Source organism: Leptodactylus fuscus, chromosome 7 (assembly GCF_031893055.1).
Source record: "Leptodactylus fuscus isolate aLepFus1 chromosome 7, aLepFus1.hap2, whole genome shotgun sequence".
NCBI lineage: Eukaryota > Metazoa > Chordata > Amphibia > Anura > Leptodactylidae > Leptodactylus > Leptodactylus fuscus.
The window spans coordinates 24742583-24813519 of record NC_134271.1 but is presented as its reverse complement, the minus strand read 5'-3'; the positions used below and the strand labels follow the sequence as shown (position 1 = coordinate 24813519).

The 70937-nt window shown below is 45.2% G+C and overlaps 5 protein-coding genes across 7 annotated transcripts in view; 3 read left to right on the top strand and 2 right to left on the bottom strand.

Annotated features, from left to right (window-relative positions):
- Window positions 1-7369, top strand: part of TMEM216 (transmembrane protein 216) — a 7876-nt gene extending 507 nt beyond the window's left edge. The window contains exons 3-6 of the mRNA XM_075280494.1: window positions 994-1087; window positions 2313-2405; window positions 5684-5885; window positions 7144-7369. Coding sequence (XP_075136595.1) covers window positions 994-1087; window positions 2313-2405; window positions 5684-5885; window positions 7144-7159 — 405 coding nt within the window. The 3' untranslated portion in view covers window positions 7160-7369. The remainder of the gene's footprint in view (window positions 1-993; window positions 1088-2312; window positions 2406-5683; window positions 5886-7143) is intronic.
- A 12389-nt stretch (window positions 7370-19758) lies between these two features.
- Window positions 19759-32053, bottom strand: CPSF7 (cleavage and polyadenylation specific factor 7). Of its 2 annotated transcripts, none has more exons than XM_075281351.1 (9): window positions 31828-32053; window positions 28620-28832; window positions 28090-28193; window positions 25875-26020; window positions 24410-24839; window positions 23673-23788; window positions 22845-22992; window positions 22459-22599; window positions 19759-20639 (listed from the first exon to the last, which is right to left on the bottom strand). In XM_075281351.1, exons 1-8 carry the CDS (start codon window positions 31912-31914, stop codon window positions 22464-22466), a joined length of 1380 nt encoding a protein of 459 aa, XP_075137452.1. In that variant the 5' UTR covers window positions 31915-32053; the 3' UTR covers window positions 19759-20639; window positions 22459-22463. The 2 variants fall into 2 exon arrangements, with proteins under 2 accessions (XP_075137452.1, XP_075137454.1); XM_075281353.1 differs by having other exon boundaries at window positions 31861-32053.
- A 12-nt stretch (window positions 32054-32065) lies between these two features.
- On the top strand, window positions 32066-37086 carry SDHAF2 (succinate dehydrogenase complex assembly factor 2). Its single transcript, XM_075281354.1, has 4 exons — window positions 32066-32162; window positions 33922-34115; window positions 36086-36195; window positions 36757-37086. Exons 1-4 carry the CDS (start codon window positions 32139-32141, stop codon window positions 36885-36887), a joined length of 459 nt encoding a protein of 152 aa, XP_075137455.1. The 5' UTR covers window positions 32066-32138; the 3' UTR covers window positions 36888-37086.
- Window positions 37087-38524: 1438 nt separating this feature from the next.
- On the top strand, window positions 38525-48794 carry SAXO4 (stabilizer of axonemal microtubules 4). The gene is made up of 11 exons (XM_075281404.1): window positions 38525-38606; window positions 39517-39652; window positions 39757-39910; window positions 40000-40128; window positions 42660-42723; window positions 44660-44760; window positions 45113-45181; window positions 45283-45369; window positions 45443-45523; window positions 45619-45707; window positions 48677-48794. Exons 1-11 carry the CDS (start codon window positions 38525-38527, stop codon window positions 48792-48794), a joined length of 1110 nt encoding a protein of 369 aa, XP_075137505.1.
- A 2469-nt stretch (window positions 48795-51263) lies between these two features.
- On the bottom strand, window positions 51264-68643 carry INCENP (inner centromere protein). 2 transcript variants are annotated; one of them, XM_075281364.1, is made up of 18 exons: window positions 68499-68643; window positions 65217-65361; window positions 61628-61738; window positions 60352-61118; window positions 60216-60264; window positions 58354-58381; window positions 57320-57440; window positions 56728-56761; window positions 56368-56488; window positions 56142-56291; window positions 54420-54529; window positions 54205-54325; window positions 53890-54012; window positions 53618-53793; window positions 53429-53534; window positions 53181-53351; window positions 52385-52541; window positions 51264-51613 (listed from the first exon to the last, which is right to left on the bottom strand). In XM_075281364.1, the coding sequence occupies exons 2-18, from the start codon at window positions 65351-65353 to the stop codon at window positions 51399-51401; spliced, it is 2697 nt and encodes an 898-aa protein (XP_075137465.1). In that variant the 5' UTR covers window positions 65354-65361; window positions 68499-68643; the 3' UTR covers window positions 51264-51398. The 2 variants fall into 2 exon arrangements, with proteins under 2 accessions (XP_075137465.1, XP_075137466.1); XM_075281365.1 differs by having other exon boundaries at window positions 53181-53348.
- Between the last annotated feature and the right edge of the window lie 2294 nt (window positions 68644-70937).

Sequence of the window (70937 nt, the reverse complement as noted above, 5' to 3'; positions counted from 1 at the left end):
AGAAAACCAGAGTCAGCCCCCTTAACCTCTTCAGTACCGGGTTTAGGACAGCACTGGTTTTTTTTTTTTCGTACGTGCGGTTTTGAGGGCTGTAACATTTTTTTTTTTTTTTTTCGTTGGGTTAACCAAATAATTTTTTTTTGGTGATAAATAGGGTTTTAGTTTATGTTTAGAATTTTTTATTTTTATGTTTTTTCTTCATTTTAATATCGGAGAAAATGTAATCAAAAAGGAGGAGAAATGTCTTGTTTTTCACATTTTACGTTTTTTTTTTTTTTTTACAGCACAGAGTGTTTATTACAGTCCTTTGTTGGTGGGGCTATAACCTGTGATGGGAGCGTGGTAGTGGTGGGGGGGGGGTTCACTTTATTTTATTTATAATAATTTATATTATATAAAGATATTTATATAAATGTATTTAAATAAATTTAGAATTTATTTATAATTTTTAATCTATACATTGCAGGGTTAGAGGTGGAGTGTCGGATATATATATATATATATATATATATATATATTTATGTCTATGGACGGGGTTTGGCTACAAACACAATTTTTCAGCTACCCACAGTGCAGGGGACAAGTGTCTGATGGCCGGGGGTCTTAGTGATGACAAGAACAGGGGTCCCACTTACCTCTGTTTGAATGGACCAGTAGTCCTGCATGTCGCCACGTCATTCATCTCTACAGGACTGGCGGAGATAGGTAAGCCGTATTTGGCTTTTCTTTGACAGCAGCAGTATTCAGGTGATACCGTCCTTTTGGATGCAGGTAGGAGAACCCCTTTAACTTGAAACATTATTATTATTATTGTTTATTTATATAGCACCATTAATTCCATGGTACCCTCTGGTTCTCCTAGCCCAGGGCCGTAGATATTTCCCCACATGGAGTCTTCTTATTCTGGATATACTTTGGGAGATTTTGGGTCATTGGTATTAAAATGATTCTAAATTATCATACGTTTTTAAGAGGTTTCCTTGACTGCCGCAGCTGTCCTCCACCCCGCTAGAAGTTCTCTTCTTCCTCAATGGCTGGTACTGCGCCTCTTACTTCCTCATTGAAGCTCTTATATTTATATATAAAGGTGAGTGTTGGGATCTCTGATGTCTGTTATGTGTGTGGACATGCTGACGTCAGTATTTAGAGTTGCTGAGGCCACAGGGGACCTACATCTTCATATATGATGGCGTCACACTGACACCACATGTACCAGCAAACACATCAGGTAGGATGGGGCAGACGCCATGATGTATGTGCATAGTAATTGACCAAAATACCGTCTATCTCGTATCTTCGTATTCTGACATTCATAGTGCATGAAGAGTTGCACCAAACTCCAATCCCATTCTGACTAGTCTTATGGCTGCAGTCAATGGAGAGGTGGCTTTGCACGTGCGACTTTATCCATTTCTTTGTATGAGTATCAAGACCAGATGACCAAGTGTTCACACCATTTGGCATGAGGTTGGATGATCCTAGTTCTGAACATAAGTGGTATATATGTATGTATACGTGTGTGTATTTACATATATATCAGCTATGTATGCTTTCCTGTGTATGTGTTGAGAATACCCCTTAGGCTAGGTTCACACTTGCATGTGGGTTTCCATTGTTGGGTCCACTGGGTTTCTACATTGCATTATACCTGGGCAGCACGGTGGCTCAGTGGTTAGCACTGCAGCCTTGCAGCACTGGAGTCCTAGGTTCCAATCCTGCCAAGGACAACATCTGCTAGGAGTTTGTATGTTCTCCCCGTGTTTGCGTGGGTTTCCTCCGGGTACTCCAGTTTCCTCCCACACACCAAAGACATACTGATAGGGAATGTAGATAGTGAGCCCTATATGGGACAGTGACTGACATTGTCTGTAAAGCACTGCGGAATATGATGGCGCTATATAAGTAAGCATAATAAATAAATAATACCTGCCACTGGTATACGAAGATCGGTAACTAGTGTCAGTCACTGGTATACAGTATTCGGTTACTACTCTAGTCACAGGAGGGAGGACATTGGAGGATGGTCAGTAATGACATGTCACTGCTTATTGTGCGATTGTCTTAGGCCTCATGCACACAATCATTCTTCTTATTCGCAATTGCAGATAAAAGTACGGCCCCATACATTTTGTACATTATCTGGCCAAATTGAAGAGCCACAAAATATGGTCCGGTCCTATACCTGTCCTAACTCGCGGCTCTGTCGATTCATTTTCAATACATGGGTCAGAACTAACAGTATAAAATAATAATGTCCTCCAAGACGCTGCTTTGTCCTATACATGCTTGACAATGTTTCTTATCGACTTCAGGTTTGATCTTACCCTACCCTACATCCAATCTGGTCCTGGAGGTGGTGATGCTTATTCTTTATCTTGGCATCGAAGTCACACGCCTGTATCTTGGTGAGTAGGGGGATGTACGGGGTGGGGGCTTTACATCATTACACAGTGTTAATACTGTTCATGTATTGTAGCCCCCTTACCTTTATTTTTGTATAAGGCTCCCTTTTTCCCTGTGAGGTATGTGCAGAATATTACCTCTATGACTGTACACAGTGCGCGGGACTTTAGATCTGTGTAAACGCCAAAACATTTTGGGGAGACATAATTCCTCAATATTTTTGTTTCACTGTTTTTATTATTTTATTTTATTTTTCCTATTAAAACCAGATCAAAACTGTTTTTCTTTTACATATATCATCTATATGAGCAGGGAATGCTGGGAGATTTCAGCCCCGAAGCCTACAGAATTGTTAACACAGCTGCGGCAGTATTTGTGAGATCAGTATGGGTTTTGACCTTTGGGGGTCCCCCATCATTTCTATAATGGGGTCCCTGTGATGATGACGAGTAATATGAAGCTCCGTACAGCTCCCCCCTTAGGGTAAGTTCACACAGAGATTTTTGGTCAGGATTTTGAGACCGTATCCGCCTCAAAATCCTGACCAAAAAGACGGCTCCCATTGAAATCAATGGGAACCGCTCAGGTCTTTTTTCAAGAGGCGAGATGTTCATTCTTCAGGCTGTTTCGCCTCGCGATTCGGCCTGAAGACACTCCCTCCTCCTATCTAGGCCCATTCATTGGGCCTAATCCAAAGCGGAGCGCGCGGCTAGATACCAGTGCAGTGTTCCGGCTTTCAGTCGCGGCTATCCGGTTTTCGGTCCGGAACCTGAGGCGGCCTCCGCTTCAGGTTCCGGACCAGAAAACTCCATCTGAACTTACTCTTAGTGTGGTCTCTCTAGAAAGTAGGAATAAGGATCACTATTCTAGTGGTCTTTGTGGTTCCCAGAGCACAGACACCCCGCTATATTGTGAATAGTGATAATTGTTATAGTGGGAGATCCCTATTTAGGTTAATGCTGGTGAAATTGACAATGTTTGGCCAAATTCACTCTAGCGCTCAGTATTACACCCCCGAACTCTGGAACCGAGCTGGAACCTGGCAGGTCTGATTAGTCTATAGGGTCCGTGGGCAACCGCTTTTTAAGCAGAAAGCCAAACGCTAGTGTGAACATAGCAGCAGATGAAAGGCTCCGAGGGATTTCTGAATTAGACATCTGCATTGATGTGCCCTAGATCTGGGCTCTTATCGTGACACTTTAGTCATCGGCTGATAAGCTCCTAAGTCGTTACTAATTCATTAAACGTCCATTAATGGCAGATCCCACATCTGATGTGTTCAGGATTCTTACAGTGCATTTAACTCTTTATGGGTCGCACTACGGTCAACCCTCCTCACTAGACGCATATAAACCTATTATACAGTAAGTTGGTGTTACTTATAGTAGCTGCTTAATGACCATTCCCTTATATATCATATTTATTATTGCTTCTGTTAAGGGAATGACCCAAAATTAGGGTTGCAGGTAGGGTGTTCCTGGCCACCCCATCTGCAGATTATAGAGTACAGACAGGAACAAATCAATTTAAGGGGGTTATCCACTTCCTACTAGGAAATTGAATAGGCCATCAAGGTTAGATCTGCGGGGGTCTGACACCTGGGACACCTCCCGATCAGCTCACTGGTCATACAAACAATAGTGTCAGGGTTAACTACTGCAGCGCTGCTCCATTGAACGGTACGAGACAATGCTGCAGTACCTACATCCTCAAGATGAGTGGGCAACGTGACTCCTGGCAATGCCAAGAGTCAGAGCCCTGCAAGTCCTAAGGACAGGCCATCAATAGTAGAAACTGGAAAAAAAAAAAACCTTTAAAGGAACACTAAACCTAGAAAACCAAAGAAAACAGGAGATAATCTCGTCCCTGCTATAGGATTTTCTCATGTTCCTGAAATAAATGTATTTAGAGTCCTGCTAAGACGACGGGGTTAATCTCTGGTTGATCTGTTTTATATTTGGCTGGAGATCCGCTGGGGGGTCGGGCTTAGCCAAAAGCGCTGCCATCATCTATCTCGCATACAATTCTAAGGCAATGGGATTGGGGAGAGATGAATAACATTTGGGGGTGATCGGATGAACTAGCTCGCTTTTTATCATCGACCTGACACACAACCAGATACAGGACAGTGAGGAGGAGGAAACATGGCTGATCTCCGGGGGCACACAGACAAGAAATCTTTGTATATTTCTCAGTTTTAATGGTAATATAAAAAAAATAATAATATATAAGGGGTTTTCTGGGTTACATATGATGACCTCTTTTCAGGACAGGTCCTCAATATCAGATCAGTGGAGGTTTAACACTCAGCAAGCACCCCTACTGATCAGCTGTTCCTAACAGCCGCCGTAGCTGGAACAGAGCTCCTGTCTCCATGTAGTGGCCGGGCCAAGTTACTGCAGCTCAGCTTCTATTCACTTCAATAGCCGCTAAGCTGCAGTAGCCTAGGTTGTCCGCTACACAGAGAATGGAGATGTGCTTTGAGTTCTGGCCTCTGTGCGAGCTCTGGTCCTGGCAGCTGTTGGGAACACTTGATCAATGGGGGCTTAGGGGTCTCACCCCACTGATCTGAGATTGTTGACCTTTCTTAAAGGTGGATCATATTGCCTCTCATTTTTACATGTTTAGTCTTGCAAAAAACATACTCAGATTAGAGTATTGGGAACAGCACCACACCTGCCCATGGGTTGTGTCTGGTACTGTATCTCAACACATCACCAACACAAATGATCTGCATATACATTCACAGCAGTGCTAAATCCTCCCTGTTCCCTTAGCTTTACTTTACTTGCTGCTCCTTGTATTACTGCGTGATACAAACTACATTTCCCATGATTCATCCGCCAGTTCTTGCACTCTGTGCACACCTCTCTTCTCCGCTCTCCCTTGCAGTGAAATCATAGATAATAAATCACACCCGACCCACATCTGAAGTCACCTGCTACTGTGACAGTATGCTTGCTGGCTGAACTGCTCACAGGGAGGGAAAACTTAAACCGTATACATAGTAGGAAGAGTTTTGTATTGATGCAGTCTGCTATTTGGTCCTTATATTTGTTAAAAATACATATTAGGTTTCACCAAACTTTACCAGAAATACACAACTGAATATTTACTGTATTTTATCACAGCAAGATATATGGGGCATTGGAGGATATTTTGTAAGGGTAAATGTAAGGGATGTCTTTACATGATACTTCCCACATTGTAGCATTGTCTGCTTTGTGTTTTATATATTCGCAAACATGATTAGCTTTTTTTTTTTTTTTCCATTTTTTAGGATGTCGTGGGAACCAGTGTGAGCGAAAGCTCCCCCTAGTGGTCAGTGTTGGTCTAACCATTCCAAGTGGTTTACTTGCGTTATACTTCCTCTTCCTTCAGACGTATGCATTGAGGCTGGAGACAGTACTGAGCTGTATTTTACTCTTCTTCTATGGGTTAGAGGCCATACTGAGTTGTGCCGCTCTCATTACATTCTGCAGGTAATCACAGTTATGGCTGCGGTACATTGGGGTATCGGACAAGTGTGTTCTTCTATGCTGAGGACATTACAATCTATGTAATTGTATCTATGTCACAGGTTATGCATGTGATTATTATTATTGTGAATGTATTGTATGCCCATGTCTTACTTATGGGTACTAGGAAGCGGGTTTAAAGGGATCCTATCATTAAAATGAAATTTTTTATGACTAACAAGTAGGAATAGCCTTAAGAAAGGTTATTCTCCTCCTACCTTTAGATGTCTTCTCTGCAACACTGTTCGGTAGAAATTCTGGTTTTCGTCAGTATGCAAATGAGTTCTCTCCCAGCACTGGAGGTGTCCCCAATGCTGCAAGAGAACTCTTCAGCGCTGCCTCTACCTTCTTCTGGAACGGCCTCTCCCCGCGTCTTCTTCCGGTGCTAGGGTCAAACTTCTACACATGCACAGTCGGCTCTGCAGAGCCGACTGCGCATGCACGTGGCCATTTTCCTGTGGCCGCTTACCCCAGCTTGCTGTGTAAGCGGCCACAAGAAAATGGCCACTTACACCAGGCGGGCATGCGTAGTCTGCTCTGCCCGAGGCCTAGAAGTTTGAAGCCAGCGCCGGAAGAAGACGCAGGGAGAGGCCGTTCCAGAAGAAGATGGAGGCGGCGCTAGAGATTTCTCTCGCACCATTGGAGACATCCCCAGTGCTGCAAGAGAACTCATTTGCATACCAAAGAAAACTGGGATTTCTACCAAACGGCGGCGCGGAGAAGACATCTAAAGGTAGGAGAAGAATAGCCTTTCTTAAAGCTATTCCTTACGTGTTACTTAGAAAAAATTGCATTTTAATTATAGGATCCCTTTATGGCTAAGGCCCTATGTAGCAGTCCATAGCAAGAAGTGGAAACGGAAGTGAAGTAGAAAGCCTGCAGAGGAAACTTCTGTAAACTTTCTGTGAATATCGCTGCCTAAGGCCTGGTTCACATTCGGGTTTCCGTTTGGGAATTCTGCTTGGGGACCCCCTGAATGGAAATCTAATCCGCATAAAAAGGAAGATACCTATGGAAACCCGCAGATACCATAGACTATAAAGGGTCCATGTGGTTTCTGCACAAAATATTCAGAGAGACAAGTGCTGCTTGTAGGACTTTTCTCTCCGTATATATATTTCATGCAGGTAGGGGAATGGAATGACCGGAACGCAGATGTGAGCCGGGGCCTAATCGTACATATACAATAGTATAATAAATATCCTCGTGTCTCCTTTTACAGAGAACCAAGTTACTGAGTGTCCCGTCACCAGGATGACTCTTCTGGATTCCTGAATGCCCCATCTCTGTTTGCTGTGCAAATCGCAGGAGCCGTTGCGCTTCTATCCAGGCTCTTATTCAGTGCAGTAAAGCGATTCCTCACTGCTGGAAAAGACTTGATAGCATCACTGAATAGTAGCCTTGGTTCATGTGTATTAGGGGGGGAGGGGGAGTTGTGTGTTTATTCCATTGTGATTCCACAAAATAAAATAATTTTTTTAAAGAGTGTTTATTTTACATTATATGGGAGGAAATGCGTTCTGCGTATCATCTGCAGTATGGAAGAGTCTGTAGGGCAATGGCTAGTCATCTACAAGTGGGATATGGCGTTTGTTTGTAGGAAGGTTGGAGTCGCCTTTTGGTCAGTTCTGAATTTATTCTTATTTTTTCATGTTTCATTTTTTCAGTTTTATGAATTTCTTATTTTTTGTGAAATATTGAGCAATCTGTGAGGGGGAGAAAAGGTTTTGTGAATAAGCAACCTTATACATTGACACTTTTCTGCCTGCTGAGACAGATACTTAGGACAGGCCAAGTATAGAGACTGTTCCTAATAATAGAACATACAAAAAAATCCCAGAAAACCCCTTTATGTTTTTGTAACTCTGAGCATCATGGGAAAAGAGAATGTATAGGATTCTTGTAATACATTTTTACAGGCATGCAATGTATTTTTTTTCTTACGTGTAGATTGTGAGCCCCATATAGGGATATATATAGGGCTCACAATGTATATATATATATATATTTCCCCTATCAGTATGTCTTTTTAGAATGGGAGGAAATCCACGCAAACACGGGGAGAACAGACAAACTCCTTTCAGATGTTGCTCCTGGCAGGATTCGAACCCAGGACTACAGCGCTGCAAGGCCGCAGTGCTAACCACTGAACCACCGTGTTGCCGGCGTGCAATGTATTTTGATAGAGCATCGTCCATAGCCAGGCTGCAAAATGACCATTAGACATCTGGTGGGGGATAGGTGATGCCAATTTGCCCCTCTTTCGTACCCTGATTCTGTGCTGGGCACTGCCTGTACTTTGGGGTTGTGCAGATCACATAGTCATGTTGGTGCTGATAATCTAAGGGACAGTCGCCAGCCCAAAAGTGTATAAACCAGATAAGATGAAGGGTCCATTTTCTTTTTCAAGGTGAGATACAGATTAATTTGTAGCCCAATGGGCTATTAGCAAATCATATACACAATATATATATACACACTAGCAGGAGGACCCGGCTTTTGGATATCAGTGAAAAACCTGTGATCAGTTGTTATTGATACCTGGAGTAAAGCTGTATCTAGTCCTTCCCCATGTAGTACTGTGTTTAGATGCAAGTATCTAATCCTTGTTGGTGTGGTACTGTGTGCAGATGCGTGTATCTAATCCTCCCCTGTGTAGTACTGTGTGAAGAGGTGCGTATCTAATCCTCCGGCAAGTGAAACCGTGTGCAGACGTGCATATCTAATCTTACAGCATGTGGTACTGTGTGCAGACGCGTGTATCTAATCCTCTGGCGTGTGGTACCCTATGCAGACACGCGTATCTAATCCTCGCCCATGTGGTACTGTGTGCTGGGATGCGTTTGTAATTCTCTGGCATGTGGTGCAGTGTGCAGAGGCATGTATCTAATCCTGGCCCTTGTGGTGCTGTGTGCAGATGCAGGTATCTAATCCTCATCTATGTGGTATTGTGTCCAGTGGCGCATATCTAATCCTCCGGCATGTGGTATTGTACCCAGATGTACATAAAGTGACATCCGAGTGTATTCTGTAAATCGCTCAACTCTATGGATGTGTTCGATCCATTCTGTTCTGATGGCACTGAGCAGGATAGGACCTGCTGTATAATCATCTGAATCATTGGGACGGATCGTAATATCCCCATAAAGGTGAATACATCATAGAATGCACTTGGATTTCACTCCAAGTACCTGCACACTCGGTCATGGGGCCTACCTGTGGATAAATGTCTCACCTGATCATTTACTGTCTACATCTTACACAGAGTTATCAGACGGTTCATAAGGTCCCATGCGCTACATGACCTCAGATAATGGTCAGCCTGGGTCACACATGATGGTTGCAGGATGATGTGAAGCACCAATAGCTAATCCAGCCTAAAATCCGCTCCAGAATCTCTGCCATCCATCATAATGATTAAGAATATCCAAGAATGTTCCACTCACCAATAGTCTGATAAAAAGCTTCTCCCAGTTCCTGCAATGTTCTGACTGAGAATCTCTGTGAAATTGAAGATTTGTGGAGTTACTGTGTAGTGTTATACGAGGCTCCTCCGCATCACACAATACTGGTGAAATAAAGGGGACCTTTCATGTCCTCATAGATGTGCGGTATTATATACAGCTAGAAATTCAGCGCAGGATTGGCCTTTCCAGTATGAGCCCCGATGCTGGAGATATTAAAGGGGTATTCCTATGACGCTTGTTCACTAACCTGCAGGCTGTTGTGCTCTTCACTTCCTGCTTTTCTCGGCACATTGGTGGGCAGGGTTTCACTTGCACGGGATTGGTTGTAAATGAATTACCACAAGATGAAGCCGATGTAGCAGAGCTGGATTTGAGTCAGTTTGCATTACATACAGAGGTAACAGACTCCCTATCTCAGCCCTTATCAGCCAAATTCAAGCTCTCACCTCCCCTATCTGAATAGCTCCGCTACTTAAAAGACACAAACAGCTCAGAGCTGCTCCCAGCCCCTCCCCCCCCCCTGAGAGCAGGCAGCTACATCACTTGACAAATGAGCAGATAATCCCAAGAGCCATAGAAACGCAGTGTAAGCAATGAAGTGAATAAATTAAGATAGCGGCCAAACAAAGCAGTTTTGACAAAGCAATGTATTTAGGAAAAGTCTTAAATCCACATAAACTAGCAGTATAGATAGGATCCTTGTGATGGGACAACCCCTTTAACAACACCGATATCTGTCAGAAGGGCGGGCCTTACAGCTCAGTGTCATCATTGGGCTATGAGGAACACACCCCCCCCCCCCCCCCCCCGCCCATACTCGTATACACTTGTACAGTCATGGTAAGAATATATTTATTTTAGGTCTTGGTAACCCTTAAAGAGGACCTTACACATCCTCATAGATGTGCAGTAATATATACCACTAGAAAGCTGACAGTCTGCTGAATTTGGTGCACCCTCGGCCTCCCTGGTGTAAGGTCCTCTTTAAGGGTTACCAAGACCTAAAATGTCATATTCTTACCATAGGTGATCCACCAGAGATCGGAGATCCCTGCACTGATCAGTGTTTCTGGCTCTGTATACTGTGCTGTGGCCCAACCATACTATTATAGCTGATCCTACGGTAGGTTCACATTAGCATACGTCTGTCTGTTGTTCTGGTCCGTCAGAGGACGAGACCAACGGATAGGCGGACCGCTACAACTGTGGACAGTTACCGGACAGCTGTGGGGGCACTTTAAGGCAGTGAATTGCATGAATTTTATGTGGTCAGTAAACTGGTGATGGGTAATATAGTATATAGGCTGTATATACAGTGGGGCAAAAAAGTATTTTTGTAATTTCTGTAATTGTGGGATGTAAACCCCATCCCCAGTGTAGACGTATACTGGCCAATCTGCCTCAGATGTAGCCGGTATTGTAATATGTCACTGGTTGGTGAAAGGGTTAACTATTGCAAGTCATACAGTTATAGGAACATATTCACTACTGTCTGCGCACCTAAATTATGTCATAATACTAGTGGGTTTTGGTGCACATTTTGCACCAAAAATTCCTCCACTTTTTCATTATTCCACAGCTCACGTCGCTTCCCAGAAAAGTGAGAGTGAACCATGGCTGCCGTAGTCGGCCCTATAATAACTGTGATGCATGAGATTATAATCTGATAATTATCAAGGCTGGCGTGAGATATACGACCCCAGCAGTGGTGTAACTACTGGGGAAGCAGCGGAGGCAGCTGCCACAGGGCCCGGGACATTAGGGGGCCTGGCGACAGCCGCTACCGCTGCGTTTTTTTTTGTAATTTTTTTAATAGGCTGTTACCGGCTGGAGTTACTCCAGCCGGTAACGGGCCCTATTTACTTACCGATCCTGGCAGGGGCCGGGATCAGTGACACCGCGGGCCCCGCAAACATCATTATTATACTCAGGGGCCTTTTCAGACCCCTGAGTATAATGATTGGAGGCCCGGGAGAGGTAAGCGAACATAACAAACAGTGTTACTTACCTCTCCACACTCCACGAAGGCTTCGGGGCCTACTTGGGTGACGTCTCAGACGTCACATGACCGGGGCCTGCGTCCTTATGCGTCGCGATGCAGGCCACCGGTCACATGACGTTCCTGACATCATTGAAGATATCTGACAGCGGGGAGCGCAGGGATAGGTAAGTAACAGTGTTTATGTTTGTATCCCCCTCTCGGTCTCCAATTATTATAATCTGGGTTCTGAAAAGACCCCAAAGTATAATGATTGTTAATGGGTGTCCACAATGGAGCATAATACTGAGTGAAGGGGCCACTATGGGGCATAATACTGGGTGATGGGGCCACTATGGGGCATAATACTGGGTGATGGGGCCACTATGGGGCATAATACTGAGAGAAGGGGCCACTATGGGGTATAATGCTGTGTGCAGGGGCAACTATGGGGCATAATAGGGCACACAGGAATGCCGGGGGAAAGTTGGTCGGGGTCTTCGGCGTCAGTGGAGGGGTGGGGGGTCGCCATGTCAAAGGTTCGCCACGGGGCCCCGCCATTCCTAGTTACGCCACTGGACCCCAGAGTATAATAAGTGGAGGCTCATGGGAGGTGAGTGAAAATAACACACAGCTATACTCGCCTCTCCCAGTCTCCTGGTGACATCTTCTGGCCTCTTTTAGGCCCTGGATGAGGTTACATGTCCCTGGGTCACCGCAGAGCCATGTGGGGGTGCAATGACATCATAACACTGGCTCAAAGCATTGTGACATCAGCACACCCAGGTGACGGCTGAGGTTAAATCACAGGCCTCAGAAGTTACCTGGGGGGCAAGTAATATCATTCAGGGACAGGAAGAGGCCGAAAGAAGGCCCAGGATGCCCAGGAGCTGTTTGTTATTTTCACTCACCTCCACTTATTATACACTGGGGTCTGAGGAGAACTTTAAGGGATTTTCTGCAATGCACATTGATGACCTATCCTAATGACAGACCAATATTGTGTACTGACTAAGGCCTGGTTCACATATGTGTTCAGTATTCCATTCAGGGAGTCCACTTGGGGACCCCCGAACGGAATACCGACCGCATTAAAAAGCGGTGATCAATGAAAGCACACGGACCCCACAGACTATAATGCGGTCCGTGTGTTTTTTGTGAGGCGTCCGCACAAATTATGCAGAGAGAAAAGTGCTGCTTGAAGTAATTTTCTCTCCACATGATTCGTGCGGACACTGCACGGAAAACACACAGACCCCATTACAGTCTATGGGGTCCGTGCGCATTCATTGCTCACCGCTTTTTAATACATTCGGTATTCATTCATTCTTCAGTTCTCTAGGGCGATCGTCCACTACAAAAGATCAAGTCAATGTCCTGGACTGAGGAACCGTCTACTGCACCAGGATTATGGTGAACAGAACGGTCAGCTAGAGCTGTACCATGACTACTGTGGTGTGAGGCTCTACACGGTCACCCAACATTTTTTACTACAAAACACTTCCTAATATATCCTGTTTAAATTCGGCATGGCTTATCCGATTTATTTTCACGTCATTGACCTCAGTTGTGATGTTTCGTTTTCAAGCTCGCCCTGTTAGGAGGCATTTACACAGAGGAAGTTGGTGCTGATTCTGGCACGATAACTTGTGTAAGAATCAGCGCTGAAAAAAAGACTCCCGTTGACTTCAATGGGTTCCGCACAGAAAACAGAACCCAGTGAAGTGCTGTGTGCCGTCCCGTGGGGCCTTAGCCTTAAGAGGCTAAAATTTGACTCTCCCTCTCACATTTGTATTTAGCCCTCTTTAGCCTTCCTGTACGTTTTCTACAATTCAGATAACCATAGTCTCTTGCTCTTACCTGGTTCCTCTTGGTAACTCTCGGCTGGTTTTGTGCATTTCGGTTCTTCCTTTACTTTTTTGCCTGATTTGATTTTCTTGGCGGCACTCTTCATATTGACGGCGCTGTTCACACCTCTCATCAAGTTGCAGGAAAAAGCAGCTGATATTGCCCCCTGCTGTCCACACTGAAGACTGCAGATTTACTAAATGTACTGAACTTGTTAAGGTCAGGGGCCCCACGTTGCGACAACACTGCGTTTTACAGTACCAGCAAAGTGGATGGGATCCTGGCCACACATTGCAAAAAAAAAATACAAGTAGCGGAAATGATGCAGTATCACAAAAATGTTGCATTTTCATAAATCTCTGCATGTCAATTATACCTGTGGAAAAGCTGGTGTAGTTTGTAGAGTTAAACTCTGCGGACTTTGCGGTAAAAAAGTCCCTAAAAAAACAATATGCATTTCCATTACGGTCTTTTCTGCGGTGCTTTTTGGCTGTGGCTCGCTATGTGGGGCCTTGGCCTTAATCAAAAAAATTCCTGTTTTGGCTGTTTTTTGAGTAGTGTGTATCAATTTTGGGATATAGAACAGATACTGAACTGGGTTTACGGGTGGCAAACTGGGCCATAAGGAAAGGCAAATTGAAGCCACCCAGTGTTATTTACCAACGTATGGCGACATTATGTAGGAAGGGAATTGTATTGGTATGTGTAACCTAAATCTCAATATAAGCGTCTGTTCATATTACCAATACAGATGAATGTGACTAATGACATAACAATGAATCTCGAAAGACCCCGTTGACCATAGTGGGGTCCACTGGGCGCCTGTTTGTAATTGCAAGACTTACAGTATTAGGCGACATGGACGACACTGACTGTGTAGGTGTGTACGCACATATTTCGCAACACACAACAAAATTTGCCCCAAGGAAATATCCCGTAATCCACAAGTCTCCACAGAGAATGAATTAGACCACACAAGAAAAAAATGTGGAGAACAGATAATAAATCACGTTCTAGATCATCAAAATAGGAAAGGATGAACAATCCCCATATAAAAATATATCAAATTTATTGAATAAATATTACAACACATAAAAAAGCAGCAGGGCAAGATGTTACAAAAACCAAAGAGAATGATACAGAATATGACACACAAGCGTATACTGCACTCAGAACAACAGGCACCAATAATGTGATAAGGGTATATATGTATTGATGGGGAAAATATACACCATATAAATAGTACATATATAAATCTGTCAAAACCCCCAATATCTGACCAAAGCAGCAACTACAAAATATATATCAGGCAGGACACATATAATATCTGATGACAAAAATAATGATAGGGGAATATAATCCCTGAGCAATCAGAATAGAAGGGTTAAATACCCTAACTCCATGTCCACACCACACTGACTAAGAGACAGCAATATGTACCCACTAGTCTAATAAATATAACTCATAGCAGATGATAAATGCAATGATTGCTTAGAAGGCACCCATATAGAGCAAAATGATAACACAGTAAAGGTGAGAGCATATCAGACCAATGAAACGCTACCTGTAGTCATGGTGACAGTTGTAACTGGTGCAGAGCCCGTGACAAGATGAGATACTAGAACACCCTCGACGCGTTTCGCCAGAAAGGCTTCATCGGGAGGATAGTATGACACAAAAACGCAGCCTATTAATACTGTGGACGCATGTGGGATTAATCACGAGCGCATAGCGGCAGTGATGCCGTCCAGCGAGTCGCGCCGAGCCCGCGCGCATGCGCCGGCAACACGTCAGTGTGCCGGTCACATGATCGCAAGGTCTCGCGCGAGTCACATGAGGGCAGCGCACCGCCCCTACGCGCATCATCCCAAAGGATCGCTGACTAGGTAAGTATATAGATAGCGTGAATGTGATGGGGAAATAGATATTACATATCTGAAACATAAGCGGGCAAGAGGATGATTACTACATTTGTGAATAAAAAAGAACGTGATAATAGTGAAAAAATAAAGTGTGGAAATATGCAAAGATCTTTGCATATTTCCACACTTTATTTTTTCACTATTATCACGTTCTTTTTTATTCACAAATGTAGTAATCATCCTCTTGCCCGCTTATGTTTCAGATATGTAATATCTATTTCCCCATCACATTCACGCTATCTATATACTTACCTAGTCAGCGATCCTTTGGGATGATGCGCGTAGGGGCGGTGCGCTGCCCTCATGTGACTCGCGCGAGACCTTGCGATCATGTGACCGGCACACTGACGTGTTGCCGGCGCATGCGCGCGGGCTCGGCGCGACTCGCTGGACGGCATCACTGCCGCTATGCGCTCGTGATTAATCCCACATGCGTCCACAGTATTAATAGGCTGCGTTTTTGTGTCATACTATCCTCCCGATGAAGCCTTTCTGGCGAAACGCGTCGAGGGTGTTCTAGTATCTCATCTTGTCACGGGCTCTGCACCAGTTACAACTGTCACCATGACTACAGGTAGCGTTTCATTGGTCTGATATGCTCTCACCTTTACTGTGTTATCATTTTGCTCTATATGGGTGCCTTCTAAGCAATCATTGCATTTATCATCTGCTATGAGTTATATTTATTAGACTAGTGGGTACATATTGCTGTCTCTTAGTCAGTGTGGTGTGGACATGGAGTTAGGGTATTTAACCCTTCTATTCTGATTGCTCAGGGATTATATTCCCCTATCATTATTTTTGTCATCAGATATTATATGTGTCCTGCCTGATATATATTTTGTAGTTGCTGCTTTGGTCAGATATTGGGGGTTTTGACAGATTTATATATGTACTATTTATATGGTGTATATTTTCCCCATCAATACATATATACCCTTATCACATTATTGGTGCCTGTTGTTCTGAGTGCAGTATACGCTTGTGTGTCATATTCTGTATCATTCTCTTTGGTTTTTGTAACATCTTGCCCTGCTGCTTTTTTATGTGTTGTAATATTTATTCAATAAATTTGATATATTTTTATATGGGGATTGTTCATCCTTTCCTATTTTGATGATCTAGAACGTGATTTATTATCTGTTCTCCACATTTTTTTCTTGTACGCACATATTTCGGCCATGATTGAACAGCACATGGATGACATGCGTGTACCACGGCCCAATTTAAAGAGGCCAGGGAGCACAGTCCGCAAAATGGGCAGGAATAGGACCAGTCTTAAGTTTTTCTGCAATTTCGGATAGGAGTACGGACCCATACATTTCAATGGGCTCATACATACAACTGTAGCTTTTGTAACTTTGTGTCTGGCCACATTTGAGAGCCACAAATACTGGAGCATGTCCTATACCTGTCCACACTTGTGAGTCGGCCCATTCAATAGAATGGATGGGTCACTGATAATACCCGAATACCAATCCACTTGTTGTCCGTGCCATTTTCCCTGCAGACTGCACATGCTCGTGTGCATGTAGTCTAAGGCGTTGGTCCATGCTATAATGGTAATGATAACACGCTGTTCAGTGGGGGCCCAACTCCCACTACTCACAAGGACGGGGGTCCTGTTTGTCTGTCTGGAGCAGCAGGCTGAGCAAGCATACCCCCCCCGCCCTATTTATTCTCTATGACACTGCTCCCTAATTTGCGGCAGTCCCATAGGCAGTGAATTGGGTTGCAATGTATGTGCTTGGCCTGTTGCTCCATTCAGACAGGAAAACAAGGCCCTTGTGTTTGTGACCAGTGAGAGTCCCAGGGGTCGCCTCCCAATGATCAGAATGTTATTCCCTAGCCTATATGTCACTTTTGTAAATTTGGAGGAAAAACAGCATTTAAATTTAATGCAATTGAGGCAGATGGTGCACTGGGGGCGGGTCTTCTGGCCTGTGAGCACGGTTCTTGTTGCTCAAGTTGGATGGGTAATAGGCCAACTCCTATTGCACAGGGTGGCAGAAGATAGAAGGGGTCCAAGTGATCTGCCCCCAGTACCCCATACGCCTCATCTGTATGATGTTTCACAGTAGTCTCTGCACTGTCAGGAAGGTGCAGACAAGGAGTTCTGAGCTCTGACACTGGCTGCCTCTGATTGGAGCTCTGAATCACACCCCCTGCCTGACCCCGCCCCTTCTAACATTACAGAGCTTAAACAGCACATCAGTCACCAAAACTACCTGTGCTTGTTGCTCAGGAATGGTGGGGGCGAGAGAGAAAATTCCAACTGTGCTGGAATCAGTGGAGCAGCGACTATTAACAAAGGCAAAGAGCTAGAACTGGTGGTGAAAGGTGTTGCTGTGTGGAGCGCTGCTAAAGCACAGTTAGGTAAAAATTCTTTACACACCAAAGCTAAACTTACTGCAAATTAAAGGGGTTGTCCCATCACAAGGATCCTATCTATACTGCTTATTAATGTGAATGTAAGACTTTTCCTAAATACATTGCTTCAGCAAAACTGCTTTGTTTGGCCACTATCTCACTTTATTCATTTTTTTTGTGGCCACAGCCCTGACCTGAGTCAAGTGATGTATCTGCTGCTCTCAGGGGGGAGGGAGGAGGGGCTAAGTGCAGGGAGTGAGCCTGGGGGGGGGGGGGGGGTAGTTTACCCTTTTGGGGAAGGGGCCGCCAATGCAGGGTTAGACGCCGGCACGAGTGAAGCCAGCAACATCGCTATGCTTCTGCCCTGCATGATGCAAGCAGCGGCAGAAGCGATGGTGCTATTCCGGGGCGGGGGGCGGAATAACAGCATCGCTTCTGCCGCTGCTTGCATCATGCAGGGCAGAAGCATAGCGATGTTGCTGGCTTCACCTGTGCCGGCGTCTAACTCCCCGGCATCCGCTGTAATAGGCGGATGCTGGGGACTGTTAGACGCCGGCACAGGCACATCGCTATGATTCTGCCCTGCATGAAGCAAGCAGCGGCAGAAGCGATGCTGTTCCGCTCTGGGGTCACATATGCAAAGCCAAGCGGTGAGATGCCGCCGGCCCTGCGTGCAAGCTCATACACCAGTCTAGCCTTCACAATGCGAATACAGACCCGCAGGGTGTCGGGTCTGTATTTGCACTGTGAAGGCTAGACTGGTGTATGAGCGCGCACGCAGGGCCGGCGGCATCTCGCCGCTTGGCTTTGCATATGTGACCCCGCCCACCAATGACGAAACAAAGCCGGAAGACAGAAGATTTTAGAGGAACGAAGATGGGTGAGTATGTGACGTGGGAGTACCCCTTTAGGATTCAGTTTAATGAACAGCTACATAAACTTATGGCTCTGTCATCGTACAGACTAGAATATTCTGATATTCAAGATATTTTACAATGTTCAGCAAAGGTTTGAATAGGACTCTATACATCAGATTGATGCTTGTTCCAAATGCTCCCAAGATCAAGTCACTGCTGTCCTCAGACCTCTGTAAGGGTCTAGCACAGGTACCCCCCCCCCCCCCCCCCCAAAGCAAAGTCCAGAATCACCTTTAGGCCACCGCGTACTGTAAGCACCGCAGCTCTTTACATGCGAAGTCGATGGAATTCTTTCTCACCCCATCCACACTTTGCAGAAAAACATCCGAAGTGGACATGCTGCGGTTTCAAAAACCGTAGCGTTTTTGGAAATCGCAGCATGTCAATTATACCTACGGAAACAATGGCGTTTTCCATATTGATATAATTGAAACAGAAAAACTGCAGAGGAAACTCTGTGAAAAGCGCTGCAGGAAAATTCACAATGCGTTTCTGGTGCAGTTTTATCCGCAGCGCTTTTTGCAACACAGCCTAAGGCTAAAGCCCCACGTTGCAGAAACGCAGCTTTATTTTGTGTTTTTTTGAGCCAAGGCCAGGAGTGGATTGAGCAGAAGGGAGAAGTATAAGATCTTCTTCTATATTTCCCTTTCCTTTTGTAGTCATTCTTGGCTTTGGCTTAAAAAACCGCAACGAAAAAAAAGGTGCATTTCTGCAAAGTGGGGTATTAACCTCAAATAGGATTTCGGAACCATGATCTGGATAGCCTTTCTTTAGGACAGGTCTGGCAGAAGTCTAACTCTTGGTATGGTCATTCAACTGCATTATGGCATCTACTTTGGATTCTCGGTCTACCCACCTTCACGACATACATACAACAGCGGCTGTGCAGGATATTACAGCTTAATCCCATATCAATGACCAGGACAAAGCTGCCATACTCCATACAATTGATACCAAGTAGAGATGAGCGAACACTGTTCGGATCAGCCGATCCGAACAGCACGCTCCCATAGAAATGAATGGAAGCACCTGTGATGCTGACTTTGCCGGCGGCCGGCGTCACAGGTGCTTCCATTCATTTCTATGGGAGCGTGCTGTTCGGATCGGCTGATCCGAACAGTGTTCGCTCATCTCTAATACGCAGCTCTTGCACAAGTGCTGATCTGTAAGGGTGCTGAAAATTGGACCCCTACCCATCTGATCCCGCTGGACTATCCAAACCAGTAGATCCCAAACTCTAGCTAGTGAGTCTTCTTATATAGTCTTTGTGCAGTTACCTCAGTGCATCCTTCCTATACATTCAGTATGATGGAAAAGATGACGACTCATGTAAAATATTGACAACGTTATCAAGTTTATTCACAATTCCAGGTAGCGATAAGTGGGAGGGGTGACTTCCCCACTGCTAGAAGGCCGGGATAATAAATGGTGCCTTTGTAAGCTACAACTCCCCACCATAGATGCACAACTAAAAGTCCTGATACATCTTTTTAATTAAAAAAAAAAATAAAAAATAAAAAAAATATTGAAGCGGAGCACTGAACTCACCCCTCCCACCACCAACCTGGTCAACGTGCTCCCTCCATACAACCCAAATACTATGGTTAGAAAGGGACAGGACAGGGAGTTAGTTCAGTTCTCCAGTACCCCTCAGAACAGAGCGGTCTTATAGTACAACACATTCGGCAACTTTTTCCATCAGCGTTCCTTACCAGTCTGCCAACCAAAAAAACGAAGAGGGAGCGGGGCCAAAACCGGCGGTATTAAGTCAGTGCACTTACGGAACAGAGATCGGAGTTACATGTGTCACTGGATAGGAGTTAGCTTCACCTTATATAAATAATCTCTTTATATGGACAAACTACGACAAGATCAAGAGAAAACACATGGAGAAGGAAATCAACTATGGGGTGGCCAAACAGTGACAGATCTTCAAAAGCAAAAAAAAAAATTTCCTCTTGAGAAAAGGCCTGCGCGGTGGCGAGGGCGCGTGGTGTGGGAGCTTCCGGGGCAGGCGTGTAGACTGGGAACAGATGGAGAGAGCTGTGCTTCGTCAAGGAGACATGGTGGTCCCTGCATGAAATGGAATAAATCCCAGGAGGGAGCTGCGACAATTTGTAGCCGGAGGGTCAAGCGTCATTTCTAGGTCACAACAACAAAATTGTCCCTCTTAATTAAAAAGGAAAAAAAAAAAATCTGTGCATCATCCTGGAGACCTGAAGAGAGAATAGAGAAGTTTATGTAAGTCTTCCAAGACTCTCCATCAATAAGTACAAGAGAAATGAGAAGAAGGGGGAGGACATTTCTTATGGAACAACACAGAAATTGATACGAAATGTAAAGTGTAGCTCCAGTTATAGCAGCTTTTCATAAAGGAATACTGTATAAACTGTATATACTCCAGTATAAGCCGACCCGAATATAAGCCGAGGCCCCTAATTTTACCAAACTGGAAAAACTTATTGACTCGAGTATAGGCCTACGCAGGGGGATCCACCATTGCAGATAAACTCTGGTCATGTGTATTGCAGTTTAGTAACTCCATGTGCCTCATAGTAATAGCAGTTAACCCTATCATGTCCCTCACATTAACCCCCTGAGTGCCTCACATAAGTTACTGATATGTGGGACATATGGAGGTAATAATTAGGTATCTTCAGAATTAAGGTCCTTTATTAGTAACCCTTATATGAGGCACACAGGGATTAATGAGGGGCATGATGGGGTTAACTGCTATTAATGTGAGGCACATGGAGTTACTGAAACTAAATTAATAACCCCAAATGCCTGACATTACTAGGAATAGTGACCCCAGCAGGTCCCTGTGTGTTACTGTAGCTTCCTCTCCTCCCTAGACAGACATCCTCTATAAGACACAATGAATCCTGGCCACTGACTTATCTGCAGATGTTACATTCTAGTGGCTACAGGACTTTTGATGACATCACAGTCACATGACAAGCCAATCACAGAGCAGTATCACTAAAGGACTTTCCCCTTCATTTAATTTATGCAGGTCCTTCACATTTCTGTGCTCCAGGGACCCTGACTCGTGTATAAGCCGAGGGGGCTTTTTCAGCATAAAAACTGTGCTGGAAAAATCGGCTTATACTTGAGTATATACGGTAGTACAGGTGAAAATAAGAAACTTTGTAATATATCTTATCTGAAGATGTTCTCCTGATCCTTGTGTCACAAGATTCTCTCCGTATTTGGCCTCACACAAAGACTGCTAAAGAAAAGGGAGGGGAGGAGTAGCAGGCTACTGGTTAATTGATTTATTGCCTCATTCTGTGTATTAGTAGCCTCTTATCTACAACCCTAGCAGTATTAAAAATGAGTAGCAGAGCGTAACAGCAACAGGAATTATTTGAGTATGTTTCCCAGCAGCCTCTTCATAAGCTAATATGTAAAAAGTAACTACCTAAAAAATGGGAAAGAAAACTAATTTCTTCATAACTCTTATATAAACCTGTTCTATTCATTTATGCAAAGTTGTAATTGTATAACTGGAGGTACGCTTTAAGAGGAACTGTCAGCTGTCTGAGTAAATACTCTCCAATGACAATACTGAAGCATCTTATCACGAAAAACTGTTCCTTCTGGAAGTACGGGCAAGAAACCGAAACCTGCATAACGGAGACCCCGGGCGCAGATGTGAACGAGCTCTGTTGTAGATTGTTACAATTTTTTGAGCCAATGCCAGGGGTGGACTGAGCAGAAGGGAGAAGTATAAGAACTTCCTATATATTTCCCATTCCTTTCGTGGCCATTCTTGGCTTTGGCTCAAAAAAACGCAACAAAATCTGCAACAAAAAAAGCTGCGTTTCCGCAACATGGGGCCTCAGCCTAAGTGCAACTTGCCCTACCATGACCTGAAGATCTCGTCTCTGAAGCCTGCAGATCTGTGACTGCCACTCAGAATAAAGGCTGCAGCTCAGTTAGAATAAGGACAATGTAAAGCAAAGTCCTCCAAGTGACCGTGTGACATGTGCAAGGAAATGATGTGCCGGCTTTATCCCGCTCAGCCATTACCTATATTAACGATGTCGGTCCTTATCACGATGCCGGTCATGATAATAGTCATCTGATCGATCTTCATGTGGGTCTCTGTGACGTCGACTGCTGCCTTCTCGTGACCGGCTGGGTGATCTATCTCTGGAGCGGTGTCGCTTCCTATGGAGACAATATATCAGTTGTGTAAACTGGTGGAGGACAACCCCAAAAACTTATACATTCCTTTCCTTAGTAATACGTGCCGGTAAATAGTGTACATCGCCAATCGTGTCTCACTAGGTCAGCTCAAATACCGTACCAAAGTACAGCTAGAAATCTACCATTTTATCACACGTTCCTCCATTTGCCTGGCACAAATCTACATTTGGTCATAACTCAGTTGGGATATTTAGGACATGGCTTACCTGCAAGAGTTGGCCTTGTCCTGTATTCCATGTAGACAATCTCTGAGAGAAGTCAGGAGGACACGACATCGATCATCATTGGCTACACGAGACTCCTTTATAACAGCTATAGCAGTCTCTAGGGTCTTTATGGCATTTGCATAATCTCCTGCATGGAGAGAGGGAAAAAAAAATAAAAAATTATATATATATATATACACACACACACACACACACACACACACATATACACACACAAACACACACTGTCTACCAATAAGTATTTGGACCCCTGTGGTGGAATAGAAAAACATTTCTTCCTATCCAATAATTGGTAGACCCCAGCAGATGTTTCCTTATGGATGGGATTGATGGACACAATACTCCCGCATGCCTGGTGACACTCCTGGTGTATGTGAGCCATCAGTTGGGTGCGGTTTCTTTGGCCAGCACTCGTCGGTCTCTATCTCCCAGTTTCGGGGGTCTGCCGACTCAGGGCACATTCCAACAATCACTGTTCACCTTCCACTGTGTAATCACATAGACCACTGTCCATTTTGGGTAATTCAGTTCGCTTGCTATGTCCCTTAAGGATCGACCATTTCTGTGGTACCCCACAATTACCCCTTTCTCGAAATTGGACAACTCTGCACTTTTCCCGGCATCTTGTATACGACTATCGCCAATGCTGTTTCCTATTGAACGGCGGAAGGCGCGACGTACATCACGACCGCAGATATCTTCATTTGCATGAGTGTCCATATACTTATTGGTAAACAGTGTATAATGGAAGAAGAACGAATACAAAACAGACAACAGAAGTAGGGTAGAAATTAAAGTGAATCCTACCCGACGTCGCCCCACATACAGCATTGGAAAGAGCGCTCCTTGATATCGCTCGGTTTCTGTTCATTAACTCTTCAAACTCTGCTTCACTGACTGGGGGTTGCTGAAGTTTCATGTCCCTGAAAACATAAAAACCCTTCGTGAATGAGCAGTCCTGACTGAATGAGAGGCAGAAAATACACCCTTTCCATCGGTGTGTAAATGAATAGTGCAGGCTAATATATATATATATATATATATATATATATATATATATATATATATATATATTATTTTAGAAATAGGTTTAGTTTCTACATATTAGACTATGAAGAGGGGAAGGGAGACAAATATATATATATATATATATATATATATATATATATATATATATATATATATATGCGCTGTTCCTACACTCTGCTACTCTGTACACTTTTAACACTGTTAGGTTGTAGATGAGAGGCTACTAGAAAACAGAATGAGGCAATATATACATTAACCACCCAGCAGGAGAATCCTACTCCACCCCTCCTTTCTCCATAGAGCTCAGTGTTTCCAAATTAATTGGATTTTATATATCATTCCAACCATATAAATAAAATACATTCTCCTGTCAGAGCACCCCCTTAAGCTCATATGGGTGACTGGAGGGGTAGGGGGGTGATTGGGCACTCTCTGCCTGCTAGTTACAGCAGGCCATACGAGGTGTGATGCCATCAAAGTGAAGCTCCCTCATTTGTCACGGATTTAACACTCACCTCCCATGTAGATAAGGATTGGAAATCATCTTGTATGGATCTGGTGGTGGACCGACCAAGGAATTTGGAGGAGGAAAAAATGCAGGGTTCAGGTGAAGTGCTGGAGGAACCCCGCCTGGTGGAGGCATTCCTAGTGGTGGTGGCAGCCTTGGAGGTGGGGGCATAAGGTGGGAGTAGTGCAGAGGAGGAATTGGAGGCGCTCGATATACATTAGGTAAGGCAGATGAAGGAGGCGGAGGAACTGATATTGGGGGACGAGGGATGGACATAACAGGGATGCGAGAATTGTTCTCAATGAACGGTGGACGTGCAAAGTAGGGCACAACATTTTTGGGAGTCTCTGGTCGTGGTGAAGACACGGCAGGCTCAGTGGGGCCGGAGAAGCTATCTGCAGGGTCCACAGAGTCCTTTGAATTAGAGACGCCCTCCGCTGTAAGGAAAGAACAAAAGCCTTAAGAAAACATACCTGAAAACAGATGTCATTAAGAAACGGCATCACTACGAAAATCCTGGCAGAGAAGACCAACCCAATAATATTTGGTGAAGTGTTCTTTGGTTGACAAAGGCCACTCTATAGAGCTATGTAAACCTGGCCACAGATGTATCAGAACAGAGGATGGTGACAAAGACAGGACCAACTATCCGAATACTCACAAAACCTGATGCAAGACAAGTGAACTTATAGAAGGGACGGAATAGAATAGCAAATTTCTAGTATTTCATAACTGGTGAAGGTCTGACCTCTGTTTCCCCCACCATGGCCTAAATCACCACTGTGCAATACCGCAGGGGGAACCAGAGGTTTGATCCAGAGCAGAGTGGTAAGCATTCTCACTTACCTCTTTGGCGCAATAGCAATATCCTCGTTTCTCCAAATATCTAATTTGCATATTAAAAAACAGCAATTTCTCAGCAATGGAGGCCCCGATTCACAAGGGGAAGCACTGTATCATTCACATGACCCTAACCTATCTATAAGGTTAGGGTCACCTGACTCCTTCTCCTGATAATACCATAGAAGTGTACCATCATGGTGGCCTTACTCCCTGCCCAGCGATGACGCTGAGCTGCGAGTCTGCAGTCTCCGTCCACTTGACTTGACTGACAGGCAGTGGCGTAACTACCGGGGTAGCGTCTGCCACAGGGCTCGGGACATTAGCGACAGCCGCTATCCCTGCGTTTTTGTTTCTTTTTTTTAATAGGTAACGGGCCCTATTTACTTACCAATCCTGGCAGAAGCCTGGATTTGTAATAGACACCGCAGGCCCCACAAGCACTTTCATTATACTCTGGGGTCTTTTCAGACCCCCGAGTATAATGATCGGAGGCCCCGGAGAGGTAAAGGAACATAATAAACATGTTACTTACCTTTCCATGATCCTGGCAGGCTTCAGGCCTAGTTGTGTGACGTACACAACATGGGTACAATATATTTTAATACCACAAGTGGGTGAAAGGTTCTTACTTTTGCGTGCAATCGCCTCAAAGAACGATAGGTTTTGCCTGTTTGCCAGTCGCACATCAAGCTTCTTTCCATTTACCTTCTTCGTAGGCAACTGTTCCAGAATGTGACTCAAGGAGGCTTCTGAAGAGACGACCACCTCGGCGTACCTACATTATAGGGAGCATTAACAATCGGACACAAGGAGAGACCTAGGACAGAACTGGGTGTTAGATTCCTACGGGAGAAAGCATTTGGTAACATTCACAAACGCAGACGTTCTCGTTTCCATACCTCGCAAAGACTTAAGAAATAGAAAACTCTGTGTGGCTTCCAGACCGAAGTCAGGCATGGGGAAGGGGTTTCCTTTGCACTTCTCACTGGGCTAGGGGCACTTTATTCATAGACTTGCTGGAGAAGGATAAAGGAACATTGCTTCCCTTGGGTTCAACTGCCTTAAAGTACAACTAAACACAGAAATGAAAACACTTTAGTCGGACCCCTGATTTTTGGAAGGCTATAAAAACCACTCAAGGAAAAAAACAAAGCAAAAAAAATTAAAATTCCTGTGTCAATAAGTGTTTAATAAACCCGGTCACACAGCCGTAGTGTTGGTCCAATGTATGTAATGGGAGCTATATGCACATACATTGCCATGGTTATTTTGTTAGAGGGGTACTCTCATAGAGACACCCCCTTCTTATACTGCGCGAGGTCTTGAAATCAGCTGATATTACCCGGGAACTTGCAGCTACATTTATTATTTTGGCCAACAAAGGGGTGGAACTTAACAGAAAAGGGGCAAGCTTTAAAGGATGTCACTTACTATTCATAGCACTACTAGCACCCCCAAATGATCAGGGGAAGGGGCCTGAATGTCCCCCTGAAGCATCAGTGCACTTGTGTGACCAGTGCTCCATTCACTTCAATGGGGCTGGTGGAACTACAGCCTCATAGGAATACGGGGTCTAGATGGGAAAGCAACATACACTATGTGATCAAAAGTATCCAGACACCCCCAAAAACATGGATTTTTCCTATTAGGTGCATTGTGCTGCCACCTACTGCCAGCTCCTCCATATCAGCGACCTCAGTAGACATTAGACATGGTGAGAGAGCAGAATGGGGCGCTCCGCGGAACTCACGGACTTCGAACGTGGTCAGGTGATTGGGTGCCACACATCACGCAGGTCAATGCCAAACGACGCCTCGCTTGGTGTAAGGAGCGCAAACATTGGAGAATTGAACAGTGGAAAAACATTGTGTGGAGTGACGAATCACGGTACACAATGTGGTGATCCGATGGCAAGGTGTGGGTATGGCGAATGCCTGGTGATCGCCATCTGCCAGCGTGTGTAGTGCCAACAGTAAAATTCGGAGGCGGTGGTGTTATGGTGTTTTTCATGGAGGGGGCTTGCACCCCTTGTTGTTTTGTGTGGCACTATCACAGCACAGGCCTACATTGATGTTTTAAACACCTTCTTGCTTCCCACTGTTGAAGAGCAATTCGGGGATGGCGATTGCATCTTACAACACGATGGAGCACCTGTCCATACTGCCCGGCCTGTGGCGGAGTGGTTACACCACAATAACATCTCTGTAATGGACTGGCCTGCACAGAGTCCTGACTTGAATCCGCTAGAACACCTTTGGGATGTTTTGGAACGCCGACTTGGTGCCAGGCCTCACCAACCTACATCGATACCTCTCCTCAGCGCAGCACTCCGTGAAGAATGGGCTGCCATTCCCCAAGAAACCTTCCAGCACCTGATTGAACGTCTGCCTGCGAGAGTGGAAGCTGTCATCAAGGCTAAGGGTGGGCCAACACCATATTGAATTCCAGGATTACCAATGGAGGGCGCCACAAACTTGTAAGTCATTTTCAGCCAGGTGTCCGGATACTTTTGATCACATAGTGTAGATGCGGCCACTAAGGGTTTTCAATGCACCAGCCATATCAGTATAATAGCGCTACCATCACTCAATGTTTTACCATGGCTGCATCACTCTCACCAGTCTGAGTGCTTTGAACACCTAAAATTCTTCCTAAAAATGAATACACTTCTCTGAGACTGGATCCCTTCGGCAGCATTATATGCTGGATCCGCTATTTAAGTAATTTCCTAATAAATACTGGAACCACCGTATTAAGGTATCGAAACTTATTTGTGAATGTTACAAAATGAACTTTGATTCTGGCTCCATAGTGCAGGTAAACATTCAGGATCCTCGCTCTCACCCTTTTGATTTGCCATTTGCTCGGTTTTCGGCAAACTTCAGTTCCACGGGGTCATGGATGCCAACCGAGCGGATGGCAGAGAGGAGCTGCTGATCTGTTGTCCACTGGGAAAGAAAGAGAGGGAGTGTCATGAACGGCAAATGTAATCTGACACAACAGGATGACCTTCCCCAACGCCACCCAAAACTAAGATTTCCCATTATAGTATTGCTTGTGTCAGCCTCTAGGCGGTTCTCTCGATCGATCAGCTGTTTGAGGTGGCTGCACAGCACCGGACATTTCGGCACTGGTTCTGTTTAGTATCACAGCTCAGCCCATTCACTTGCAAGGGACCCAGTTGCGATCAGGCTATGTGACTTATGGACGTGACCACAAGTGACCTGTAAATCGGACATGAGGCTCGGGAACCTCCACTGACACGTCAAGTGCCGGACCCCATGAAGCGTCAATGGTTGACCTATACTAAGGATGGATCAATTAAAAGGTCATGAAAAACATCTTTATCCAACTAATATATAAAACAGACTCACCCATGTGAAGTTCCCTATATACACAGAGGCCTTCTTGCGTACGTTATTGTACGTGTACAATACGGCCGGCGACTTCTTGTTAGATTCGGCTGAAGAGGCCTGTACAGGAGACGTCGGCTCATTCGTCTTCCCGTCAGCGTGAGCCGATCCAAGAGACGCAACCGCTAAGACATCATCGTACAAGTCTACCTGCTCTGCGGCAAATTCAGATTCCTAGGGGGAAGGTAAAAGCGGCATTATTCATCCCGAAATCCATCGACTAGGTAACATGCAAAAGACCATGAACATGCGATAAAGCAAGACGTACAAAGTGTCTGCAAAAGATTAATAAACAATAGGGAAAAGTGCGGCTATAATAGCAAACAGAAAAGAAACAAGCCAACCATGATACCACTATATAGTACTGTGTGTATACAGCACAGGTGCAGATCTGTGTATCTCTACGGTAACAGACTACAAAGAAGCCCTGTGTGTAGTCTGATACAGGTCACTCTTCTGGCATCGGGCCTCAGGCAGAGCAAATGCCCAAGGCCTCAAAAAAATGACTGTGCATGCGTAGAAGTTTGACCCCAGCTCTGGATATAGACGGGCAGAGAGGCCGTTTCAGATGAAGACGGAGGCGGCGCTGGAGATTTCTCTCGCAGCATTAGGGGACGCCCCCAGTACTGTTTGAGTGCTGGGGCCTGCCCCCTTTGCTGTGAGAGAACTCATTTACATACAGAAGAAAACCGGGATTTCTACCGAACGGCGACGCAGAGAAGACATCTAAAGGTAGGAGAAGAATAGCCTTTCTTAAGGATATTCCTACATGTTAGTCAGAAGAAAAGGGTATCCAATGATTGGATCCCTTTAAGGAATTTTTTTGCAACATGCTGCAAAGCGATATTGTTTGATATTGTCCCTTTCCAACAATAAGAGCTAAATGGCTCCCCCTACAGGGTCCTACTTGCAAAACTGGTCTGTACAGGATTGTACATTTTTGTTTGCTCTCTCCAGCACAGACATGCCGGATAATCCCATCACTACGCCTGTTCAGTTTGGTAAAAATAAATAAATCGCAGCAAAATCTGTGTTTCCTCAACATGGGGCCTCAGCCTAAAGTGGTATTTTGGTCACAATGAGTCACCCCCTACCCACAGGCCCAACCGAACCCTACAGTACATGTCTCTTTCCGCTCACAGAATGAGATTAGGATTAGACTTGTACAAACAGAGAAGATGTCATATAATAATTCCTCCGTAATCCATTTCTGGCTCACAGGCTGCAGGAAAACCTGCCAATAAAAAATAAAAAATCCAAAACACCCGGTAGATTTACTATACAAAATGCAAAGTAGTGAACAAGCTTAACACAATGTCTTTCTTAAGTTTTAGACATTTGCCTTCTATGTCCACATCACAGGTTCTAACCCTGCCCTCACCAACAAAACAGTAGGTCACCTACATAGAACCCCCCATAAGGGAAAGTTATAGCCTTCAATAGCCAAACATGTATCCAGTCATGAACCAGAGGAAATTACCTGGACTTAAAATGGCAGCAATAAGGGAACCTGAGCGAGACCAACTGAAGTGACAAATGACACCACACAATAGAAGTCTAGAGAAAAGGGGGTCTGACACCTGGGACCCCAACCACTCGGCTGACTGAAAAGACTGCAGCTTTCAAGGTGGGCTCTACAGCTTCTTCAACAAATACCAAGCACGGCGCCATCTGGTGTGTAGTGGCTGAGCTTGATATAACAGATCAGTCACACCGACTTAAACAGGAAACAGGCCAGTGACAAATGATGGCGACATCACTGGCCTGAAAAATTAATCCAAGTTCCGCAGACACGTCCAATGTCTGATCTGTAAGGGTCCCGGGTGTCTGACCACCACCATTCAGATATTGATGAACTAGATCAAGGATAGGTCATCAATATTTCACTCCTTTAAAATGTAAATAAAACTACAAAAAAAAAAGAAAACGAAAAAGTAAATTATAGAAAAAAAAAAGAATTTAATGGTAAACAGATAATGGGACAAATCAATGTGACATGAGGCGATGACACAGACAGCCTTATATACATTTATGTCACAGCCTTGTAAACGTGCCTGTCACAGTTTTATACACATGTATGTTACATCATTATATACGTGCCTGTCACGGACTTGTATACACGTCTGTTACAGCAGAGACACACAGTACATCAGTGCACCCTGCACGTGTCAGGTCATTTCTGGACATTTACATATATCACTCCTAAAGCCGCCATTTTGGTGGGGCTGACAAGTTATCTTATGTATTGGGGTGTCCTGACTTCCCTAAAGACAGATGGGGGGCAATGCTGGATTTCAAGGTATCAAGTATTAGCTTATTCCCCTCTTCCCAATTACCAAGTGTGCAAGTAGATTATATGGAGGACTTGGAATAGCTGTTTGACAAATAAGATGTTTGTGTAACCACAGACCATAATGGGGGGCTCTTGGGTGCGAGATGACGACATCCTCTTAGGGTATATTCACATGTGTTACAGAATATTGTGCAGCGGCTCTACTGATGTGAATGGGGATTGTCTCAGCGGCAAGCACATGCAGATGGATGGGACAGGCAACAAATCTGCTGCATGTGAATATAGTCTTACACTTCTTTATGAGCTGGAGGATCACATGACCGCTCCGTCCATTTAAAGGGATATTTACAAGTTATCTTCAATGCACAAGTGTCTGATCACTGAGATTCTCCAGATCACGAGAACAGGAGCCTGGCGTAGGCTGTAGTTTACACCGTGCTATACCACTGACCACCAGGGACAGGTAGGGGCAGTATTTGGTAGTCACCGGATACATAAAGGCTGCCGGGCCCCTATTCTGCTGATCTGTAGGGCCCCCAGCGGGCACACCGCCCCTGACCAGACAGGGCACCATCCTGCAGGAATATGGCAGCACAACTTTAAATATAGAAGCAAATGCCATGTGATCCATCTCAGCCAATCAGGAGTGAGGAGGGGGGTCACGTGCACAAACATCCAGGGTAACCCTTCCCCACCCGCAGCCAATAGCAGGGCGCAGGCTGTACATGCACTGGATAGGGCAGACATGACTATGGAGCCGTCACCACGCCCCCTACTGACGGCTGACAACAGAGAGCAGCAGCAGCCCGCCTGTCCCTGCCATCAGCCCACACACACATGCCCGCACACACAAGAAGTATATAGAAATAGGTGTACATCTCTCTTGGCGCCGGCCCGGGTCTCCCCCACCTGCATGAACTCCTCATCGGCGTAAATATCAATAAGATCCGCCCCGTCCGCCATACCAGGCCCGGGACCCCGGATGGAGGAGTCCGGCTGTGTCTCCCGGTGTGTGTGACGTCAGGCCGGGCTGTAGCCGTCCCTGGATCCCCGCACACGTCTCTCCGCACCGTGAGTGCAACTCTGCAGCTCCCACAATCCCGCGCTTACCGGAACTTCCGGTCGACGGTCTTCCCGTCCTCAGCTACTTCCGGTTCTTAGGGTCGGGCGGTGAAAGTGACGTCAGGATGCTGCCGGGGATCAGAGCCCGGGTGAGGCGGTGCAGCACACCGATAGTGGGGGGGTCACCTGCTGCAGTGCATGTGCTGGGGGCAGGGCCCCTCATGTAGAGACATCACCTTCAAGTGACCTCTTCTGGGGGCTGCTACTACCTGATAGCCTGGATCCTAGCAAGCTATGGCCTGGAAACTACAAATCCCAGCATGCCTCCAGTTCCTGCAGTTATTGGGGCATTCTGGGAGTTGTAGTTTATCCTTAGAGCAACAGCTTGGCCATAGATGCTATAGCTACAGATCACTGCACTGGCTTCTCCATGTTACATAACCTTCTGCTAAGGCTGTGCTCACATTTGTGCTAGAGTCTATTGCAATGTTCACTTGAAATCAGCAGACTGACAGTCCTAAGCGCATCGACCCCATGATAGTCATTGAGGCCCACCAGTATACGTAGGTCGCCTGTCCGTTGTTCTGGTCCACTGTACGCCAAGAGCACATCCGGATGGGGTGGAAAAAATCTGTCGTGCTACCGATGCAAAATCTGCATGTTTTGTCTCAGATTGACATGTGGAAATCCACACAGATATTTTTCCGCAGCATTTCCAGAACTGTTACTGTAACACATTGCGAATGGGGTATAGCCAAAATCTGTGGCCAGTGGTTTTCCTTTACCTGTAAAGTGTCCTGATCGCCAGAGGGATAACTTACGCCCCTGGATCCCAAAGCAAAATTTGTAGTCGTGTCCCCACTTACCATGTGTGATCTATAATACTGGGGTCTCTTTGTGACTAAGTCCCCACGTAATGGGAAAAATCGTCTTTGTGGACTTGCTGCTTCGATTATGCCTATAGGGAAACCGCCGGCATTTCTGTAGGTATAACTGGCATCCTGTGATTTCCAAAACCACGGCAATTTTGGAAATCGCAGCATCTCCGCTGCATGTATTTTTTTGCATTGTGTGGTTGGGGTTTGCTAGAAGTACCACGCGTTTATGCCACATGGTTCCCTAGCCTTAGACAGGCTTTGCACCCCCCCTTGCTTTAGGAATCTATACAGATTGCTGCCCCTTATAGCTATGCATTTGCTGATCACTCATTCCCATGGAGGTCATTTTAAGGCTGAGCCTACACGTTGCAGCGGTTTTTGTTGCAGATTTTCCTGTGTTTTTTTTTTTTAGGCAAAGTCAAGAGTGGAGGTAACAGAAGGGAGACCTATAAGACCTTCCTATGTATTTTCAATCCCCTCCTGACTTTGGCTCAAAAAAATGCAGCAAAATCTGCAACAAAAAAAGCTGCGTTTCTAGAACATGGAGCTTTAGCCTAAAGCCGGGGCCCCACGGGATGGAAATGCCGTAATTTGCCCCCAGCGTTTTACAGTAAGGGCAAAGAGGATGGGATTCTAACGGTGCGGAAACGCCGCGATTTCCAAAACCAGCGCTGTATTGGAAATCTCAGCATGTCAATTATATCTACGGAAACGCCGGCGTTTCCCCCATAGGTGTAATTGTAACAGAAAGTCCGCTAAGCTGGCCATACCCTTTAGGGCTAGTTCACATGGAGTTTTTTTGCAGGCGGATTTTGACGTGTAATCCACCTGCAAAAACGGGAGCTGCTCTCTTTTTTTTCCGCTAGCTAGAAGCGAGATGAACTGTCTTACCGCAGATTCCGTGGATGAATCAGCCGCGACAGAGGAACTATAACATGACCCCATATACATAACAGTAGACTTCTCGTGCACTTGAGCAGATTTGGTTTTTAGGACCTTTGGATTAACCCCCTCCTTGCTCTTCTTGCAGTGTGCGCTTTTTACACGTGTGTTTATTGGCCAAGGACCACGATTTATGACCACTGGTGATACAGCAGGAAACGCAGCAGAGATCCAGTTGCCTGTTTGGAAAGAGCGCAAAAATGAAACTTCAGAAGTAAAGCGAGCAAGACTGTTATACGAGAGCCGTAAGAGAGGCATGCTGGAGAACTGTATACTGCTCAGGTAGCATCCATCTATATGTCTGGTTATACATCCTGGAGAACTGTATACTGCTCAGGTAGCGTCCATCTGTATGTCTGGTTATACATGCTGGAGAACTGTATACTGCTCAGGTAGCGTCCATCTATATATCTGGTTATACATACTGGAGAACTGTATACTGCTCAGGTAGCATCCATCTATATGTCTGGTTATACATACTGGAGAACTGTATACTGCTCAGGTAGCATCCATCTATATGTCTGGTTATACATACTGGAGAACTGTATACTGCTCAGGTAGCGTCCATCTATATGTCTGGTTATACATACTGGAGAACTGTATACTGCTCAGGTAGCATCCATCTATATATCTGGTTATACATGCTGGAGAACTGTATACTGCTCAGGTAGCATCCATCTATATGTCTGGTTATACATCCTGGAGAACTGTATACTGCTCAGGTAGCGTCCATCTGTATGTCTGGTTATACATGCTGGAGAACTGTATACTGCTCAGGTAGCGTCCATCTATATATCTGGTTATACATACTGGAGAACTGTATACTGCTCAGGTAGCATCCATCTATATGTCTGGTTATACATACTGGAGAACTGTATACTGCTCAGGTAGCATCCATCTATATGTCTGGTTATACATACTGGAGAACTGTATACTGCTCAGGTAGCGCTCATCTGTCTGGTTATACATGCTGGAGAACTGTATACTGCTCAGGTAGCGTCCATCTATATATCTGGTTATACATACTGGAGAACTGTATACTGCTCAGGTACTGTCCATCTATATATCTGGTTATACATACTGGAGAACTGTATACTGCTCAGGTAGCGTCCATCTATATATCTGGTTATACATACTGGAGAACTGTATACTGCTCAGGTACTGTCCATCTATATATCTGGTTATACATACTGGAGAACTGTATACTGCTCAGGTACTGTCCATCTATATATCTAGTTATACATACTGGAGAACTGTATACTGCTCAGGTACTGTCCATCTATATATCTGGTTATACATGCTGGAGAACTGTATACTGCTCAGGTAGCGTCCATCTATATATCTGGTTATACATACTGGAGAACTGTATACTGCTCAGGTAGCGCTCATCTGTCTGGTTATACATGCTGGAGAACTGTATACTGCTCAGGTAGCGTCCATCTATATATCTGGTTATACATACTGGAGAACTGTATACTGCTCAGGTACTGTCCATCTATATATCTGGTTATACATGCTGGAGAACTGTATACTGCTCAGGTAGCGTCCATCTATATATCTAGTTATACATACTGGAGAACTGTATACTGCTCAGGTAGCGTCCATCTATATGTCTGGTTATACATACTGGAGAACTGTATACTGCTCAGGTAGCGTCCATCTATATGTCTGGTTATACATACTGGAGAACTGTATACTGCTCAGGTAGCGTCCATCTATATGTCTGGTTATACATACTGGAGAACTGTATACTGCTCAGGTAGCGTCCATCTATATATCTGGTTATACATACTGGAGAACTGTATACTGCTCAGGTAGCGCTCATCTGTCTGGTTATATATACTATTCTTTATGCTTTAGCTGATTGGAGGGACATGGCGGCATCCACTTCCACCCTAAGGCCGGGTTCACACGATGTATTATGGCACGTAATGTGGTACGTAGACGCCGCAGGAGGTTTTGTGGGCCGTATACGCTCCCATTGTTTTCAATGGGAGCCGGTACCGTATATGCGGCGCTATTTTGCGGCGGCCACAAAATAGCGCCGCGTATATGGTATACCGGCTCCCATTGAAAACAATGGGAGCGTATACGGCCCGCAAAAGCTCCCGCGGCGTCTACGTACCACATTACGTGCCATAATACATCGTGTGAACCCGGCCTAATAGGTTACATCCTCTGTACCGTATACCGTATGTACTGTATATTGTGCTGTAGTATATAAGCATACGCATATCTTTCTGTCTTTATAGTCTGTTTGCCAAAAAATACCTGAACACCATGACAGAGGAACAGATGTCACAGTATGATCGTCTTATCAATGCGCCTAGCAATGACTGGGATATCTACTACTGGGTTACAGGTATAGTAGCTTTGCTCCTAAAAATTGCTCCAGGGGACCAGGGAGGAGAAGAGAATCTGCATCCTGCTAACTGGTCTAAGGTTAGCTGTACATATTTGTTGGCAATGTGTAATCCCTAAGCATGAGCATGCTTGTGCTCTATATGGGTAGAGGCAGGGGCATAACTTGAGGGGGTGCAGTCGTAACGGGGCCCAGGAGCCTTAGGGGGCCCATAAGCACTGGCATCAGTATTGAGATTGCAGCTTCCATCTGGCCCATAAGCCAAGGAGACCCACAGATTCCCCGAACCACACTAAGGTGGATTAAACTCCTTAGCACCCGTAACCATCACTATCAAGAATTCGCTGTAGGGATGAGGTAGGGGGCCCCGGACTAAAGATCACATCGGGGCCCACAAGACTTTATTTACGCTACTGGGTAGAGGGGAGAAAGTTGCCTCCACACACCTCTGGCAGTACATGAAATATTCTAGGCAGTGTACTGAGCACAAGCTTGTAGGGGCTGCACCATACGGACAGGTTACTCACTTGCTTTATATGTTTTTTTTTGTTCTTTTTACAGGGGCACAGGAGCCGCCTGAGGAGTACAACAACGAAATGATGAATCTGTTAAAGGAATTTGCCAAGAACCGAGATATGGAGCAGCGTCTGAGACAGCCAGACCTGGAGTATTTGTTTAAGGAGGCGCAGTAACCCACTGACTGGATTCTCACGTGTCATGGCCGACCCGTCCCAAGCAACAGCAACCTGTGCACCGATCCTGTGATGATAGACATAAAGGAGACTTTACTATCAAATATATATTGTATTATTAATAAAGGAAAGTATTGTGTGAATAGGGTGCAAATGTATTACTATTGTAAATAAAATAACACACATGGATACAAGGACATATATTGTAGAATTATTATTCCAGGGGGTGCTACTGTGGGGGTAACGTCTCTGTCTGGACCACCCAACACATTCATTGATTTATATTGACACTGTATTGTATCATTTTACCTGGTGTTGCCCGATTTCTCCTTATTGGGGTCCCAAGCAGTCACATCTCTAACTAAGGGCTGGTTCACACGGGGCAAGTTGTCAGCGGATTTTGATGTAGAATCTGCCTCAAAATCTGCTGGGAGCCGCTTGCTTTTTTTTTTTTTTTTTTTTTTTTTTTTTTAAATTAAATGTAGATTGTGAGCCCCACATAGATCTCACAATGTACATTTTTCCCTATCAGTATGTCTTTGGAATATGGGATGGAAATCCATTCAAACACGGGGAGAACATACAAACTCCTTGCAGATGGTTTTATGCCCTTGGCGGGATTTGAACACCAGGACTCCAGCACTGCAAGGCTGCAGTGCTAACCACTGAGCCACCGTGTGGCCCCCCGCTTGTTTCTTTTTTCCACTAGCTTTTTGTGGAAAAAAGAAGCGAGCTGCCCTAACCTGCCGCGGATTTTGTGGCCGAATCAGCTGCGCGCGAGCCTCCGGCCCATTCATTAGGGCCTAATCCATAGCGGGATGCCAGTGCGCAGCATCGGCATCTCATCGCGGCAGTCGCAACGGAATGCGTACATGTGGAACCCCCAGAGAAATTTGCCGTGGATTGTTCATAGTTATCTGTCCATATGGTACAAGCCCGTGCTCAGTGGTGTGAGTTACAGTAGACACTTTTTAAGGCTAAGCCCCACTTAGCGTCCCACAGCAAAAAAAGCGCTGCAGGAAAAAACACGGTGGCGACTTTCTGCAACGGTTTTGGAAATCGCCACGAGTCCGCTCTTTGTATTCTTCTGCCCTGTGAGGATGGAATTCGCGAGTATTCCATCCACTATGCCGTGACTGTAACACGCTGCATTTTTTTCCAGGGCCCCGGCCTAAGGATGATACATTTTAATAAGAATTCCTCTTCATTTTCCGCTACTTTTCCACTTATTTTTTCAGCGTCCTGCTGCGATCTGCTTCCCATTTATAACAATGGCAGGTAGAATCTGGGCAAAATCTGTGCGCAATTCAGTGTCAAAATCTTCAGGGTGAACTCCTCCTTCCAGGATAGCTATGGCTATCCGTCATGTAGTCCGGGGGGGGGTATGTGCAGTATAAGGGGCAGTCTATAGAGTATTGATGCTGCTTTGAATATATTAGAGATATTCTCCTGCCCGGTGAAGACGCAGTGTGACGTGCGGCTGATCTCTTGTGAATGGAATTCTACACCGCACTCCACATTGTTTGAGTTACCATAGTCACTGTAGCCTGGATATTTGTGTCGCCACTCTGTGTGCAGGTATTCCGTGTCCATGAGACATCTCCTCGCCTTCTTACTGACATCTTGCTGTTGGAACAATGTCTCCAGGAATTCGGGGGAGTTCAGGAGGAAGCTGCGACCCTCTTAACTTCTATTGTACCAGTTATAACACCTCATATGGTGAGTGCGCAGTAAGAGAGACATAAGACAATGTTACAATGATGAAGTTATAAACTGACTATCGCTCCTTTCTCTGTCCTGTGTTTTAATACTTGACATGGAAATGTAATTCTTTTTGTAATTGTAATAATTGAGTTATGCTTTAACCCCTTCCCGCCGATGGCATTTTTCGATCTTCGTTTTTTGACTCCCCCTTCAAACCTCATAACTTTTACATTTTTCCGCTCTCAGAGCCATATGAAGTCTTAATGTTTGCAGGACAATTTTTTCTTCATGTTGCCGCCGTTAATAATTCTGTATAATGTACTGAGAAGCTGGAAAACATTCAGAATGGGGTGGATTTAAAAAAAAAATTGCATTTGTGCGATTTTTTATTTTATTTTTTCACATTTATTAGACCCGCTAGGGGTCTTATCACTAATGCAATGCATTGCAAAAAAAAAAAGTCATTTCTTTTGCAGGCTACATAGTGGAGGCTGCAAAAGAAAATCATTACAGACAGGCCTGGGAGCAATCCCTGGCAAAATAGCAGCACCCATGCGCCGCCGGTAAAATGGCGCCTCGGTCAGCTTTAACTCATTTGATGGTATCCCAACACACTATGTTTCTGTTCAGTTGATGCTGACACTATTAGACTGTGTATGGACACAGCTTTTCAAAAGTCATACATTTCCAAGAGGAATAACAGAGGGACATCTCAGATTTTATTTTTTTTTTATTTTTTTTTTTAATGGATGCTCCAGAATTGTTCGTTTACAGGGAATACAGGTATTCAGACATGCCAGAAGTGGTGACATCTAAGCCTACTACCCTGGTATTTACGCCCACCTACATATAGGTGGCACTACTGGCTTGTTCTATTAAGAGAAATATAACAATTGCTTTCATGGTGCTCGATGTTGTCATACAGGTCACCCGGACGTTTCGGCAGCTAGCATCTTGCAATCTAGTACTCATTCCCATCGCGGTACAGGGTACCAGTCTAACTTTCGTCCAGCTGTCTACTACTCCCCAAACCTAGACCGGAAGGATAACCCACAGCTGGGGTGAGCAGATCATTGTATTCTCCCTCTATAATGTGCTATTGATCATTGATGAATGAGTCTATTCTCCATGGAATCTAGAATTTACTGTAATTGTCTTTTATCAGCCTGATCCTACGGAACAATTACACATCGATCACAAGCAGAGACTTCACCCCTCTCCAGCATGTGATGGGTGCAGAGTCATTGCCCCATCAGCTTTACTCCCCACAAAGTGGGTATATTAGGAGCAGTGAAGTCACCAACCCCAAGTCTAGAGCGGTAAGTAACGAGAAATGTCTCCGTCATACTACGGTAATATCTGTATAGGAAGAGGGTTCTCCCAATTGTTTCTGTGTTCATTATGATAGGTAAAGTCAGTCCATTTTGACACTCGGGATCATGGCTCTAAAGTCATCCCTGGTATACTACCGCAACATCGACCGCTGCTGCTGGCGTCACAAGGGAAGGGGTCTCCTGACGTGGAAAACTTGCAACATGTGAGTCAATGACGAGGGTGATTCCTAAATGGGTTTGGCAGAGATCAGAGTAAATTGGGGTACAGGCAGGCAAAGTATAACATAAGATACCAAGTATTGAGGCCAACTCATAGAATCTCATGGTTTTCAATATCATTACTATGCCGATGACACCCAAATATACATCTCTGGACCAGACATTACCTCCCTGCTGGCCAGAGTTCCAGATTGTTTAGCGGCCGTAGCCTCCTTCCTCTCCTCCCGCTTTCTCAAACTCAACTTGGAGAAAACAGAGTTCATCATTTTCACCCCATCCCGCATGGCCCCTCCACCTGACCCATCTATCAAAGTTAACGGAACCACACTTACCCCTTTCCCATGGGCCAGATGCCTTGGGGTAACCCTGGACCCTGACCTATCCTTCAAGTCACATGTTCAAACCCTCAACACTTCCTGCCGCCTCCAACTCAAGAACATCCACCGAATCCGTTCCTTCCTCACCCCTGAAACCACTAAGACGCTCGTCCAGGCCCTCATAATCTCCTGCTTAGACTACTGCAACACCCTTTTCCATGGACTCCCAGCAAACACCCTTGCCTCCCTCCAGTCCACCTTAAACTGCTCGCTTAATTCACCTCACCCCCCGATCTTCATCGGCCGCTCCCCTCTGCCAGTCCCTCCACTGGCTACCTATAGCCCAGCGAATTGAGTTCAAGCTACTAACACTGACATACAAAGCCATCCACAACCTGTCCCCTCCATATATCTCTGACCTCATCTCCCGCTACCTGCCCACAAGTAACCTCAGATCCTCCAAAGACCTCCTACTCCGCTCTGCTCTCATCCGCTCCTCACACAACCGTCTCCAAGATTTCTCTCGTGCATCCCCCATACTCTGGAACTCCTTACCAAGACACATAAGACTGACCCCCACAATCACAGGATTCAAGAAGGCCCTGAAGACTCCCCTATTCAGGAAGGCCTACAACCTCCAATAACACTATCACCGCACTGCCATCTGTACAGTCTCCCCCTCTCCTTCTGTCTCTACCCCCCTTCCCTCATTGTAAGCCCTCGCGGGCAGGGCCCTCTACCCTACTGTGCCAGTCGGTCATTGCTAGTATTATATCTACCTGTATATTGTATGTAACCCCCAAATGTAAAGCACCATGGAATTAATGCTGCTATATAAATAAATAATAATAATACTTACCTGCTGAATCCCCTACCTGTCTAGTAATGCCTGTCTGATTCTGACCACCGGCCTCTGTCAAGTCATTATGTTACTGCTAAAGCCAGTCACTGGGCTCAGCGGTGTACCCCTTTAATCACTCTACCTCTAAACAAGATATTGAATGGGTTCTCCAAGATCAGATATTGATGGCCTATCCTTAGGGAAGGTCATGAGTATTGGATCAGTGTGGGCCGACTCCCAGACCCCCACGGATGTCGGTGAGCTCTCATAAGGATGGACCATCAATACCTTACTTTGGAGGATCTTAACCGAGGCCATTTTACCACATTGGTAGGCCCATTGCAATTGTTTCATAACTGGAATTTCCCAACACCACCACCACTTAGACATACCTTCCACGCCTAAATTATAAGGTCCCCAGATAGTATAATGCCTCCTTAGTGGACCAATGGCCAGTGTTGAATTGCAATCAGGGCAGTCCGGGTTCATTGCCTGGGACAGCACTCTAAACGCGGTGCTGTTGCAAGGGGACCCGCTACCATAGGTCCTGGTGGCACCATTAAAGTGGTCATCACCTTAACTACTAAACAGAACAACGGGACCGGGTTCCCCTTCACTTTTTTTCCTAATACAACTATGTAGCCAGGGGTGAAACTATAGGGGGTGCAGCAGTGGACCCTGAGGGGGCCACAAAGGTGCAACTGTTATATATGGCACATAGTAGATAGAGGCCCTATTACAGATTTTATATTGGGGCCCCAGAGGTTCAACTTACGCTTCTACATGTAACCGTGTATAATACTATAACCGTGCCCCATGTACTGGGACTAATATACAGCTTTAGGGGGCATTCACACGAAGGAAGTTGGCGCTGATTCTGGCACGATAACTATAAAAATACTCCCATTGACGTCAATGGGTTCCGTTTTCCGCGTGGAACCCATTGAAATGAATGGGAGTCTTTTTTTCAGCGCTGATTCTGACGCGAGTTATCGTGCCAGAATCAGCGCCAACTTCCTCCGTGTGAATGGACCGTTAGGGGTCATGTACAGTGTGACACCCCGCCATATGTGTTATTGTGTCAGATACTACAGTTACATACGGCATCTAAAGTCAGCATCACACATTAGATTTTGGATGACTAAATTGGCTGATGGTCGTCCAAAAGTGGCTGATCATGCCAAAGACTGGCTTGAAATTTTCCAGCATGGCCGATCTTTTCTTGATAGACTGAAGCGCCAAATGAACTACATATTGGCCAAATGTAATGTATATAGCTGGCTAGGTGGTGATCCAGTGTGATGGAATATTCTAAGAATACCATGTTTGCCATACTGAATATATCTTATTGCCATAGGGCCCATCCTTCATGTCTACAGAATACAAAACCAAGTTCATACCAAAGGCAACTCATCACCCAGGTGAGTGTCACAGGCAGCAGATTGCTGAGAACATAGATTGTGGGTCAACTGTGCTACAAGGTGGTGGGGCTTGGGGCCACCTCTATGGGGGGTTTTCTAGCAGAATCCTCTTTTACCTCCAATACTGGGATCTGGTCTTCATGGTGGGGAGCACACATGGTTGCTACCTCCTGAGGTCCCGTTAGACAAGGACACTGGGCATCATGCACGTAAACAAAACTCAGGACTGACAAACATGACAGGACAGACACCAGAACAGAGCAGAATGCAAACATGGAACTCAACGCATTGCTCAGAGTAGGACTAAAGACGCGACCTTAAATACATACAGGGGTAGGCAGGAGGAAATAAGCAGGTGCAAAACTAATAAAGAGACAGATGAAGGAACACAACACAGATAGGAAATAAGTTAGGTCTGCTAAGAAAAGCAGTATGGTGGTGAACACAGCGTGCAGACATTGCCGTGAGCCTCATATCAGTAAGGAGAAATGTAGAACAAATGAGCCATGATCTTATATTTTTTATTGCTTTCAGTGCTTGGTTCATTGCTTTTCCCGGATCTTGTCAATGGCAGTGCCCGTGCAGTTAGGGCTCATTCACACTGAGTTTTTTGGCAGCGGATTTTGATGCGGACTCCGTCTCAAAATCCCCTGCCAAAACCGGCTCCCATTTAAGTAGCTAAGGGGATATTGTCACTCCTTGGGGAGAGACCACCATATAGGTGTGTGGAAACTTATTAAGCCTTTAGCACTCCACTTCGCAAAGGACCATGGGAAGAATATGCAAATCTGTCTTCCATGATGTAATTAGGAAGTCAGCTGCTGTCTCAGTGTTGCAAACCAATATAGGGTGCTCACTGGAATGTGCAAGCCTGTCTTCCCTGATGTAGTTAGGAAGACAGAATTCCAGGGAAATAACCCAATAAAGGTTGCTCCCTTTTGCATAAGTCTCCACACACCTATATGGTGGTCTCTCCCCAAGGAGTGACAATATCCCCTTAACCCTGTCTAAACCTCTCACCTATACCAGGTTATAGTCCTCTCTACATCGAGCTGATGAGATGCAAGTACATCGAAATGGCCGTCCTCGATTGAGAGACTATACCTGGTAATAATCCCAGCGTCATTGCAAAACAAAGGCCTCTTGGAAGGTCGAGCATGATGCAAAAGGGAGCAACCTTTATTGGGTTATTTCACTGGAATTCTGTCTTCCTAATTACATCAGGGAAGACAGACTTGCACATTCCAGTGAGCGTCCCTCTATTGGTTTGCAATACTGAGGCAGCAGCTGACTTCCTAATTACATCATGGAAGACAAATTTGCATATTCTTCCCATGGTCCATTTAAGTAGCTAGTAGCAGAAAAAAGAAGCGAGATGACCCTTTAGCCGTGGCGCGAGCCTCCCTCCCGATTAGGCCCATTTCATTTGAGCCTAATCTGGAGCAGAATGCTGGTGCACTGCAATGCAAATTCCGCCGTGTAAACACACCCTAAGGGCCCGTTCCCACGATGCAACGCGCTGCTCATTCTGACAAGTAAACACGTGTCAGAGTCAGCGCTTCAAAACAGATCCCATTGACTTCAATGGGTGCCGTTTTACGCGCCCTACACATTGAAATCAATGGGAGGCTTTTTAACCCATTGATTTCAATGTGTAGCACGCGTAAGACGGCACCCATTGAAGTCAATGGGATCTGTTGTGAAGCGCTCACTCTGACACGTGTTTATGTGTCAGAATAAGTGGCGCGTTACATCGTGGGAACGGGCCCTAATAGGAAAAATGACCAGGATTGGGTGGATAGGGAAAGCAAGAAAGGGCCATGGTAAAACCTGGGGGTAGTGCCCACCGACCCCTCTTCTCCATGAAACCTCTAGTATTTGTACTGACCACTGGGGGTCACGCTGATGGTATGAATATCAACTTCCTCCTCAACAGGCAAATCCCAAACAATTGGAGAAATGGAAAATTCTGGATTCACTGAAGGATCAAATTTGGAACCGATTACCTATGACCCTTATTCACCGTACCGAGTACCAGTAAGACTCTCACCACTGATATAGACATATAATACTGATAGATGGCAGATGTGGAGTAATATGATAATGAATTCAGTAAGAAATGGACACATTCTTGGTATGTAGAAAGCTATAACAATGTACCCCATCCATCCACAATCACTGCAGAATTTTGGGAGATAGTTATGTGCAGAATTGTGCAACCACCAGCCCGGGCGGATGGACAGGACTTTGCCTTCTTGCTGCAGATGGGCTGTGTAGTATATAATAAAATGGCAACCCCAGAATATATAGATCCATCAGTTGCCTTGTTTTATGCCATGTATTATTTTACTTACTACACGGATTGTTCATGTGTGCTTGTATGTCATAGAAAGGCTACCATCGATTCATGGGACACAGCATTACCAAGACTGATTTTCTACCAGCGTCCATCTTGCAGGTAACCCTTTAGGAGAATTGATATATCATATACTGTCTTAGTACTTCAGTGGTTACAACAGTCTCTCACTCTATCCAATGTCTTGTGATCCTATAACCCAGGGCAGAGAACCTCTACCAACTTTGGCCAGAAACTCCGACCGAGACAGCGGTTTCTCCAGAGAACTAGATCAAGTTCTTCCAACCAATGTAAGTCTCATTCATGACATTTCCCGTATCCTTCATTCATCTCTCCAACATAGACCGGACATTTCCATTTCAGGCTCCATTTATTGACTTCCAAACTGGTGATAAAGATAAGAACAAAGACAACCTTCTAGGAAGGACTTTTGTGGGTAAGAAGGTAAGTAGAGGAACATGTTGTAGGTAGGTACATCATGTTTTTCGGATTATAAATTAGAATATACAGTATGACTTCCATGTTCCATTTTCTTTTAGGAGGCATCTGGATTCAGTATCAATAATCTCCCCTATGTACAGTCAGGGCAGGAGCCTCCACAACAGTATCTGACCAACTACAACCTAAGGTGGTGGATCTAGACCTGCTTCACTATTCTAATCATTTGTATCCCTATTCATTCCGACATCTTTAAGATGGAAAACCAACTAGCCAAAATTGAATGACCCATCTCAAGGATTTGTGAATCGTCTGCATTAGTCATGGGTAGTTTTGGTGTTTTTTGTTAGTATATAGAATACTAGCCTCTGACTGCGATTTCATCTGCGGGTTGTTGGCGTTGATGATCCACCTATATACAGCTGGATTTCATAAGAATACATGGGGTAATGGACGTATTCTCAAAGAAACCATAATACACTATGTGATCAAAAGTATCCGGACATGGTATATGGTGTTGGCCCACCCTTAGCCTTGATGACGGCTTCCACTCTCGCAGGCAGACGTTCAATCAGGTTCTGGAAGGTTTCTTGGGGAATGGCAGCCCATTCTTCACGGAGTGCTGCACTGAGGAGAGGTATCGATGTAGGTCGGTGAGGCCTGGCACCAAGTCGGCATTCCAAAACATCCCAAAGGTGTTCTATAGGATTCAAGTCAGGACTCTGTGCAGGCCAGTCCATTACAGAGATGTTATTGTGGTGTAACCACTCCGCCACAGGCCGGGCAGTATGATCAGGTGCTCGATCGTGTTGTAAGATGCAATCGCCATCCCCGAATTGCTCTTCAACAGTGGGAAGCAAGAAGGTGTTTAATACATCAATGTAGGCCTGTGCTGTGATAGTGCCACGCAAAACAAGGGGTGCAAAAACACGACCACACCATAACACCAGCGCCTCCGAATTTTACTGTTGGCACTACACACGCTGGTAGATGACGTTTACCGGGCATTCGCCATACCCACACCCTGCCATCGCATCGCCACATTGTGTACCGTGAATCGTCACTCCACACGTTTTTCCACTGTTCAATCGTCCCATGTATACGCTCCTTACACCAAGCGAGGCGTCGTTTGGCATTGACCTGCGTGATGTGTGGCACCCAATCACCTGACCACGTTCCAAGTCTGTGAGTTCCGCGGAGCGCCCCATTCTGCTCTCTCACCATGTCTAATGTCTACTGAGGTCGCTGATATGGAGGACCTGGCAGTAGGTGGCAGCACAATGCACCTAATGTGAGAAACATATGTTTTTGGGGGTGTCTGGATACTTCTGATCACATAGTGTATGTCGCAGTGTGCTGACAAGTCAGTAATGCCCTTAAAGAGGACCTTTCATCAGATTGGGCACAGGCATTTCTATATACTGCTGTAAAGCTGACAGTGCGCTGAATTCAGCGCTCTGTCAGCTTTCCCGATCTGTGCCGGGTGTAAAGCGCTATCGGTCCCAGTACCATAGCGCTTTAGTGTCAGAAGGGCGTTTCTGACACTTAGCCAGGGACGCCCTTCTGCCCAGCAGCGCCTATCGTGCTGTACTGTGGAGCGGGGAGGAACTCCTCCCTCCCTCTGCTCACACAGCTCGTCCATAGACGAGTATTATCAGGAGCGGGAGGGGGGCGTTCCTCCCCGCTCCACAGCACAGTGCGATAGGCACTGCTGGGCAGAAGGACGTCCCTGGCTAAGTGTCAGAAACACCCTTCTGACACTAAAGCGCTACGGTACCGGGACCGATAGCGCTTTACACCCGGCACAGATCGGGAAAGCCGACAGTGCGCTGAATTCAGCGCACTGTCAGCTTTCCAGCAGTATATAAAACTGATCTGATGAAAGGTGCTCTTTAAAGGGGTACTTCCACGTCGCATACTCACCAGTCCTCGTTTCTTTGAAATCTTCTGTTTTCCGGCTTTGTTTCGTCATTGGTGGGCGGGGTCACATATGCAAAGCCAAGCGGCGAGATGCCGCCGGCCCTGCGTGCACGCTCATACACCAGTCTATCCTTCACAATGCAAATACAGACACGACAGGGTGCCGGGTCTGTATTCGCATTGTGAAGGCTAGACTGGTGTATGAGCGTGCACGCAGGGCCGGCGGCATCTCGCCGCTTGGCTTTGCATATGTGACCCCGGAGCGGAGCAGAATAACAGCATCGCTTCTGCCGCTGCTTGCTTCATGCAGGGCAGGCACATAGCAATGTTGCTGGCTTCACCTGTGCCGGCGTCTAACTGTCCCCGGCATCCGCCTCTCTATTACAGCGGATGCCAGGGAGTGTTAGACGCCAGCACAGGTGAAGCCAGCAACATCACTATGCTTCTGCCCTGCATGAAGCCAGCAGCGGCAGAAGCGATGCTGTTATTCCGCTCCGGAATAACAGCATCGCTTCTGCCGCTGCTGGCTTCATGCAGGGCAGAAGCATAGTGATGTTGCTGGCTTCACCTGTGCCGGCGTCTAACCCTGCATTGGCGGCCCCTTCCCCCAAAGGGTAAACTACCCCCCTCTCCAGGCTCACTCCCTGCACTTAGCCCCTCCTCCCTCCCCCTGAGAGCAGCAGACACATCACTTGACTCAGGAGCAGCTAGGTCAGGGCTGTGGCCACAAAAAAATGAATAAAGTGAGATAGTGGACAAACAAAGCAGTTTTGCTGAAGCAATGTATTTAGGAAAAGTCTTACATTCACATTTACAAGCAGTATAGATAGGATCCTTGTGACGGGACAACCCCTTTAAGGATTATAGAGGGTTCAAAGGCAGTTGCACCCAGGCCCCGGAGCCTTAGCATTACTTAGGGCAGGGGTAGGGAACCTCGCCAGGGGAAATCTGCCTGAAGATCGGTCATGACACTTCTAACTCACATTGAAATAAATGGCCTGAAAAAAACAAAAAAAAAAACAAACTCTGTGTGAACTTACTCCAAGTCTGATTAAACGTCATTGATCTCCTTTTGGATTGCCTTTGATGGTGGTCAGCCCGTGGATCTTTAGTGACGCCTCTGGGGTCAGTGTAAATCTGTATATCGCAACGTCTGCTGGAAACCATGTCTTACGCATACAAGTGGACACAACACATTTCTCTGATAGTTTTTGTGTAACCACGAGGTATCATTCCCAGGTTTCGGGATCCTGTAGCCCACGGTAGAGACAGAGAAGGTTGGACACGTGGTGGGATCCAGAAACAACTGCACAGCGGCTTCTCTGTGAATAATGAAGGACATATACCTGGCATCTAAACCAATCTTAGTAGGTAAGGGGGATGGGTGCTTTTTTTTTTTTTTCCCATTGACTCTATATACTCCCACTGTATATAGGATATAGCTTACAATAACTCTTATATTTCATTTGCAGGTAGTAAAGATATTGAACAACTCAACACTCTTCAGAGCTTTCAATGGTTAACTCAGAAAACATGACACAAAGCTACAATAAATAGCTCCGCACCATAGCGCTTACCCCGTAAGTCTGTGCTCAAAAATTTATAGTTACAATGCAATGAGATTGAGAAAATTTTATATTGCAGAAGGCAGTAAGTAATGGCTGGAAGTACACAGAATACTAGCCTATATTCCATCATCCTGATTTCAAGGCTGTGAGTACAGGTCTCTCCAGGCTTTGGCCTAGATTCTCAGCGGCTTTGTGGTCCTCTCTATACAGTATTATTTCCAGAGAGATCAATCAGAATCGACGTTTATAGGACCTGGAGCTACTTCTAATCCCAACTGATGTTACCCCTAAAAATACTGGGAAAAATTTTGATATTCATGCAACACCAAAACAACTAAGAGCAGATTTACACCTGCGCCCGGTCTCCATCTTCTGCCCAAGAAGCTGGACAGGAGACGGAAACCTGGCAGTCAGTGTCTGCCCGCGAGAGTCTTGTGCCTCTCTGTGTAGCGAAAGTTTTTTTTTGTTTTCTTTTTAACCAGACACAAAGTCGGACATGCAGGACTTTGTGTCTGGTTAAAAAAAAAAAAAAAAACTGGTTTCACTGCGGAGAGGCAGAAAACGCTCATGGGCGCAGAACACGGAAACCTGAAAGCGGAGACTGGGTGCAGGTGTGAATCCACCGTAACCAGGATATAACTGAAGTGACCTCTCCTGCAGTATACAAGAGGACCCCTATACCTACAATTAGTGAATGTGTACAGGGGTCAGCTCTCTGTAATGAACAATGGAAAGTTTAGGTACACTATATAAGGGGTTGTTCAGGAAATACAGTTCTTCCTGTAGGTCAGAAAAAGTTTAAAAAAATAAAATAAGATATCCCAAACAAAACCCCCTACTCCCCATTGTCTCCCACCACAGCACCCTGAAGCTTCTTTGCCGCACGTAATTGTTGACACCAAATCATCAGCCTAAGAAAAGGAGGACAAGTAACGTCCCGATCCTTTCCTTGGGCCACCGATTGGCCTTGTGCAGTGAGAGTTTCTGGCAGAAGAAGCCCTTAGGCAATGATGGTGAACCTATGGCACACGTGCCAGAGAGGGCATACAGAGCCCTGTATGCTGGCACGCGTGTGTTCACCCATATCGCTCACTAACGGGGAATCCGATGCAGGATTCCCAGTTGATGAGCGATCGCTGCCTTCAGTTGTATGTGCAAATGCATACAGCTGAAAGCTGTCAGAGTAGGCCGGGGATCGTGCGACCTCTGCCCCGACGCAGGCGTGATGACGAGTCATCAGCGCCTGCAGTCAAAAGGAGGTGGACGCCGGTGCCTCTTCATGTGCAAGTATAAGAGTGTGAGTGTGTGTCATACTGGGGAGCATATAATACTGTGTGTGGAAAGGGGGGGGGGGAAATGGACATACTGAGGGGTGTATAATACTGTGTGTGGGCGGGGTACTCTGTAGCATATACTTGGGGGGGCATACTGAATAGCATATAATACAGTGTGTGGAGGGGGGGGCATACTGAGGGGCGTATAATACTGTGTGTGTGGGGGGGGTGTTACTCAGTAGCTTAGAATACTTGAGGAGGGGGGTACTGAGTAGCATATAATACTGTGTGTGTACACTGAGGAGCATATAATCTGGGGGGGGGGGGCTACAATGGAGCGTAACTGTCCGCATTTGTGGATCTGCAGTGTATTACGTTTAATTTTCTGTGTTGGCACTTCGCGACAATTTAGTGGGTTTTGGATTGCAGTGTGGGCACTCTGTCTCACAAAGGCTCGCCATCACTGTCCTAGGGCCTCCGGAGGGAGGGGGTATTTCCTGGTCAACCCCTTTAACGAAAGCAGAGTTTATTATATTTATTATGGCAAACTATAACCGCAGCTTCTATAAGCCAGTCGCCCTGCCGATGTAGCCATCTAATGATAGATCAGAACAGATTTAGATCTCGGCTATTTTTGTACAGATTGACCTTTATCAATTTATTTAAATAAAAACACAAACCACTAATTTAACTACTACTGGAAAGGCAAATGGTTAAACATAGTGAAAACACCACATAAGACCCCCAACAGTGCCACGTGTGACCAGCACCCAATACAATGTTCTATATACAAAATTTCAACACAATACATTTTCTTCTTATGGATCTGTATAGAAGGTTTTGTTTGGTTTTTCCAGTCTGGCCGCCATATACATTAGTCTGTATATTAGTCCTGTATTGAGAAAATATCAACCGACTATCCATTAAATGCAGAATTTTTACTAATCCTTAAAGAATCTTTATTTTTAAAATGAGACATCCCTACCATACACATATATAAGAGAGCCAGTCACAAAAAAACATTATATATATAAAACAGATAAAATGGACAGACAGAAAAGTTTAAGAGCAGCGTGCAGTAGTTCATGGCGTGGGCTAGTGAGGCTGCCGGTCCCTCGCTCAGTATTTCTTCAGCCCGAAGCCCACGGCGAGGTGTTGCCGGTTGCTGCTTAGTGGAGGAGAGTTCCAGACCGCAGAACTCGTGCGCTTGTAATAGCGGGGTTTGCTCTTATAAAACATGTCTTCTAATTTTGGGCTGTCAATGGTGCCATAGAATTTATCCACATCTATTGGATGGTAATACTGCTGACACATTGCTTGGGCAAGCTGAGTTCCTGTGGAAAAATAAAATAAAAAATGAACTCAAATCCCTGACATTTTAGCAGCCAAGCCCTCATAGACATGACTACAAGCAGTTTGTTTCATCTACTGTACAGTATTGGACATGGCTGATCCATGTGGACTTTGCTTTCGGCCCCTTAAGGAGAGTTCACAAAACCCTGACCAAAAAGATGGCTCCCATTGAAATCAATGGGAGACTGTCAGTTCTTTTCCCAGGAGTGGTTTGTTACGGCTCCCGGAAAAAACAGACATGCTCATTCTTCAGGCAGAGTCGCTTCACGAATCCACTTGAAGACACTCCCGACTAGACCCATTCATTTGGGCCTAATCCAAAGCAGAGTGCACTGCACTGGCATCCAATCGCAGCTACCCGGATTTTGGACCGGGACCTGAGGTGGCCTCCATCTCAGGTTCCAGACCAAAAAACCCCCGTGTAAACCCGGCCTTACAGATTTATGGCCTTTCCCAATAAATCTGAGTTCACATCTAAGATTGATTTCCATTCGGGAATTCTGTCCCCCATTCCGCTTGAAAAAGCGGAAATCTGGCAGATCCAATTATAGTCCATGGGGTAATTACATTTTAAGCAGATTGGGTTTCCGTTTTTCGAGTCCCCAAGCAAACCCATAGAATGGAAATCCGAATGTTAGTGTGAACCTAGCACACGCCATAAAATTAAAATTGGATAACTAAAGCCACTCTGCCAGGCACCTCCCTTTAGTAACTGGTATTACACATGACAATTGTGATTGAGCAGCACTCACCAGAAGCCCAGGCTGGGATTGGCTTGCGCGGTTTACTTTCATCGTCCGTGGAATCATCGCTATTCAGGTCCATGCCATAGTCATCAGCATTGATTTTGACAGACGGGGGCTTGTAGCCCTTTGGAGTCATCTCATAGGATTCACAGGCTGGGGAGTTCTAGAGGGGTACAAAATGTGTTTTAGCTGGAATAATAGAACAAGTGTTTCAAAGGTTGGGTACATCACCCGCACCCCAGATTTATCCCCCCCCCCCAAACAAAAAAGCCCCTTTTTTTGAAACCAGGCAAAGAAATCACTTCTCAAATTGTTTTTAGTCTTGTATTGTAGATTTTGATTGTATTTTTTGTACACCACTATAGGGCGGCCATCTTGTTTGAGCTTCTCCTCTGCTACAGCAGCCGTAAATGAGTCATTATCAGATAACACATTCCTTAAGGGCCCGTTCACACGGACACAGAGGGGGCGGATTATGGCGCAGAATCCACTTCATAATCTGCCTCCTCACAATGGTGGTCTATGGAGACAGCTAGTGGGAAAAAAGAAGCGACATGACCATTCTTGAGGCGGATTCCGCCTCAAGAAGTCAATAGGAGGCGGAAACCACGTCACGGCTTTTTACGGTCCATTCACTGTCCAGAAGTGGAAAACAGTCTGGCGTTTTATGAAGCTGTTTTTAACACAAAAAAAAAAAAAAAAAAAAAAAAAAGCGCCTCAAGGTCCAAATTACGCCACACGTTATTCACGTCTGAACTAAGCCTTAGACTTTTGATAAAAGTGGGCCACCGCCCGCCCTTACCTGTAGATCCACAGTTACATTCAGTGTTGGGACGCTGACCGCCGCCTGCTTTTCCTTTGCGGCTCTCTCCTGCTGTTCGCGCAGTTTTTGCGCTTCCAGTTCTTTAAGTTTCTTGGCCTCCATTTCTTTACGTAATCTCTCTTGACGCTCTTGTTCCAGCCTCTGCTGCTCCTAGAAGAAAAACAATTACTTTAGGCTACGAACAGGACAATGATGAAGTAAACAGGAGGTTTCGGCGCTGTACCTACCTTGCGCTTGCGTTCTTCCGCCTCTCTGCGCTCCTTCTCGTGCGCTGCCCGCTCAAGCTCCCTTTGTAACTGAAGTGCTCGCTCTTTTTCGATGCGCTCTTTTTCCCTGAACAACGACAACAAGGTTATCATACTATGGAAACAAGTGAACAGTCCTAGGAACTGTGTAGTGGAAGATCTGCCGCTTACTTCTCAGCTTTGAGACGTTCCTGCTCCTTTTCAGCCGCCAGTTGTCTCTCGCGTTCCAGCTCAGCTTGACGCAGATCAGCCAGTTTTTTAGCCTCTGCCAGCTTTCGTTGCCTCTCTTGTTCTTCCTCTTCCCGCTTTTTCTGGAGAAGATCCTGATGTCTGCGTTCTTCTTCCTCCTAGAGCACCAAAGAGATCAATGGTTGTTCCAATTATCATCAGAGAAGACTCACAGCTTTCACCATTTAGTTTTTGGTTTCTACAGTCAAACATACCAGTTGTTTGGCTTTGAGTTTCCGAGCTTCTTCCTCCTGCCGTCGCCGGCCTTCTACCTCCTCTTGTTTTTTAGCCGTTATTTTCTTTTTGGCCTTCTCCTCAGCCAGACGATCCTCTTTCACCTAGAAATTAGGTCAAAATAAAACAAACACGAGCTGAATATGTGACTTTCAGATTTTACATATGGCAGAAGCTACTTTGTTCAGCGATACATTAGTTATTTCATACTAACCAGTGACCACCTTCAACCAAACAATTGCACATTTGCTTACTTTGTAAGATTTGCGCATTCAGATGGGCGACTACATATTTACCTTCTCGCTCTTCTCATCTATCTGTGCAAATTTTTGCTCTATTTTCTTCTTTTTCTCTTCCTCCAGCTGCTCCACTCTCTCCCGAGCCTGCAGAACCTTGCGCAGTCGCTCCTCCCTCCTCCTGTAATTTTATACAGAAAGTTAAGTCATGAAAATTTAAGAGCGTAAATCTAAAAATCAAAGCCATAAGATTAGTTATACTTCGAGACACTCACAACTTTAATTCCTCCTGCTTGCGTTTCTTGCCCTCTTCTATTTTTTGCTTGCGCAGAAGTTCAGCCTCCTCTTTCTTGCGGAGAGCTTCCTGGCGTTGGCGCTCCTTCTCCTGAGAGGAAACGGATGCGTCACACTCAAATAACGCCAAAAAAACAAAAACAACACTTTCCAATCTGTGGAAAAACCAGTGTGCCTGCACCAAGCCTTAAAAGTGTCCTGCACCACCCTGTCACCCGGCTAAGACAGATCTCAAACACCAGTGACACCTTTAAGTGTGAAGTACTTACTTCTGTCTGGTTATAGCACAGGGAGTAAGGAGGGGAAAAAAAAAAAAAAAAAAGTTACATAGTAAGTCACTAGAACAAAAAAACAAAACCAAATGCAAAAAGGAGAGTCAGTCAAACCAAGCAAGAAGAAGCCGCACAACAGGCTCATGTCCCTCTGCTTAGTATTAAAACAGTTTTTGAAACGTCACAGTACCAGGGTCAGAATTTCACATTGCTTGTGGCTTAGGTAGCAAAAACCTAATGACAGATGTAACAGAACTGACTGCCCAGTTATTTAGGCTGTAGACATAGCTCTACTCATAAGCCAACCACAACCAACCCAATGGGCAGCACAAAATATCTACAAACACATTACAGCACGGCGCTCATGGATCTGGGCACTGTAAGATACTGCAACTGGTTTAATATTTTTTTGGGGGGGGCAGACAACCCCTTTAAGACTAAAATGTAGTCCTTTGCAATGAGGGCGGGTTCACATCTGCGTCCGGTCTCTGCTTTAGCCAATCCGGCAGGTTTCCGTCTTCTGCCCCGAAAAACGGGACAGGGGACAGAAACCCGACTGTTAGTTTTTAAACCCATTCACTTGAATGGGTTTGCAAAGTGACCGCCTGTGAGTCTTTTGCTTGTCCGCAGGGAAACTGTTTTGTTTTTTGTTTTTTTTTCTTTAGCTGGACACAAAGTCGGACCATGCAGGACTTTGTGTCCTGTTAAAAAAACAAAACAAAAAACAGTTTAGTCACGGACAGGCAGAAGAAGCTCGCGGGCGGTCACTTTGCAAAACCACTCAAGTGAATGGGTTTAAAAACTGACCACCGGGTTTCCATCCCCTGTCCAGTTTCTCGGGGCAGAAGACAGAAACCTGCCGGATTGGCCAAAACTGGGCGCTGGTGTGGAAACGCCCTGAGCAAAAGCACTGCAGGGCTTAGAGATTATTTCACAATGTTACCCCTTATTTCAGATATTGCTCAACAGCCTGTAAAGTGTTCCTACTGTAAGGCCTGTGATTTCAAAAGGGGTACAAGACCCGTAAACAGTCTATAGGAGTCAAGGAAGCAAACTGTCCTGTATATATAACATGAGTATGAGAACGCGTGACATGTATAGATCAAGTCAATGGTTCTTCCAAAATTAGTTAAAAAAAAAAATAAAAAAAAATACACAACTACATTTCCCAGTTGCTTTCTAACCTCTACACTGCCCATCATCCTAAAAGTTTCTTCTGCACATGCTCCATCTGTTAGGATGGCAAATATCTAGTTAAGATATAGGTTGTGTCTTGTGGCATCAGTGATGGGGAGGAAAGGGGGATTTCACTGGGCTTGTTCTGGTACACACAGTTTGGCATATTACTTTTAATGACAATGATATTTGGTAACGTGCATGTAAACTACATAGGATTTGTATTGTGGGAATGCCTCTGTACGTTCCACCTACCTTGGGGTCTACCTTCAGAGGAGTGTTGCGCTTTATAAAGGACTTGGCTATAAAACTCTTCCCAATAGATCCCGGAGTCATCATGAGCAGTTGATTTTTCTGTACTGTATGCAGGAAAGTCTTCATATGGGCAGGAGGCGGCTTTATAACCTGAACCACAAGATATATTGCGTTATCTGCAGTGTCCACATGACAACCTAATGGCTTTTAAATGGGACCAACTTACTTTGTTGGGAGGACAAGGAGGAGAAGGAGTCTTCTTTCTGGGAGGGGAGATCTCCTGCTCATCGTTGGACTGGTCATCATCGGACAGCTCATCCACAGCACGCTTATAACTCTTCCTCCTGCTACAAGGATAGAGAGTGGATAATCTTTATCAAATACAGTATGTCATGTCATTCTGTCCAGCTGTTGCAAAACTACAACTCCCAGCATGCATACTTGCTCTGCTGTTCTTGGAACTCCCATGGAAGTGAATGGAGCGCATTGGGGGTTGTAGTTTCACAGCGGCTGGAGAGCCGAAGGTTCCCTACCCCTGCTTTAAAGGGACAAGTTGTAGACAGCTATCGGACCCTAAGCAATTTACCTTATGGTTTGATCATCCACATCAGGAACGGTTTCTGTGAACACAAGAAAAATTATATTTAGGTTTATGAAGATAACCAGGAGTTTAGTCCTCTTAGCTTCCAAAATCCAATAAGGACGTCATTTGACTACAAACATTTGGGAAACGCAAAATAATTACCGATAAACTATTAAGAGCCTAAAGGGACTGTTCAGGGTCTGACAATAGAATTTTCTAATATACTTTCTTTACCAATTCCTCAAGGTTTTCTAGATCTCTGCTTGCAGTCATACACTCTGCTTACTCCCAGTGGATAAAACTCAGTCCCTGGTCATGTGATTCACGGTCCATGGTCACATGATGTACACACAGGCGCACAGCTTGTCAGCCACAAAACAGTAATGGGACGTCTGCCTACACGAGCTGTGCACATTACATTACTATGGACTGATTTTCGTCCAGTGAAAATAAGAATGAATGACGGCAAGCAGAGACCTAGAAACCCACAAGCCATTGACACAAAGTATATTGGAAAATTGTATAACATTTGTGTTTCAATATTTGTCTAAAACATAGGACAGACTAAGTTTTGGAGACGAGTCGTTACACTCACCAGGATTTGAGGTCAGTGACCCTCTGGTCACCATGCGCTGTGGCTCAGTCTCCGGCTGCTTGCTAATGGCGATCTTGTTAATTTCTCTTGTTCGCAGAGAACGTCTGGGGCTCTCAGGAGACTGGAAAAGTGGCAGACATGCGGTACGGTTAAATTTGTTAGGGTAAAGAGATTGACATACAGTATATAACAAGATGCTTCAGCTTCACAATATATATTTGTGTGTCCCCATCTGGAAACTAACAACCGCACATTTTCAGAGGAGAAAGATGGACACAGAGAGCGGCACATAACTCCATGCTAATAATTTGCCGAAATGTATATCTGCACTTAAAACTTCATCAGCCTGGAGGTCGAGGGCATTTAGAATAACAGAAGAATAAATAAGTAAGGCTCTATATAAGTAGGAGGCAAGGCTACCATTGTAGACAGACCACACAAGATCTTTGGGAAGCCGCCATTATCCCAACATAAAGTCAAAGCACCTTGATGGAGCCTATTATAAGTCAATGAGGTTCAATTGCCCAAACCGGAAAACGGGACGGAATGTGCCCCTAAAGCCTCCTTGTGACTACAGCACCAGTCTATGTGGCTGTGGGCACAGCTGGAGGTTGCAGACCTGTCCACCCATAGAAGTAAATGGAGCACCAGTAATTTCAGTCCTCCTGACCACTGGGGGTGGGGGAGACTACCAGTGATTGGGCAATTAACCCCCTACCCACAGGACACTTGTCCAAAATGGGACAACCCCTTCTGTACCAGCAACTCCCGTCTTGAGCATGCCTAGAATAAGCTGCATGTAGATTATGTATCTGGGTAAAAGTAACTTTGCTAAGTGGATGATGAATACGCATACACTTTATTCACTTGCTCAATGAATTGCTATTGAATTGCTACAATAGATGTTAAAATACAAACTAATGAACTCGATAAAAGAAAAAAAAAAATAAAAAAAAAAATTCCCACACAATAGAAAAATGCTTAAGTCAATGACAATTACACGGTTCTGCATTTACTTCAAGCGCCTGCCTTACCTCCTGAACAGGTTCTGCAGTTTCTGGTCTGTAAAAGAGAAGCCATTATTAAGTCTGTGTACATGGAGAGTCTGCACAAGGAAAGCTCAACTGCAACAGGCATAAAATCTATCATACCTGTGATCTGAAATATGAATGTAATATAAGCAGAACAAGGCAGGGTAGAAGTACTGCAGTTAATGGGGTTAACCCAAATATATTCATCACAGATCAACAGGATTGGTGATACGAGTATAACTGCTGAATATCCCACCAATCACAAGCAGAGGGGTCCCCATCTTCACCTGCGTGAATTAATTGGTAGCGTGTGACCACCACTCAGTTTACTTCTATGATCTGATATACGTTAACGCGCCATCAGTCTCCAAGACATGAATGAAGCAGTAGTCAAGCCCAGGAGGCACTACCACTCCATTCACACAGGCTACCATCGCTCCCATTTATTGGTAGAGGTCCAATGCTGTAGGTAGGAGATATGATGTTCATGATTTTAACCCATTTAAGGGTTGGTTCTCATATTTTTTTTAAAGGGATCCCATCAATGGATAACCCTTTTTTACCTCCCTAACACGTAGGAATAGCCTTAAGAAAGCACAGTAAGCAGCCATTTTCTTGTGGCCCGGGTATGCGCAGTCGGCTCTGCCTGAGGGCTAGAAGATTGAAAACCAGGATGGAAGACGACGCAGGGAGAAGGTGTTCCAGAAATATGGAGGCGTCGCTGGAGATTTCTCTCAGCATTGGGGACACCCCCAAAGCATACCGAAGAAAAACCGGATTTCTACCGAATGGCAGTGTGGAGAAGACATCTAAAAGTAGGAGAATGGCCTTTCTTAAGGCTATTCCTATGCGTTATCGAGCGGGGGGGGGTATCCATTGATAGACGAATAGGCTTTCTAAAGGCAATTCCGACGTCTTATCCACACAAAAAAAAAAAAAGAAAGAAAAAGTTTTAATGGTAGGATCCCTTTAACGTAGACGATATCCTCGAATACAAATCTACTGCAGGCATACCGTATCTTTTCATCATGTTTTAAGGACTAATCCTATCTCAAACATTTATGATATAATCACAGAACTTTTGTCAGTGGAGTCACATACAGTTTTATGAGAGTTCTGAAGACAGTCAAGTATGTTTGCTTGTCTGGACTAACACTAAACACTAGTATCCTTAGGACAGGTCATCAATATTAGATCTGCGGTCACTGGTTTGGAGACAACATGGGTCAGGTATTGTTTACATGAAACCTATGCGGTAGCGCTGCGGTACCAACACTTGCCGCTAAAGTTTGTACGGTGGTGAACAAGTAGCGTGGCAAAACCCCTGGAACCCCGCAGATCTCATATTTATTCTAGCCCAGCAGGTGTAGGAAGCGGATAACCCCTTTAAAAAGGACCTTTCACCTGGGGCACATGCGGTTTTATATACCACTAGAAAGCCGCCAGTGCGCTGAATTCATCAGCTTTCATGTTTTGACAGTCAGGAACGCCCTTCACCACAGTAGTGTCTATTGTGCTGTACTATGAGAGCAGTGAGGAACGCCTCCCCCCTCCTGATAGTGCTCGTCCATAGTACTGTCAGGAGAGGAGGGAGGCTCTCACAGTACAGCACAATAGGCTACAGTACCGGCACTGATAGTTCTTCACCAAGGGGCACAGAACGGGAAAGCTGATAGTGTGCCGAATTCAGAGCACTGTGGGCTTTCTAGCAGTATATAAAACCACATGTGCCCCAGGAGGTGAAAGGTCCTCTTTAAGCTACGTAGTTGTAATCTGATCCTTCAGTCCTGCCCTAAGAGTTTGTTGCCCCTTCAGTACATTTTTATACTCTGGAAACTTGAAACGTTACATTGAAATGGCTCTACCTGATTTTTACGGTGACTTCTTCATCCACTACTTCAATAGAGCTCTGGTCTGGAGGAACAAACAAAAGGTTACAGTGTGATCAACGAGAAGAGTAAAACAAACCTGAAATACAGCGGCAGGACGTGGGGTACTTACAGCTCTTATAGCTAGAGGAGGAGGAGGCGTCTGAAGCTTTCTTCCGAGAAACTGACCGGCGGATGGATTTGCGCACGGCTTCTCTCGTCATACTCTCACGCTTGCTAGCAAGAGAGTACTGGTTAACCAGAGATGTTCGAGAGCTGATTGATTTCCGCCCAACAATGCTGCGGCGGACTGACCGGCGGTCAGATTTCGACCCTGTAGGTGTCACGGTGTAGTTTGACAGTTCCAGTGCTAGCTCTTTGGCAGCTTGTGCAACAGGCTGAGGAGAGTCAAGCGTCAGATCTACTGACCCAGTAACCGCAGCCTTAGGAGTGGAGCAGTCTGCAATCTTCAGTTTAGCTGCAGTGCGACCATTTTTCTCAGGAGTGGCGGGAACTGAAGGCTTATCAGATACGACTGCTGGGGGAGCAGATGGAATAGGTGGTGCAGAAGTAGTTGGGACAACAGTTTCTAATGCAGGATTTTTGTCCAGAGAGTCTGACTTGGTTACCTCTGAAAGGTGCACCTCTGCACTGCGACGGTCCTCTGCACTAATCTTCACCTGAAGCCGACGGTCACCGGACGCATTGGAGAGTTCCTCTAGTGGTTTCTCAGCTACGGGCACGCACATTGTGCTGGCTTGGGCCTTAGCTCTTGTCACTCTCTTAGGCTGCTGCTCTGACTCTTCCTGAATGGATGTATTAAGTGGTTTTGCCACATGTCGAGAAGACAATCTGCGTACTGAGGTGCTCCAGCTGACGCTGCTTCTTCTCCGGGATGTCCTGCAGATCAGAAAATAAGTAAATTACGTAAGATACCCATGAAGGAATCTTATAGGGTTTGACCGGGCCAAAAAAGAAAAACCTCTCCTTGCTCCTCTGCGGTCCGGTCCTGCCAATCATTCTAAGACTGACCACTGAGGTCAAACAGCAGCTTCAGTGCAAGGTATCCGGGAAGTCACAGCCACCACCTCCCTCAGCCTATTTTTTTTTTTGTAGATTGTGAGCCCCATATAGGGCTCACAATGTACATTTATTTTCCTATCAGTATGACTTTGTAGAAAGGGAGAAAATCCACGTAAACATGGGGAGAACATAAACTCCTTGCAGATGATGGCCCTTTCGGGATTCGAACCCAGGACTCCAGTGCTGCAAGGCTGCAGTGCTAACCACTGAGACACTGTGTTGCTCTCTCCCTCAGCCCATTTCAATTTTTTTTTTTTTGCCTGGACAAGTTCTTTAAACAGTTATATTGATGCAGATAGCGTATTTTTTCCCTACACTTTTCTTACCTGCGACCATTGGGATCTCGATTTTCATCTGGCACAATTGATGTTCTCTTCTTTCTGCGTCTCTTCTGAGATGGCGTCTTTGGCATTAGCTCCGGTTCAGCAGTGAAGTCACTGATGACAGATAAGAGATGGACTTAGACAGAATTCATTGGTTTTTACAGCACGGCCTGAAACATTTGTGCAAAAAGTAGTTGAACTCTGTTTTAGTTCCTTTTAGGGCTCGTTCACACATGAACAAAGGGGCAGATTTTGACAGCGGATTTCGCTTCAAAATCTGCCCTTTTACAATGGTGGTCTATGCAGACCACCGGGCTTCTTTTTGCCGCTAGCGGCGGACTGCTGCTAGCGGAGAAAAGCAGCGACATGTCCTTTCTTCAGGCGGAAGCCGCAGCGCGCTGGACCGCGGCAGCACCCTCCTATGTCGGCTCATTCATTTGAAAACCAGTGAGGGTGCCCCACATGTGAACTGGCCCTTACAACCTCTACGACAAGTGCTTTTGTTCCATCAGACTTTTAATGGAAGAGAAAATTTGCATTAGTACCATTTTTTGAAGAGCATTGCCTGGTTTGGTAAGAAACCTAGTAACATTGAAGCCAAGCCAGAATGTCAGATGGCCATCTCAGGGTTACTGCCCCTCATCTCTACAAGATGATAATGCATACTACAAGGAGGTCTGCTAAGGGAAACCTCTCCCTAAGGATATATAGTACTCCTTTTTAAAGGGATCCTATCATTGGATCTCCCTAACACATAGGAATATCCTTAAAAATAGGCTATTCTCCTACCGTTAGATGTCTTCTCCGCGCCACCGTTCAGTAAAAATCCCGGTTTTCTTCGGTATGCAAATGAGTTCTCTCGCAGCACTGGGGGTGTCCCCTATGCTGCGAGAGAACTTTCCAGCAACTTCTCTATCTTCTGCTGGAACATCCTCTCTCTGTGTCTTCTTCCGTCCCGGGTTTCAATCTTCTAGGCCTCGGACAGAGCCGACTATGCATGCCCAGGCCACTTGCACAGTAAACTGGTGGCCAAGGACGGAAGACGACCCAGGGAGAGAGGCGTTCCAGAAGAAGATAGAGGCATTGCTGGAGATTTCTCTTGAAGCATTGGGGACGCCCCCAGTGCTGCGAGATAAATCATTTGCATACCGAAGCAAACCCAGGATTTCTACCGAACGGCGGCACAAAGACGACATCAAAAGGTAGGAGAAGAATAGCCTTAAGGCTATACCTACACATTACAGAGAAAGAAAAGGGTATCCAATGATAGGATCCCTTTAAGCTTATGGTTTGGATTAAAATAATAAAAAAAAAAATTATATATATATATATATATATATATATATATATATATATATATATATATATATATATATATATTTTTTTTTTTTTTTTTTTTTTTTAACAAAAACGAAATCTGTGAGCTGGCACCAGGAGGAGTCAAATCCTTTCAATACAATTTCATTGCCCTAAGACCCAGCAGAAGAAACTCAATCATAGCAAGGCGCGAAAACCTGCACAGAATATATCACTGGCCGCAGTTCTCTGAGCTGGTGGTGACATTCGCTGCCATACACTGGACACAGTCAGTAAAGAAGTATCCTCATGTATAATGGTTTCTGAAAACTGTGGAGGACGTTGTAGAGAAGTCCTGAGATCAAGAAAGTGCTCTGTTATAAAAAGCTTCATAGGTAATGGATATTTGTGTAGTAGGCTTATATCTGACACCTCCTCACTGGGCCAGCTGACAATTTTATCAGTTTCTTTAAGAATTAACAAGAACACAGATTTGCACAGAAGCTTAAAACAGATTTTATTTTCAGGTAAAATTGCCCGGCCATACCAAAGATATTACAAAGATTCTTCAAATCGCCTGAACAGATCATTTCAGCAGAGCTTATTGCAATGATGGCCTCTGCTTAATAGTTGTGCAAGGTGGACTCTCCTTTTAGCCCTAAGCAAGGCATGCAACAAAAGTCATTTAGGCTAAATTCCTACTAGGGTTGGTCACAGTCATTAAACAGGACCTTTCACCGATTTGAGCACAGGCAGTTCTAGCTACTGCTGGAAAGCCGACAGTGCTCTGAAATTATTGCATTGTCTTTCCCGATCTGTGCCCCGGGTAAAGCGCTATCGGTCCCGCTACTGTAGCTCTTTACAGTCAGTCAGGAACGTCCTTGTTCACAGCAGCGCCTATCGTGCTGTAACGTGTGAGCGGGGAGGAACATTGCCTCCCTCTGCTCACAGTGCTCGCCCATTGACGAGTATTATCAGGAGGGGAGGGGATGTTTCTCCCCGCTCTCACAGTACAGCACTATAGGCGCTGCTGTGAAGAAGGACGTACCTGACTGACTGACTGTCAAACACCCTTCTGACTGTGAAGAGCTACAGTATCGGCACCGATAGCTCTTTACCCGGGGCACAGATCGGGAAAGCTGACAGTGCACTGAATTCAGAACACTGTTAGCTTTCTGTGCCCAAATTGGTGAAAGGTCCTCTTTAAGGTCCGCATATGGGATGCAAACGATGGAGAGCCTATCCAAAGAAAAGAAAAAAAAACAAAAAAACCCATAAAGTTACCTGTGGACCCCATAAACTAATGGGGTCCGGCCAGTTTCAGTATAAAACTGTCAGAGAGAAAAAGGTCCTCCGTGCAGGACTTTTCTCTCCATCGATCTTCAACATAACCTGCAGCAGAGTCTCCTACGGAAATCTCGAAGCATATGTGAACCTAGCCATAGCCAGTTGAGGCTCCATTCATATGGAGGAAAATGGCACTTTATTTGGCGCCAAATTTTAAAGAGGACCTTTCACCACTTTTGGGCACATGCAGTGTTATATACTGCTGGAAAGCTGACAGTGCGCTGAATTCAGCGCACTGTCGGCTTTCCCGATCTGTGCCCGGTGTAAAGAGCTTACGGTGCCGGTACCGTAGTGCTCTATGGTCAGAAGGGTGTCTCTGACAGTTAGCCAGGAACGTCCTTCTGCCTCGCGGCGCCAATCACGCTGTACTGTGGAGCGGGGAGGAACTCCCCCCTCCCGCTCCTGATAATACTCGTCTATGGACGAGCTGTGTGAGCAGAGGGAGGGGGCATTCCTCCCGGCTCCACAGTACAGCACGATAGGCGCCGCGAGGCAGAAGGACATCTCTGGCAAATGGTCAGAAACGCCCTTCTGACCATAGAGCACTACGGTACCGGCACCGTAAGCTCTTTACACCGGGCACAGATCGGGAAAGCCGACAGTGCGCTGAATTCAGCACACTGTCAGCTTTCCAGCAGTATATAACACTGCATGTGCCCAAAAGTGGTGAAAGGTCCTCTTTAAGCACTGAAAAAAAAAAAAAAAAAAAAAGCCTCCCATTGATTTCAATAGGTTTTGTTAGCTCTTTTTTCCACGTTGAAAATTCAGCGCCAAACAAAGCGGCATTTTCCTCCGTGTGAATGGAGCCTTAGGGTGCCGATGTACAAAGCAACCATCTGGACCGAAGTCACTTGTGCGTCCAAAACCACTGTAAATCTCTAGACTACCCCAAGTGTGATGTTTGCTTTAACCTGGGTTTTAAGTTGCAATCCCAAGCTGATGGACTCACCTGCTGAACATCTTTTTGGCTGCCTCTTCTATCTCCAGGAGCCATACCATGTGCTTGTTGTCTAGAAGACGAACAAAATCTTCTGTCTTGCGGGCACAAACCTGCAGAAGCTGTGAAAGGCTCTCCGGATCGTTCATGGTGGCACCTGGGCAGGAAGCGAATGATAAATAATATAAAATATATAGCTTAGGCCTCATGCACACAGCTCTTTCATAGGCAGCTGCTTATAAATATCCCAATCTCCTCTTTCATACGGCACCAGAAGCAAGTTTCTACATTTTATAACACAAGAGAAATCAGTTACAAGTGACCCCCCCAAACACACTGATTTCCTCTTAATTATACAAATAACTTTATTTATATAGCGCCAACATATTCTGCAGCACTTTACAAGTCAAAGGGGACAAGGCCAGTATGTGACATTAGAATGTGACAAAGAATGAACGTATTAAGAGATAGGACTGAGGGCTCTGCTGGCAGGAGCTTACAATCTATGAGGAAATAGGGAGACAAGAGGTAATGGGCCAGCCATCTTTTAATAAATAAGGTCATATAACTGAAGCTGTAGGAGCCATCACCAAGTGGTATCTGAAGGAATGACAGAGTAGGGACAGAGTAGAGGGGCAACACGGTGGCTCAGTGTTAGCACCGCAGCCTTGCAGCGCTGGAGTCCTGGGTTTGAATCGGACAGAGTGATCTGGTCATGTAATAAGTCTGCTCATACAAATGTGATGTTATGGCAGGTTCATACACTATACGCAGTGAGACACAGGGAACAGCACTCACTGGAGAAGCAAGGAAAAGAGTAACAGTAAAACAATTTCACAGAAAGATTTTTCTGGGTAAATGATATTTATAAAGCCTTATAACAAGTCATCAATATCTGATTGGCAGAAGTCCAACACCTGGAACACCTGCCGATCAGCGGCTCTCAGAAGCTGCCATAGGCTAAGGCCCCACGAAAGTGCTGCGGGAACACATTGCGGTTCTTTCCACAGTGCTTTTAAGAGAAAGTTCAGAGTTTTCCTCTGCGGACTTTCTCTTAGCATTATATCTACGGGAAAGCCGCCGGCGTTTCTGTAGATATAATTGACATGCTGCGATTTGCAAAACCGCAACGGTTTTGCAAATCGCGGTGTATCCGTGCTGCGATCTTTTCCGCAAAGTGGGGTTGGGATTCGCATGAATCCCATCCGCTTTGCCTGTGCTGTACAACGCCACGATTTTTCCCGCAGCGTCTCTGCTGCGGGCAAATCGCGGCGTTTCCAGTCCGTGGGGCCCCGGCCATAGGGAGAGCATTGTCAGAGCAGACAGCTCCGTTCTATATAGTCACCATACTGACTTAGTCCATCTCAACCTCCATCCACTTGTATAGTGGCAGAGCCATACAGAGATGACTATTTCTGGGTCTGTCCCCTGTATAGTACACAGGGATCCCTCAGTCAATGCTCCGGCCTGTCCACTCCACAAAACCAGACTGACTACATGTTATTATCCCTCTCTCCCCCCAATGTAGCAGTAAGTAGGATGCGGACCTGCCAAAAATGAACCCTCCTTGTGGCCAGTCTGTATAATTTGTAATATCTGCAGAAGTTTTCTTGTAAATCAGGACGTACAGACTTGTCATGTTTATACAATGCAACAATTATAAAGAAAAACACAGGAACACGGAAACATCTTATAGAGAAAACTTGTACAACATCTATAGTACAGCAAACCAAACATCCTGTGAGCTAAAGTTACTAAGGCTGTGTTCACATCTCCATTGGATTTTTTTTGGTTCTATTAAAGTAAAACAGAACAGTAATCCTGATGGGGATGAATCAAATATCTGACTGACAACTGGGGTCAGCCATTTTGCCATTCGTGATTTGTGACAAAACCTCCGACGCAATTGGGCAGACTGCTTCACCAATGACACATAGAACATGTTAAGGCAAGTAGTACAATACAGTAACACCACAGACATGCACCCTCTGCAGCAACAATACAAGAAGTCTATATACACTGATGGCAGCCCAGACACAGGACTCCATGCTGCTGTCACACACATTAATGACAGCAAAGGACAAGTGATCTTTCTGCGAATATAAATGTAAAATATAGTCAACTATTGGCCAAACAGAGAACAATATATCCCCAGGCGGCTACACCGATCCAATAGCCGTGAGAGTGATGAAACTAGCCAAGTGCTGTACCCGGCTGTCAGTCCATAGAACTTAAAAAGGGCCATGTTCAGCTAAGGGGGGCATTCACACGGAGTAACGTGGCGCTGATTCTACCACAGTAACTCGCGGCAGAATCAGCGCTGATAAAAAGACTCACAATGACTTCAATGGATTCTGTTTTCCGCACGGAACTCATTTAAGTCTTTTTATCAGCACTGATTCTGCCACGAGTTACCGTGCCGGACTCAGCGTCACTTTACTCCATGTGAATGCCTGTTAATTCTACAAGAATACTGAGCTCAAGACCCCGGGTATAGAAGTCAGGGGAGGTCCCAGTGGTCAGACATGGAATATCCCTTTAAAGACGGCCATGGCTGATACTGAAGTGACACAATGTGCTCTACTGATCAGGAGGAATATCAAGGGACATCATGTAGTGCTAAAGGCAGGACAAGGGAAACCTGCCCTATATAAAGGATAGAAGGATTTATATAAGAACAAAACAACCATCTGACACTATTAGTAATATATACACATATATATATATATATATATATATATATATATATATACACACACTTATTAGTTATATTAATATATATTAGTATATCAGCAACGATTCCTGTAAAGGGTAAGCTTGTATTATATACATAGGATAACATATCTGCAGGATACATGGCAGCACAATTATATATATATATATATATATATATATATATATATATATATATATATACACACACACACATGTTATATACACACATATACACATGCATACAGTGCCTGCACATTCATGTAAAACAATTCCATATGTAAAGTGTATACATATATGTAGTGTATAAACATATAACGTGCATGCCCTTACATACAGCTGGGGTATATATATATATATATATATATATATATATATATATATATATATATACATATACACACACACACTATCCAGATACGTCACAGCCCTCAGCCCCGTCACACTTGCACCCTCACTATAGACGAGCTCCGGCGCTATCATGGCTGCCGCATAGGTTTAAAGCCCCGAGCGCACACAGCAGCCCCCCAGAGGACAAGGACATTTCACAGGGAGTTCTTCCCCGCTCCGGCCGCTTCTTACCTCTCCCGGGTCCGGTCTCCCGAGTTCCAAGCTCCCGGTATCTCCTGCTACCCGTGTCCTGTGTCCCGGCGCTGCAGACGTCTCTTCCTCTCGCGCCCAAACCGTTCAAATAGTTCAAATCCTAACGGCTGTAGCCGGAGGTGCAGTGACGTCACAGGGGAGGAGCTAGAGAGCCATAGAGGCGCCTGTCTGAGGGTAGAACGCCGTGAGAGGCTGCGCGTCCGTCACGTGACGGTGAGCCGTCAGTCAAAACCATTGGGACGTTTGTATTGTGCCTGTCTGCGGGATAACAACTTGTAATGCTCAGTGCCAGACACAAGGGGGCAGAGTGCAAGAAGGTCAACAGCTTGCAGTGCATGACGGGGTGTTACTTGCAGCTGCACTAGCTTTGCTCTGTACCTGTACCTGACACACTGCAGACATTGGACATTGCACAATCCTCTTGTGCCCATTTTATTCTAATTCTGTCTCCTTAATGCTTCTCTTTGCTCCAGACTTAGCCCGTGTTTGCGCCTATTTGCAGGTCATACTTACCAACTCTCAAGATATCTGTGAGAATCTGGCGAAAAGGAGCGACCTCCCGGCGCCAGAAGAGGGGACGAATCTCGGGACAGACCCCTGAGCTCCTGGGGGTATAAGGAGAGAACATGTTCAACCATGCACAATAAATAACCACACCAAGCAGTGTTGGCGCAAACTTTTAGTGACATAGCCATTCTTTATTAAAGGGATTCTCCGGCTTCCAAAAATGATCCGTAAATACACCCACAGCAGAGCTAAATCCTCATTGTCCCTTGTGCAGCCATTGCTTGGCTTTATGTTACTTGCTGCTCCTTGTATCAATGTTACGTATTTGTATTCAGTGAATCTGTGGACAAACTACATTTCCCATGATTCATCTGCCTGCTCTCACTCTGTGTACCCCTCTCTTCTCCACTCTCCCCTGTGTACAGATTTCCCCCCTGCTATAGTGTTGTTTTGTGTGTCACGTCTGTCCATGCGGTATTACTCTCCTCCACATATGTGACCAGGCAATAAATCATTCTCAGGAGTTACTTCAAGGGGCAAGGAGGTCACGTGCTGCTGTGGTCTTTCGTTTGCTGGCTGAACTGCTCCAAGGGAGGGTTAGTGAGCTTGCTAATGAAATGTCAAGGCTGTGGCTAATGACCTGGAAATAAATCAGATAAATGAGGCTCAATGTAAACAGGCTATATATCAGGAAGTGTCTTGTGGTGCTACATCCTGTTATTTGGCCTATATTTGTTAAAAACTGGATAACCCCTTTAACATTCTGCCACAGTGTTGTTAAAGGGATTCTATCATTAAAATGCAATTTTTTCTGGGTACCACGTCGGAATAACCTTAAGAAAGGCTATTCTTCTCCTACCTTTAGATGTCTTCTCCACGCCGCCGTTCAGTATAAATCCCATTTTTCGTCGGTATGCAAATGTGTTCTCTGGGGGCGGTCCTCAGCGCTCAAACAGAACTGGGGGTGTCCCCAATGCAGTGATAGAACTCTCAAGCGCCGCCTCCATCTTCTTCTGGAACGGCCTCTCTTCGCATCTTCTTCTGGCGCTGGCTTCAAACTTTTAGGCCTAGGGCAAAGCCGACTGTGCGTGCCCGACGGCCACAACAAAATGGCCGCTTACACAGTATTGTATGCACGTATTGTAGGCATGCGCAGTCGGCTTTGCCCTAGTCACAAGGCCTAGAAGTTTGAAGCCAACCCCCAGAAATAGATGTGTCAAGACCCCGTTCCTGAAGAAGATGGAGGCGGCGCTGGAGAGTTCTCTCGCAGCATTGGGGATGCCCGCAGTGCTGTTTGAATGAGAGAACTCATTTGCATACTGGTGAAATCCGGGATTTCAAGCGAATGGCGGCGTGGAGAAGACATCTAAAGGTAGGAGAAGAATAGCCTTTCTTAAGGCTATTCTGACGTGTTAGGGAGAGAAAAATGTGTTTAAATGATAAAATCCCTTTAAATTGCTGATTTTGTGGGAGGAAAACAACTTGTAAAGGGTCCAGATGAGAGTTGGAGGAGAAGTAGGATTTTAGTAAAGTTCATACCAAGCATTCTAACAAACTGAAACTTTGTTACTTGTATGTAGGAGTCTGTAAATACATCAGTGAGTCTATTGTACACCAAATTATGTCTTACGCTCATAATAGACTCCTTTATAATCTAAGCAATCTCTATCATGTAAACCAATATATCACAGAGCTCAGCTTCTCTCCTCTATCCTATAACCCTATATATCACAGAGCTCAGCTTCTCTCCTCTATCATATAACCCTATATATCACAGAGCTCAGCTTCTCTCCTCTATCATGTAAACCAATATATCACAGAGCTCAGCTTCTCTCCTCTATCATATAACCCTATATATCACAGAGCTCAGCTTCTCTCCTCTATCATATAACCCTATATATCACAGAGCTC

Bases quoted from the DNA above. Each gene is read 5' to 3' on its own strand.
- INCENP (XM_075281364.1), bottom strand. From the start codon at position 65,353: ATGAACGATCCGGAGAGCCTTTCACAGCTTCTGCAGGTTTGTGCCCGC. The intron at 61,119-61,627 runs GTAAGAAAAGTG...TCTGATCTGCAG, and splicing joins CGAGATCCCAATGGTCGCAG to GACATCCCGGAGAAGAAGCA. The intron at 53,352-53,428 runs GTAGGTACAGCG...TTTTTCTTCTAG, and splicing joins CGGAAGAACGCAAGCGCAAG to GAGCAGCAGAGGCTGGAACA.
- CPSF7 (XM_075281351.1), bottom strand. From the start codon at position 31,914: ATGGCGGACGGGGCGGATCTTATTGATATTTACGCCGATGAGGAGTTC. The intron at 28,194-28,619 runs GTGAGTCTGTTT...TTTCTTTCCCAG, and splicing joins ATATAGGGAACTTCACATGG to TGGACAACAGATCAGCAGCT. The intron at 23,789-24,409 runs GTGAGTGTTAAA...TTATGTTTTCAG, and splicing joins AATCCTTATCTACATGGGAG to GGACATGAAACTTCAGCAAC.
- SDHAF2 (XM_075281354.1), top strand. From the start codon at position 32,139: ATGCTGCCGGGGATCAGAGCCCGG. The intron at 34,116-36,085 runs GTAGCATCCATC...CTGTCTTTATAG, and splicing joins GAGAACTGTATACTGCTCAG to TCTGTTTGCCAAAAAATACC. The intron at 36,196-36,756 runs GTATAGTAGCTT...TTCTTTTTACAG, and splicing joins TATCTACTACTGGGTTACAG to GGGCACAGGAGCCGCCTGAG.
- SAXO4 (XM_075281404.1), top strand. From the start codon at position 38,525: ATGTCTCCAGGAATTCGGGGGAGTTCAGGAGGAAGCTGCGACCCTCTT. The intron at 40,129-42,659 runs GTGAGTCAATGA...TTATTGCCATAG, and splicing joins ACGTGGAAAACTTGCAACAT to GGCCCATCCTTCATGTCTAC. The intron at 45,370-45,442 runs GTAAGTCTCATT...TTTCCATTTCAG, and splicing joins ATCAAGTTCTTCCAACCAAT to GCTCCATTTATTGACTTCCA.